Here is a 72,089-nt window from a genome sequence, read left to right as displayed (position 1 = left end):
ATGAAAGTCATGAATACAGAGGTACCACTAGAGCAAAAACATAAATCTGACTAAATTTCAAAAAAAAATGTAAGGGGCTTCCTTGGTGGCACAGTGGTTAAGAATCCGCCTGCTAATGCAGGGGACAGGGGTTCGAGCCCTGGTCCAGGAAGATCCCACATGCCGCAAAGCAACTAAGCCCATGCGCCACAACTACTGAGCCTGCACTCTAAAGCCCGTGAGCCACAACTACTGAGCCCACGTGCCACAACTACTGAAGCCTGTGCACCTAGAGCCCATGCTCCACAAGAGAAGCCACTGCAATGAGAAGCCCGCTTACCGCAACGAAGAGTAGCCCCTGTGAGCCACAACTAGAGAAAGCACGTGCGCAGCAATGAAGACCCAGCATAGCCAAAAATAAAATAATAAAATAAATAAATTTATTTTTAAAAAGTAGGAACAAAGAAGACACCCTTCATAAAGAAAAAAGAGTGATAAATTATAAAATAAAATATTTGTGATAGATTTGAGACCAAACATTACAGCCATATCAATAAATACAAATTGGTCTATTTATCCATTTATTCCATCCATGTGAACACACTCTCACATTTCTAAAAAGTTAAACTCTCATTATTTGTAACTGTAAAACAGTCGAAACTACCCAGCTGCTCAAACATTGAAATAAGGTTAAAACAATAATGGAATGTTAAATAGCTGTGAACTTAAGATTGAGAAAAATCCCCATGAATTAACTGGTAAGGAGATTTCTAAGATGTACAGAAATAGTATCTTTTCTGTAAGAAAGAATGTGAAATAAGAAACCTATATGTATTAGTTCTCTATACTATGAACAAATTACCACAAACTTAGCACCTTGAAACAACATGCATTTTGCTCTTTATCTCACAAGTTGTGTGGGTCAGGAATCTGGGTACAGCTCAGCTGGGTCCTCTGTTCATGGTCTTCAAAGGCTTAAATCTAGTGACAACAGGGCTTCATTCCTTTCTGAGCTTGGAGCTTTATTCCTTTAGAGTTTCCAAGCTCACGTCGTTGCCATCAGAATGCAGTTCCTTACGGTTCTAAGACTGACGTCTTTGCTTTCCTGCTGGCTGTCATCGTGGCCACTCCCAGTACCTAAAGGCCACATTTCCCTGCCATGTGGTGCTCTCAACGTTCTTCTCACAATATGGCAAGTAGTTTCCTCAAAGCCGGTAGGAGAATCTCTCTTCCTCTCTCTGGTTTTATGTAATGTAATGAAATCAAGGGAGTGACTATCCCCCCACATATGCTATGATGTACTGACCGGAAGCAAGTCAAAGTTTCCACTCAAGACGGGGGATTACATAAGGGGTGGCTGATTCATTGGGGGCCTTATTAGATGCTTCTGTCACAACACCTATATCTGTTTAGTTTTTACTAAACACAACACACACATGCACAAAGAGAGAGAGAAGATAAACCAGAAACTAATAGAACTGGTCATTTAAAAGGAGCACAGAACTGGGGGAAATAGGTTAAAGAAATAAACTAGACTTCCCTGGTGGTGCAGTGATTAAGAATCCGCCTGCCAATGCAGGGGACACGGGTTCAAGCCCTGGTCCTGGGAAGATCTCACATGCCGTGGAGCAACTAAGCCCGTGAGCCACAACTACTGAGGATGCATGCCACAACTACTGAAGCCCACAGGCCTAGAGCCTGTGCTTTGCAATAAGAGAAGCGACCGTGATGAGAAGCCTGCGCACCGCAACAAAGAGTAGTCCCTGCTTGTTGTAACTAGAGAAAGCCCGCACGCAGCAGCAAAGACCCAACACACCCAAAAATTTTTAAAAATTAAAAAAAAAATTTTAAAAAGCAGAAGTACTTCTCTGAGTATACCATATATATATATATATATATATTACTTTTGGAGCCATATTAATGTTTAAGTTACTCAAAAAAATTAAATCAATAAGAATGAGGAAATAAATCCTAAAATCAGATGCAAACAGACTCAAATAGACTCAGTTATAAGTGAATCATATAACCACACTCTGGGGTCAGGGGGCAGTAAACCAAAATCTTTGGAATTTGGTACTTTGATTATACGTACTCAGTCAAAGGTAAAAGAACAGGAACAGCAAACAAACAAATCCTGAACTCTTGTTAGCAGTTTTGTTTTGGTATGAGGAAAGCAATTCTGAAATTGTTTTCAGTGTGTTGGGTGACTGAGGAAGGAATGTATTGGTGTTGCTAAGAATCAAGGTTTTCTCTATGAAAGAAGGAAGATACAAATATGAAATGAGACAAAGTATGGAAGAGCCCTTTGGGGTTGAATTAGAATTGGAGGGAGTTCTCCCAGGTCTGTCCACTGAGCAGAACTAGATCAACAACATTCCAGGAGTACAGAGAGCAACTACTGCTCAGAGCTTGGTTTCTAAATGCTTTTGCCACTAAGAGGAATGAGGGGTCCTTGAAGAAATGGCTGTCTCCGGGTTTGGGAAACAGAAAATACAGGATGAACCTGGAACATCTTGTTTCACTAGAAAGTAAAAGAGTGCTCCAAGAAAGAATAACAAAAGATGAGGATGTATTAAGAAGACATAGAAGTCATCTTGAAGCATCTCACACCAGGTTATTCTGGGAAAATTTTAGCATGAAAATAAATAAAACAGCAATGAAATATAGCCCATTGATTAAAATAAAAATCAAAGATATAAATAAAAACATGATAGATGATTGATAACAGATGACAAGAAAAAATTCTTTTTTATAGTCAGAATGCCAACTAACAAATACACAAGAATGATGAAATTAGAAAATTATTGTTTTTTAGCCATATAGTAAAAATGAATCAGGAATGAATCATCAATAGATGCTAAATCTATTGATGCTTTTTATGTTTACATATAGTCTCAATATAGATTTCTGAAAATTATTTGACAAAAGAAAAAATATTAACTCTACACTGAAGAAAATGGATAACACTTCTCGCCATTAAGAGGCAAACTGTCATCACGTGCCTCCTGATGTGATGCTCTAAGAAGGACACAACATCACTTATGTAGCTGTTGTGCCAAATAAGCTGGAATACCCAATCCAATCAAGAAACATCAGACAACTCAAATTGTGAAACAGCCTACATGATAACTGCCGTGATTCTTCAAAAATGTGAAAGACATAAAAGACAAAGAAAAGCTGAGAAACTGTTCCAGATTAAAGAAGACTAAAAAATATGAATACTAAATGCACTATATGATTTGGAGTGGGAGGAATGATATAAAAGACATTAGTGGAAAAAATTCAAATAATTGGACTGTGGACTGCAGATTAACTAAAATCTTGTATCTACGTTAAATTTTCTGAATGTATAAATTTATCCTATCTATGTAAATGAATATCCTTGTTCTTAGAAAATACTGAGAAGTAATTTTCTGAGGTAATAAAATGAGGAAGGCTATAAAGGTGCATGCAACCTGTATACTGATGGTTCAGGAAAAAAATGACAAAAAGAGAGATAAAATTGTAAGTGAATCTGGAAAAATCTAAGTGGGATGAGGGTTCTTTGTATATTCTTTCAACTCTGTTGTAAGAGTGAAATCATTCCGAAATGAAAACGTAAAAACAAACAAAAAAGAAAAACAGGGCTGGAAAACTTCTCTTTCTCTTTCAGAGAAAGAGAAGTAAAAACATATCCTGGAATATATATTGATAAAGTAAATAGCTTCAAGTATATATTGTTAAAACAAAACAAAACAAAACAGAAACCTAGAGGAAAACTCAGCCCAGGGCATGTAAGGAGGAAGCTTCTGCAGCTGCAGGAAACCTGAAGCCAAGACACAGTGGGATAAGCTGGCTCCCGGGGTACTTCCCAAACTGATTAATTAGGGAGCAGCTTGTGCACCAGTTGGGTTGTCAGCCCTTTTCCCACAGCAAATTTGTCCTGGGCATTTTTTCTTTTTTTTTTTTTTGGCTGTGTTGGGTCTTTGTTTATGTGCGTGGGCTTTCTCCAGTTGCGGCAAGCGGGGGCCACTCTTCATTGCGATGCGCGGGCCTCTCACTGTCGCGGCGTCTCTTGTTGCGGAGCACAGGCTCCAGACGCGCAGGCTCAGTAGTTGTGGCTCACGGGCCCAGTTGCTCCGCGGCATGTGGGATCCTCCCAGACCAGGGCTCGAACCCGTGTCCCCTGCATTGGCAGGCAGATTCTCAACCACCACGCCACCAGGGAAGCCCGTGTCCTGGGCATTTAAGCTCAGATGAAGACAGTACATTTGAGCACTGGGCCAGACTGGTAGAGGCAATGCCCCAGGTAGCTATTTGCTTTCAAAAAATAGATCAGGCACTCTTCTAAGGACTTTACATATATTAAGAGTTACACTTAACAAAAATTTAAGTGGGTTCTGTACTTGTCAGTACAATTAAAATGAGGAAATTGAAGCACCGAGAATTCAAGTGGCTTACAAAATGGAAGTGGTTAGGGCTGTGGAGAAAGGTATTTTGATGTGTGACAACAACAGTAAAAGCTACTGGGGAAGTGCACGAATCTACTCAGACCTAATTTATAATAGTTACTAAATAAGTGCTTATTGAGCTAATAAATGTTATAGGAAGAAGTTGCAAGGTATTTTAGTTATGATCCTGAATAGAGGCACAATAAAGGAAATTACAGCTTGTAGAAAGGAGTATGTTAAAGAATCATTTGGGCTCGGCTAGATTCCCATAGCACCCCTAGGGCCGTGTCATGCCCTTGAAGCTTGCCTAAGAAGAACTCAGATATTTTATGGTATCATCCAGCCTGTGTTCTGGAACATCCTGCCCCCAAACCACTGGTATCTTCCAAACCTGTAGCACCAAAACATTTCACTGAGATTCAGAAACCATGCGAGCCTCAGGGCATCTCTCTTTTGCTCTGATTAGCCACAGACCCATCTTAGTTTCCATTTCCAGCTTGCAAGACAAAACCTCAAAAATCACCTTGTTGTTTAAAAGCTTTTTTTGTAGAGGTAAAAAAGTAGGAAAAAATGGTCTTAAGAAAGAAAATCAGAAAAATAAAATAAACTATGACGAAGAATATGACAACACTCACCCTACTACGGTTTAAAAGTTTTCCTACAGAGAAGCAGGAGAAAGAATTTTGATTTACCAAACTGATCACATAGTAAGGCCAGCTCAGATTACTTTTGCATACATTAAAACTCAGTTCAAACTGCTTCTTTGCCAGTAAGCTTCCCATCTCTCTTAAATCAACATTGACCTCTTCGCATTGCCGTGTTACCACCTTGATCATTTTTTACGCTAAGGTAGTTTTTTCTTACTTTTTAGTGTGTGTGTGTGTATGTGTGTTTTAGGAACTCCTGAAAAGCAGAAAGTTTATCATCTTCGTCTGAGAATTTGTTGCTGTTCCTCTCATACCACAAGCGTGAAGCTCTCCAGCCTCTAACACCGTCTGTGGCACCTATAGGTATTCTATCAATGTACCCTGAGAAGAACTTTGAAATCCTGGTGCCTCTCACACCAAAAAGTCATTAGAGTTGCTTCTGCATAGGAAGAGAAAGTCACATTTTCCTGTTTCATAGCTTTAAATTACGCATCATTGCCTACTTGCACAAATAAATGGAGCTGGTACCATTGAGAGACAAAAGAAGGACAAAGACGGGAAGGAGGGAGACAGCAGCAATTGGAGAGTGTAAATGGAGCTCCAGGAAGCTGTAGTGATGCTCAGGACATGTGTAACCATGAGCTGATTCCTGGATCTCTTCCTGGAGTGTGTCCTAAGACTCAAAAGATTTGACTTCACTATAAGCCAAACATGTGACTGTAGAAGTCGAAGAGGTATCTAGCAGAGGAAAAAAACAACAACAAGGAAAGCATTTTGTAGGAGGTATATAAGTGCTAGAATGATGGTGAGGTAGAATGAGAACAGCGGTTTTTAGTCACAGAGATCTGGACCGCTTCAATGATCTCGGCTTCAAATTCTTGCTTTAAAATAGACTTTAAAATATTCATCTTTCATGAGTCTTGAGAGCGTGAAATGGATAAGATCTAAAAAAGGAACAATCACACTACTTCCCACTTAGTAGGTGTTCCAAAAATGCTACTTTCTTTCTCTATCTTCCTGCTAAGTCAGAGGTTCAACATTTGTCCAGGAGGTTGAGACACTGTTTCTTCAAAGGCCAGACTCTGTTTCTTAACTTTTCACGGTATTTTTATTAACGCACACGTGCCAGGAGCACCTTCTGCCGTCAATGCTAAAAATACTAAAATTAATGAACAGTCTGGTGGGAATGTAAATTGGTGCAGCCGCTGTGGAAAACAGTACGGAGGTGCCTCAGAAAACTAAAAATAGAATTATCATACGATCCAGCTATCCCACTCCTGGGCATGTATCCAGACAAAACAATAATTAAAAAGATACATGCACCCCTATGTTCATAGCAGCACTATTTACAATAGCCAAGACATGGAAACAACCTAAATGTCCCTTGACAGATGAATGGGTAAAGAAGATGTGGTATATATATACAATGGAATACTACTCAGCCATAAAAAATAATGAAATAATGCCATTTGTAGCAACATAGATGCAGCTAGAGATTATCATACTAAGTGAAGTCAGAAAGAGAAAGACAAATACCATATGATATCACTTATATGTGGAATCTAAAATATGACACAAATGAACCTATCTATGAAACAGAAACAGAGACATAGAGAACAGACTGGTGGTTTCCAAGAGGGAGGGGTTGGGGGAGGGATGGAGTAAGAGGTTGAGGTTAGCAGATGTAAGCTTTTATGTATAGAATGGATAAACAACAAGGTCCTACTCTATAGTACAGAGAACTATATTCAATATCTATGATAAACCATAATAGAAAAGAATATAAAAAAAGAATGTATATATATATATGTATAATCATTTTGCTGTACAGCAGAAATTAACACATTGTAAATCAACTATACTTCACTAAAAAATATTGATAAAAAAATTAATGAGTAGTCACCTGACATACAACTTGTTTTTGTACACAGAGTTCTTCCTCTTAGCAATACTCACTTATCCATTGCATCCGTTGCCACAAGAACCTTTCTGAGGGAGAGAAGCACTCGTAACTGCTCCCTCCATATTGGCAAGCCGACTCTTAGCTTTTAGATCATTGATAAAAATCACTTTGGCTTTTCCCAGGAGGTCTCTCTATTTTAACCTCCTCTCAAGAAATGTCTCTTGGGTTCATTTCTAGCCTCTTCCGAATGTAAACCATGCAAGCCACGAATTTTTCTTTAAATGTTTCCTAATGTTCCATGTTGCCTGCTCAGCCCAGGATGTAATAACTCATTAAGAATTGCAGCTGGCAGTGCCACTGGGGGAAAATATAGCTACAGCCTCCTAATCCATACAACATGAGCCCACATTGGCACCTTTATCCCCTTCCAAGCCCTTAGCAACCCATCTCCCACCTTCCTAATCAAATGTGCTATTCTTTGGCCACTGCAAGTATTTATATTTTATTAACCTAACTGTGAGTTTGTTGCATAGATTGCTAATGCTGTAATTCTTTTTTTTTTTTTTTTGTATACCCAAGAGCTTTGAGCAGTGGAGATTTTTTATTTTTTTTGCATTTCCAAAAGCAAATAAAATCACAACGAGCCAGATTTTCCTCCTATCTACTAACCCACTGGAAAACTCTTACATGGGGAGCCCTGGATTTATAGCAGCATATTAACCAACACACTCTAAAGAATGATACTTTCCATCAGAGATACATGAATATTTTGTGTTCCATGGAACATCAGTATATTTCAGAAACTTGCATTTAATGAGACTTGGGAGTTTGCCATCCTCAGGATCATATTTTTTACACTGCTATATACACCCACATATAAGAATAGATACACACACACACAGAGTGCAACGGTTGTATTTAAAAAGACATCCATCTCAGTAAGTGTCCCATTTCATCATCAGCTATGCACTACATGCCCAGGTTTCCCTTTGCTTTATGAAACTTACACACATCAGAAATCTTATTTGGCATCGTGACTTTTTTCCATCCATGACACTGCCTGCAGCTTAGAGAAGTGATTAGTGATGAGAGGAACAAGCCAGGCCAGCACTGCGGAGGCTGAGAATCAGTCATGACTTGTTTTTGTTCCTGTGGCAGCTGTTTCTATACGAGGAGGTTGTTGGGTTGGTCTTAAAACCAGGAAAACACAGGTACCCTAGTTGTTCAAGGAATGTTGAAGGATCGACTGATCCCTTTTTCTCAATTTTCTCATCTGTAGAATGGTGGTGATATTCACTGCACTACTGCATTTGTCATGTATTTTTCTGAGAACCAAATGACAGAATATATCTGAAAATGTTTACAGACTGCAATGTGCTTGACTAATATAAGTATCATTATGTTAAGTTAATGTATTATCTAAACATTATATATATAATCACAAAAATATGATGTTTACTGTATCAAATTATATTAGTTACTATCTTTGTTTATAGACTTTTTCCTTACCACCGTCGATCACTTTATAATGTTAGTAGATGAATGATAATATAGCTTTTATAATTTTTGTGCAGATAACTTAAAACTTGCAAGGACTAATAACAGCCTATCACCAATGCTTGGGTCTAATAGATAGACTTAATTCCTTTGTCCTCCTGATCATAGCACGTTGAAACCAGTAAAGAATTAAATCCCAGTCTCTCCCTTTTATAGCCTTGATGGGGCTGCTGACTTGCCTGGGTTAAAGGGAGACAGACACCAAGATATATCATCAGAGAGACACTAAATTCTAGTCACTCAAAACTCTGCTCATTTTCTGTGAACTATAGATATTCTTTTGCCCAGTCTTTGGGAAAATGGTTTCATGAAGTAAACTCAAAGGGATTTCCACCTCTGACCAATGCACCGCAAGCATCAATTTCTTTCCTACCAGTAAATGCCATCATCCAAGCCTAAGATGTCACAAGATTCCTTTTCCCATTATTCACTGACAAAAAGATGGAAAGGAAAATATGGAACTTCTATCTCCAAAGTAGAAATAAAAATTGATTTGGGGTCTTGGGATGCTTCAGAGTAAGTTAATGACTACCCTTCACCATTCATTATAGCTTGAGTTTCATTAACCACTTCTAGGTAAGCTGAAAAGTTAATTTCTACAGAAAGAGAATCAGACCATATCTTCTTAATAAGTTCAAGCCATAGATTCTAATGAAAGAAATTACTCTTCTCAGATCCACAAAGGTAAAATAAATGCTTTACTCAGCGAAGCCAATGGAGTATGTAACCCAGAATTTTGTTTCTAATAATTTTAGGGAGATTTTCTGAGACCCTTACGTTGGTAGAACTACCCACTGAGACAAGAAGGCCATTTGATTCCGAAGTTGTCCGAGTGAATAATTTAGGTCTTGGATGAGAGAGTTGCCAAAGAAAGGAATTGAAAGGAAATCTGAAGAATTTGTTGAGAGAGGGAAATGAGTTTAGATCAAAACCCTTTGAGTAGAGCTTCAAGACGGCAGAAGAATGAGACACGGAGTTCACCTTCCTCCCCACAGATACACCAGAAATACATCTACACGTGGAACAACTCCTACAGAACACCTACTGAACGCTGGAGGAAGACCTCAGACGTCCCAAAAGGCAAGAAACTCCCCTCGTACCTGGGTAGGGCAGAAGAAAAAAGAAAAAACAGAGACAAAAGAATAGGGACAGGACCTGCACCAGTGGGAGGGAGCTGTGAAGGAGGAAAGGTTTCCACACACTAGAAGCCCCTTCACGGGTGGAGACTGTGGGTGGCGGAGCAGGGGAGCTTCGGAGCCGCTGAGGAGAGCGTAGCAACAGGGGTGCAGGGGGCAAAGCGGAGAGATTCTCGCGCAGAGGATCGGTGCCGACTGGCACTCACCAGCCTGAGAGGCTTGTCTGCTCACCCGCCGGGGCGGGTGGGGCTGGGAGCTGAGGCTCGGGCTTCGGTCGGAGCACAGGGAGAGGACTGGCGTTGGCGGCGTGAACACAGCCTGCAGGGGGTTAGTGCGCCACGGCTGGCCGGGAGGGAGTCCGGGAAAAAGTCTGGAGCTGCCGAAGAGACGAGACTTTTCCTTGCCCCTTTGTTTCCTGGTGTGCGATGAGATGGGATTAAGAGCACTGCTTAAAGGAGCTCCAGAGACGAGCGCAAGCCGCGGCTATCAGCGTGGACCCCAGAGACGGGCATGAGACGCTAAGGCTGCTGCTGCCGCCACCAAGAAGCCTGTGTGCGAGCACAGGTCACTATCCATGCCTCCCCTCCCGGGACCCTGTGCAGCCCGCCACTGCCAGGGTCCTGGGATCCAGGGACAACTTCCCCGGAAGAACGCACGGCGCGCCTCAGGCTGGTGCAACGTCACGCCGGCCTCTGCCACCGCAGGTCCACCCCGCCCCTCACTCCGTGCCCCTCCCTCCCCCCAGCCTGAGTGAGCCAGAGCCCCCGAATCAGCGGCTCCTTTAACCCCGTCCTGTCTGAGAGAAGAACAGACGCCCTTGGGTGACCTACACGCAGAGGCGGGGCCAAATCCAAAGCTGAGCCCCGGGAGCTGTGCGAACAAAGAAGAGAAAGGGAAATCTCTCCCAGCAGCCTCAGGAGCAGCGGATTCAATCTCCACAATCAACTTGATGTACCCTGCACCTGTGGAATACCTGAATAGACAACGAATCATCCCAAATTGAGGAGGTGGACTTTGGGAGCAATGATATGTATATTTTTTTCCCTTCTTCTCTTTTTGTGACTGTGTATGTGTATGCTTCTCTGTGTGATTTTGTCTGCATAGCTTTGCTTTTACCATTTGTCCTGGGGTTCTGTCTTTTTTTTTTTTTTTTTTTTTTTTAGTACAGTTTTCAGCACTTATCATTGGTGGATTTGATTTTTGGTTTGATTGTTCTCTTCTATTTTTTAATGACTTGAAAAAAATTTTTAATAATTATTTTTTGTTTTTTATTTTAATAACTTTTAAATTTTATTTTATCTTTTTCTTTCTTTCTTTCTTTTTTTCTCCCTTTTATTCTGTGCCGTGTAGATGACAGGCTCTTGATGCTCCAAGGAGGCGTCAGGGCTATGCCTCTGAGGTGGGAGAGCCAAGTTCAGGACATTGGTCCACCAGAGCCTTCCCAGCTCCACATAATATCAAACAGCGAAAATCTCCCAGAAATCACCACCTCAATGCCAAGACCCAGCTCCACTCAATGACCACCAAGCTACACTGCTGGACACCCTATGCCAAACTAGCAACTCAGGAACACAACCCCACCTATTAGCAGAAAGCCTGCCTAAAATCATAATAAGGTCACAGACACCCCCAAACACACCACCAGACATGGACCTGCCCAGCAGAAAGAAAAGATCCAGCCTCATCCACCAGAACACAGGCATTAGTCCCCTCCATCAGGAAGCCTACACAACCCACTGAACCAAACTTAGCCACTGGGGGCAGACACAAAAAACAACGGGAACTACGAACCTGCAGCCTGTAAAAAGGAGACCCCAAACACAGTAAGATAAGCAAAATGAGAAGACAAAGAAACACACAGCAGATGAAGGAGCAAGGTAAAAACCCACCAGACCTAACAAATGAAGAGGAAATAGGCAGTCTACCTGAAAAAGAATTCACAATAATGATAGTAAAGATGATCCAAAATCTTGGAAATAGAATGCAGAAAATACAAGAAACGTTTAACAAAGACCTAGAAGAACTAAAGAGCAAACAAACAATCATGAACAGCACAATAAATGAAATTAAAAATTCTCTAGAAGGGATCAATAGCAGAATAACTGAAGCAGAAGAACGGATAAGTGACCTGGAAGATAAAATAGTGGAAGTAACTACTGCAGAGCAGAATAAAGAAAAAAGAATGAAAAGAATTGAGAACAGTCTCAGAGACCTATGGGACACTATTAAACGCACCAACAGTTGAATTATAGGGGTCCCAGAAGCAGAAGAGAAAAAGAAAGGGACTGAGAAAATATTTGAAGAGATTATAGTTGAAAACTTCCCTAATATGGGAAAGGAAATAGTTATTCAAGTCCAGGAAGCACAGAGAGTCCCATAGAGGATAAATCCAAGGAGAAACACACGAAGACACACATTAATCAAACTATCAAAAATTAAATACAAAGAAAAATTATTAAGAGCAGCAAGGGAAAAACAACAAATAACATACAAGGGAATCCCCACAAGGTTAACAGCTGATCCTTCAGCAGAAACTCTGCAAGCCAGAAGGGAGTGACAGGACATATTTAAAATGATAAAAGGGAAAACCCTACAACCAAGATTATTCTACCCAGCAAGGATCTCATTCAGATTTAACAGAGAAATTAAAACCTTTACAGAGAAGCAAAAACTAAGAGAATTCAGCACAAAAAAAACAGCTTTACAACAAATGCTAAATGAACTTCTCTAGGCAGGAAACACAAGAGAAGGAAAAGACCTACAATAACGAACCCAAAACAATTAAGAAAATGGTAATAGGAACATACATATCGATAATTACCTTAAATGTAAATGGATTAAATGCTCCAACCAAAAACATAGACTGGCTGAATGGATCCAAAGACAAGACCAGTATATATGCTGTAAACAAGAGACCCACTTCAGACCTAGGGACACATACAGACTGAAAGTGAGGGGATGGAAAAAGATATTCCATGCAAGTGGAAATAGAAAGAAAGCTGGAGTAGCAATTCTCATATCAGACAAAATAGACTTTAAAACAAAGACTATTACAAGAGACAAAGAAAGACACTACATAATGACCAAGGGATCAATCCAACAAGAAGATATAACAATTGTAAATATTTATGCACCCAACATAGGAGTACCTCAATACATAAGGCAAATACTAACAGACATGAAAGGGGAAATTGACAGTAACACAATCATAGTAGGGGACTTTAACACCCCACTTTCACCAATGGACAGATCATCAAAATGAAAATAACTAAGGAAACACAAGCTTTAAATGATACATTAAACAAGATGGACTTAATTGATATTTATAGGACATTCCATCCAAAAGCAACAGAATACACTTTCTTCTAAGTGCTCATGGAACATTCTCCAGGATAGATCATATCTTGGGTCACAAATCAAGCCTTGTAAATTTAAGAAAACTTAAATCGTATCAAGTATCTTTTCTGACCACAACGCTATGAGACTAGATATCAATTACAGGAAAAAAATATGTAAAAAATACAAACACATGGAGGCTAAACAATACACTACTTAATAACCAAGAGATCACTGAAGAAATCAACAGAAAATCAAAAAATACCTAGAAACAAATGACAATGAAAACACGACTACCCAAAACCTATGGGATGCAGCAAAAGCAGTTCTAAGAGGGAAGTTTATAGCAATACAACCCTACCTTAAGAAACAAGAAACATCTCAAATAAGCAACCTAACCTTACACCTAAAGCAATTAGAGAAACAAGAACAAGAAAACCCCAAAGTTAGCAGAAGGAAAGAAATCATAAAGATCAGATCAAAAATAAATGAAAAGAAATGGAGGAAATGATAGCACAGATCAATAAAACTAAAAGCTGGTTGTTTGAGAAGATAAACAAAATTGCTAAACCATTAGCCAGACACATCAAGAAAAAAAGTGAGAAGACTCAAATCAATAGAATTAGAAATGAAAAAGGAGAAGTAACAACTGACACTGCAGAAATACAAAGGATCATGAGAGATTACTAAAAGCAACTATATGTCAATACAATGGACAACCTGTAAGAAATGGACAAATGCTCAGAAATGCACAACCTTCTGTGACTGAACCAGAAAGAAATAGAAAATATGAACAGACCAATCACAAGCACTGAAATTGAGAATGTGATTAAAAATCTTCCAACAAACAAAAGCCCAGGACCAGATGGCTTCACAGGCGAATTCTATCAAGCATTTAGAGAAGAGCTAACAGCTATCCTTCTCAAAATCTTCCATAATATAGCAGAGGGAGGAACACTTCCAAACTCATTCTACTAGGCCACCATCACCCTGATACCAAAACCAGACAAAGATGTCACAAAAAAAGAAAACTACAGGCCAATACCACTGATGAACATAGATGCAAAAATCCTCAACAAAACACTAACAAACAGAATCCAACAGCACATTAAAAGGATCATACAACATGATCAAGTGGGGTTTATCCCAGGAATGCAAGGATTGTTCAATATATGCAAATCAATCAATGTGACACCATATTAACAAATTGAAGGAGAAAAACCATATGATCATCTCAATAGGTGCAGAGAAAGCTTGTGACAAAATTCAACACCCACTTATGAAAAAAACCCTCCAGAAAGCAGGCATAGAGGGAACTTACCTCAACATAATGAAGCCCATATATGACAAACCCACAGCCAACATCATCCTCAATGGTGAAAAACTGAAACCATTTCCTCTAAGATCAGGAAAAAGACAAGGTTGTCCACTCTCACCACTATTATTCAACATAGTTTTGGAACTTTTAGCCACTTCCAAAGTGGCTAAATCAGAGAAGAAAAAGAAATAAAAGGAATACAAATTGGAAAAGAAGAAGTAAAGCTGTCACTGTTTGCAGATGACATGATACTATACATAGAGAATCCTAAAGATGCTACCAGAAAACTACTAGAGCTAATCAATGAATTTGGTAAAGTAGCAGGATACAAAATTAAGGCACAGAAATCTCTTGCATTCCTATACACTAATGATGAAAAATCTGAAAGTGAAATTAAGAAAACACTCCCATTTACCACTGCAACAAAGAGAATAAAATACCTAGGAATAAACCTACCTAAGGAGACAAAAGAACTGTATGCAGAAAATTTTACACACTGATGAGAGAAATTAAAGATGATACAAATAGATGGAGAGATATACCATTTTCTTGCATTGGAAGAATCAACACTGTGAAAATGACTATACTACCCAAAGCAATCTACAGATTCAATGCAATCCCTATCAAGCTACCACTGGCATTTTTCACAGAACTAGAACAAAAAATTTCACAATTTGTATGGAAACACAAAAGACCCCGAATAGCCAAAGTAATCTTGAGAAAGAAAAACGGAGCTGGAGGAATCAGGCTCCCTGACTTCAGAGTATACTACAAAGCTACAGTAATCAAGACAGTATGGTACTGGCACAAAAACAGAAATATAGATCAATGGAACAGGATAGAAAGCCCTGAGGTAAACCCACGCACATATGGTCACCTTATCTTTGATAAAGGAGGCAAGAATATACAATGGAGAAAAGACAGCCTCTTCAATAAGTGGTGCTGGGAAAACTGGACAGCTACATGTAAAAGAATAAAATTAGAACACTCCCTAACACCATAGACAAAAATAAACTCAAAATGGATTAAAGACCTAAATGTAAGTCCAGGCACTATCAAACTCTTAGAGGAAAACATAGGCCAAACACTCTATGACATAAATCACAGCAAGATCCTTTTTGACCCATCTCCTAGAGAAATGGAAGTAAAAACAAAAATAAACAATTGGGACCTAATGAAACTTCAAAGCTTTTGCACAGCAAAGGAAACCATAAAGAAGACGAAAAGACAACCCTCAGAATGGGAGAAAATATTTGCAAATGAAGCAACTGACAAAGGATTAATCTCCAAAATTTACAAGCAGCTCATGCAGTTCAATATCAAAAAAACAAACAACCCAATCCAAAAATGGGCCGAAGACCTAAACAGATATTTCTCCAAAGAAGATATACAGATTGCCAACAAAGACATGAAAGAATGCTCCACATCATTAATCATTAGAGAAATGCAAATCAAAAGTACAATGAGATACCATCTCACACCAGTCAGAATGGCCATCATCAAAAAACCTAGAAACAGTAAATGCTGGAGAGGGTGTGGAGAAAAGGGAACCCTCCTACACTGTTGGTGGGAATGTGAACTGATACAGCCTCTATGGAGAACAATATGGAGGTTCCTTAAAAAACTACAATAGAACTACCATAAAATAGAACTACCAGCAATCCCACTACTGGGCATATACCCTGAGAAAACCATAATTCAAAAAAGTCAGGTACCAGAATGTTCATGGCAGCTCTATTTACAATAGCCAGGACATGGAAGCAACCTAAGTGTCCATCGACAGATGAATGGATAAAGAAGATGTGGCACATATATACAATGGGATATTACTCAACCATAAAAAGAAACGAAATTGAGTTTTTTGTAGTGAGGTGGATGGACCTAGAGTGTGTCATACAGAGTGAAGTCAGAAAGTGAAAAACAAATATCGTATGCTAACACACATATATGGGATCTTAAAAAAAAAAAGGTTATGAAGAACCTAGTGGCAAGACGGGAATAAAGACGCCGACCTACTAGAGAATGGACTTGAGGACACGGTGAGGGGGAAGGGTAAGCTGGGACAAAGTGAAAGTGTGGCATGGACATATATACACTACCAAATGTAAAATAGATAGCTAGTGGGAAACAGTCGCATAGCACAGGGAGATCAGCTTCATGCTTTGTAACCAGCTAGAAGGGTGGGAAAAGGAAGGGGGAAGGGGGGGAGAGGCAAGAGATATGGGGATATATGTATATGTATAACTGATTTACTTTGTTATAAGGCAGAAACTAACACACCATTGTCAAGCAATTATACTCCAATAAAAATGTTAACAAAACAAACACTTAAGTGTTAAGACATGGAAGAAAATATGGAAAGAGAGCAAACAAGGAAAGAATCAAAGTAATGATTTTATTATGTAGAATTCTGTTGAATTAGCCTGTAGGTTAATTTAGGATAGAATTTTACCTATTCACCCCAACCTGCCATCTGTCTGCATCTACTGTTTTAGTGAAGAGACTACAGTTGGTTTTCAAACAGTCATAGTTTCTTCTTATCTTGCCCAGCCTCGATCTTCACAATGAGTGAATCTTCAATCTTACCATGTTCTTATGGACGACGGGTACTTTTTATTTATCTCATTATTCCTGGGAATAATGGAATCTCCACATAATAATAATATGGGAACAAACAGTATAGTTAATATTTATGGACTAAGTTACCTTTTACAAAATACTCTTCCCAACTGTTATCTGATTTAATCTTGAGGCCTGTGAGAGGTACTTCAATCTCTGTCTTAAAGGGGAGGAAGTAGAGACTCAGAAATAAAGAAGAATAAAAGATAAGAACTTAGTCATATAGCTAAGAATAGAGAGAAATTAAATTCATGTCCACTGATCATAACTCTTGGTCTTTTGAGTACTTAACAAGTGTTAGGTTACAGATGGAGGGGCAGGGAGATAGCTAAATAACGTAGCATTTTATATCTGTAGTGACCCTCATCTTTGCAAACCCATATCCTACCTATCCTTAGTGCCCTCTGCTGTATTATGCCACCTGTGATAACCTCAGATAGCCATGATATCTGCTTGCTCTAAATTCCCATGCACTTCCCTAGAGCCTTAGTGGACCTTTTATATCATCATTATCACAAACTACTTTCAAATAGTAGTAGTTCACATTTATCTATCACTTAGCACACAGTCCTAAGAGCTACATACTGTGGTAGGCTAAATAATGGCTCCTAAACATAGCCACATTCTAATACCCAGGCCTGTGAATGTTACCTTATGAGGTGAAGGGACCTGACAGATATGATTAAATTAAGGACCTTGAGATTGGGAGATTATCCTGGTTTACTGAGCGAGCACTTCATGTAGTTACAAGTGTCCTTATAAGAGGGAGGAATGGGGATTTAACACAGAGGGACAGAAGGCAATGTGAAGTCTGAAGCAATGTGCTAAGCTACTGGCTTTGAAGGTGGAGAAGGTGGCCTTGAGCCAAGGAATGCAAGGAATGTAGTTCTACAAGCTGGAGGTACTAGGAAACTGATTCTCCTCTAGGGCCTCCAGAGGAAGCACTGCCCTGCCAATACCTTGATTTCAGCCCAGTGGTATTGACTTCTAACTTCTAATCTCCATAACCATGAGAGAGTAAATGTGTACTGTTTTAGTCTCTCAGGTGGTGGAAATTTGTAACAGCAGCCATAAAGCATTCTTACGTACACATTAATTTAATCCTCATCACAACTCTGTGAGGGAAGTATTATCATTATTTCCATTTTACAGATGAGAAAACTGAGGCATTGGGAAATTAATAAAATTGTTCAAGCTTATACAACCAGCTAGTACAGGAGATGGAATGTAAACCCCAGATAATCTGGCTCCAGAATCAATGCTTGTAACTACTATACACAATAGGAAATGTTTGATAAATTGTGAGTTCTGTCTATGAAAGTGTTAATCATCTATTTTATCTCCTACACTTGCAGTACTTAAGATAGCACTTCAGGTACTATGCTCTGAATGGTTGTGTCTGCCTAAATATCATATGCTGCAATCCTAAGCCCTCAAAATGATGGTATTAGGAGGTGGGGCCGTGGGAGGTGCTTAAATCATGAGGGTAGAGCCCTCTTGAGCTCTTTATAAAAGAGCCTCCATCATCGGAATATTGGATGTAATAGTGAAAACCTGGAAACAATTTGAACATCTGTCAACAGAGGACTGGTTAAATAAAATATTGTACCTTTACACACTAAAGAAAAAAAAAAAAAAAGAGGCTCCAGAGAGCTCCCTTGCCTCCTCTGACATGTGAAGATACAAGAAGTCTAGGACCCAGAAGAGAGCTCTCATCTGACAATGCTGACACCCTGATCTCAGCCTTCTATCCTCCAGAACCACGACCAATACATTTCTGCTGTCTATAAGGCACCTAATCTGCAGTCTGGGTTATGGCAGCCTGAAAAAACCAAGACATCCTACACATTAAATAAATCCTTTATGAACATTGTTTTAAGTTTTTTACCACCATAAAATGTTATGTATTCTAGCTCATTATACAATATTTGAAAAATACAGAAAGAAAAAACACCCACGATTCCCAATACCCATGACCCAGAAATGAGCATGTTTAGTACTCAGATATATAACCATGTGTAATTTTTTATGCTTACAGTTTTGTTACTTTTGCATAGCTACAGCTTTAATACAATGTAAAATAGTATATCTTCCTATATGTACTTAACAATTTGACATCCTTCTCTATATTTAATAATAAAATCTTTAATCATTACACTATATATTTCTCCCTAGAATATCAGGATTTTTTTCTCTTTTATTATTTTTGATTATAAAATTATATAGGTAAAAATAAGTACAGAATTGCAATGAGAAATCGCTCACCTCTTAACCTTCCTGCTTCTTAGCATAAGTTCCCAGATAGCAATGGATGGATAGAGGCAGAAGATAGATAGACAGATAGATAGATAGATAGATAGATAGATAGATAGATAGATAGATAGATAGATAGATAATATATAGAGATTGATAGATGGGAGAGATAGATGAGAAAGAGAGAGAAAGATTGAGAGACAGAGACAAAGGGACAGAGAAAAAGCATAAATCTTGGATCTTGCTCTATGTATTGACCTACAATTTGCTTTTTAACCCAACAGCCCATCATGGATATTCTTACATGTCTGTAGGTAAAACTGAGCTTATTCTATTCAATGACTGTACAATAATCCTCAATATGATTGTATCATAATTGATGTACCGATGGACATTTAAGTTCTCTACAGCATTTTGATGTTCCAAAACTGCAATAAAAATCCTTGTCAACTCTGAGTTTTTCTGTATGAGAGTTAACTTAAAAGTAGAATTTGCTGGTCAGCAGTTTTATATATTTTTTATTTGATTGGTACTGACAAGTTGCTCTCTGAAAATGTTGTACCAATTTACACTGCAATCTGTTGTATAATATATGAGAGTACCATATTCCCTGTAGCCTTAAGAACCATATAAACTATGCTGTTCGTTGGTCCTTGAAAATATGATAGTTTAAAAAATAGTACTCTATGATTTTATTTTCTTTCACTGAACAATACACAGTTTGGGCATCTTTTCATACATATATTTTTCTTCTGAATTTTTTTTTTTTTTTGCTAAATTGTTCAAATCTTTTGACCATTCTCCTATTGTTTTATAGTCACCATTTTAAATCATAATATAACATCCCAAATAGTGTATATACTGTTGAATTCTATCATTTTCTAGTATTGATAAAAGTTATGGAACAAGCATCTCTGTGCAAAAAACTATTGTACTATTATAGATTATATACTTAGAATACATATTTACTCTAATTTTTGAGTTAAAAAAGGTACACATTTTTAAAGTTCTTGATATTTTCCAATTAAACTTCCAGCAAAGAAGCAACACATAATACTGTCCATTTCATGGAAGACCAGAAAAAATAGTATTACTTTTTCAAAACTTTTGCTAATTAAGCAAGAGAAAATGTATCTCATATTTAGCAAAAGCATATTTAACTAATTATACTGTGGTTGAATATTTTTCTATTTGTTTGTTTACCTCTTTTTCCCTCTTGTAAATTACATTTTAGGATTCTTTACTCATTTTCCACTGAATTCTTCTACTGTTACAAAGATTCCCACTGTTTAGTGGTCCTGTATCTTTTTTGTTTTAAAGAACTAAATGTAAGTCCAGACACTATAAAACTCTTAGAGGAAAACATAGGCCAAACACTCTATGACATAAATCACAGCAAGATCCTTTTTGACCCATCTCCTAGAGAAATGGAAGTAAAAACAAAAATAAACAATTGGGACCTAATGAAACTTCAAAGCTTTTGCACAGCAAAGGAAACCATAAAGAAGACGAAAAGACAACCCTCAGAATGGGAGAAAATATTTGCAAATGAAGCAACTGACAAAGGATTAATCTCCAAAATTTACAAGCAGCTCACGCAGCTCAGTATCAAAGAAACAAACAACCCAATCCAAAAATGGGCAGAAGACCTAAACAGACATTTCTCCAAAGAAGATATACAGATAGCCAACAAACACATGAAAGAATGCTCAACATCACTAATCATTAGAGAAATGAAAATCAAAACTACAATGAGGTGTCACCTCACACCAGTCAGAATGGCTATCATCAAAAAATCTACAAACAGTAAATGCTGGAGAGGGTGTGGAGAAAAGGGAACCCTCTTGCACTGTTGGTGGGAATGTAAATTGATATAGCCACTATGGAGAACAGTATGGTGGTTCCTTATAAAACTAAAACTAGAACTACCAGAAGACCCAGCAATCCCACTACTGGGCATATACCCTGAGAAAACCATAATTCAAAAAGAGTCATGTACCACAATGTTCATTGCAGCTCTATTTGCAGTAGCCGGGACATGGAAGCAACCTAAGTGTCCATTGACAGATGCATGGATAAAGAAGATGTGGCACATATATACAATGGAATATTACTCTGCCATAAAAAGAAACGAAATTGAGTTATTTGTAGTGAGGTGGATGGACCTAGAGTCTGTCATAGAGAGTGAAGTAAGTCAGAAAGAGAAAAACAAATACCGTATGCTAACACATATATATGGAATCAAAAAAAAAAAAAAGGTTATGAAGAACCTCGGGGCATGACAGGAATAAAGACAGAGATGTAGAGAATGGATTTGAGGACATGGGGTGGGAGGAAGGATAAGCTGGGGCGAAGTGAGAGAGTGGCATGGACTAATATATACTACCAAATGTACAATAGATAGCTAGTGGGAAGCAGCCACATAGCACAGGGAGATCAGCTCAGTGGTTTGTGACCACCTAGAGGGGAGGGACAGGGAGGATGGGAGGGAGACGCAAGAGGGAGGGGATATGGGGATATATGTACATGTATAGCTGATTCACTTTGTTATACAGCAGAAACTAACGCACCCTTGTAACGCCATTATACTCCAATAAAGATGTTAAAAAAAAAGAAAGAGCAGTTATTCCTGATTCCTGATATAATTTGGTTTAAGAGGCTTCACACAATGCTCACCAGACTCTTTTTTTCTGGCTTTTCCTTACATTACAACACGCATAGGTAATCTACATTTTACTATTAATGAGATTTAGTAAATAGACAAGGTGTTCAAAATTAGTTATTTGGAACACAAAAAATATCGAAAGCTGGCTTGCAAATGTCTAGCTCTTCAGAATTACCAGCTCTGAAGAGGCTACATCAGACAATCAGCTAAAGAAAATTCCGAAAGTTTTCCATTCTTTATTCCAATTTCTTTTAAGGATTGTTTAAAATCAAAATGACTTTATCAGAGCTTTGTCCTCTAACATCTATTGTTCTCAATAGATTTATGGTCTTTATAACATTAAGTCTTTGTTACTCCTATTGTCTGGGAACATTTAGCCAACAATTATTTGTTCTGCACCTTTTTTCTTAGCATCTAAAAGTCTTTAATGTTTACCTAGTAAACTTTACTTATTGTCTCTTTTTATTTTCTTCCCCCAGCTTTTAAACCAAAGAAATTCTCTGCATATAAACTCCCATGTGCTTGCTTTTTTTTCTCAGTTGTTTATTATTTGTTTGTTTTTTCTTTTTATGTTTAACCCTTTAAACCATATAAATTTATTTTAGCACGTTGTTATGTGAGTCTACATTTATTTATGTTCCCAAAGACCAGTCACTCTATTATTAGCATTTATTGAATATTTTTATTTACTTATTGATCAAATTTGTTTACTTTATGCTGAATTATTATTAAACTACAGACTGTTTCAGAGTTAGCCATGCCTCTGGTTGTAGTGATTTTTTTTATATCAGTATCCTATTATTTTAATTATCAGAGCTATTAACATATTTTAGTATTTATTAGAACTGTCCTCCCTCCTTAGGTTTCTTTTTCCAAATCTTATTTTCTATTTTTAACTATTCAGTAAACTCTTTATGAAGGGATGAAAAGAGGAATGGATAAAGCACAGCAGTAAAAAAAATCAAGCCATGTAATGATACTTTCACCTACAAGGTAGCAGTAGTGCAGGAGTGGGCCAACCTTCCCTGAAACAATTGGACAGTAACCCAAAGGCAACAGAGCATCTATGTCAATCACTTTATGACTGCAACTCTTGCAGATGAAGCCTGAGACTGCCGTATATAATTAAAGACTTGCTTATAAACCATATAAGCCGGAGTCAAGATATACAATGATACAATTACAAAGGGAAAAACCATATCTCAAGGCCCACTTTGCTTAGTTCCATAAGACACTGACTTGTACAGGAACTTGTATGCCTTTGTTAATACTGAAACCGAGAAGGACCCTGTGGGGTTCCTGGACATGAAAGCCTTTTTGTCCCCCATTTCTTGTAGGCAAGACTCCAGCTTCCCTTGACCTTCCTTGGGTTCCAAAGGGCAGATTCGAACAGTTGCTAATCCAGGGAGGAGCAGTCAAGAAACTACCTGAGACAAGATTAAAGGGACCAGAGAAACTCATCAAGATTAGGAGACTGACCATCAGATGAGATTAAAGGATTGCAAACCCTGCTCACACCTGATTCTTATCAGCAACCCCACACTTGAACTCTTGCTATAAAACCTCTCATCGAATCCTCCCAGGTTGGGACACATAGTTTTTGAGGGCAGGAGCCTGCTGCATCCCTCTTTGCCTGGCAAAGCAATAAAGCTATTCTTTTCTACCTCACCCAGAACTCTGCCTCTGAGATTTGATTTGGCATCCGTGCAGAGAGGCTGAGCTTTTGGCCTTAATATGAATCTCCTGAAGTAATGGAAAATGTCAGATAAAATTGCTAAGCAAACAAATTGCAGCTAATGGCAACTTTTTCACAAGATAAATATGTCTATCATCCAATCATTAAAGAAACTACAAAACACATTGTCATAAAAAACAATTACAGGAACTTGTTCCTGGGAACCATTTGACTTGCAGAATGTATGGAGGAAATAGACATTTCTTTGCAAGTTTCAACACTTAAATAAGGTTTTCTTATTGACTTTGGAGTAATGTTTTTCAATTTTAAAAAATGTGAAATTCTCAAGAACTATAACAATTTAGGTATTTGAATTAAAGTTATAACTGTCACCAGGGCATAATGTGTAAATAAAAAGAGCAGATGTAAGCCACTATGAAAAGAGCATTCACAAATTGCAAAGACGACATTTTCTAGAAGCAAAAATCCTTTGTGATCTGGCTCTGTGATCCCAATTTCATTCATTTGCAGCAGAGTAATGGGAAACGCTGGATATTTCTCCCTCATACAGAAACTGAGTTTACATTATGTGTTTCATTAGTCCTACCGCGTACCCACTAAAATTAACAACGAATCATGTAATTTTCAAAGGTTTTTAATTATTGAAAAAACACAAACTCATAAATGTATACACACAAGAATCTAGTGAGTAAAACACAGAAAATACTTAGAATTGAGTGACCTGGGTGTGAGTTACAGTTTCCCATTTTTTTAATCTGTAAAATCTTGGGCAAGGAATTTAAATTTACAGAATCAAGTTTCTCCATCTCTAAAAAGTGATAATAGCAATGATCATTTAGCATGACACCACTGGAGTTTCTGAGCATTAAATGATCCCCAAAAGGGTGTTTGGTAAAGTGTAAGCACTATATTAAAATAAGCTTTTATTAGAAACATCACAACAATAATTACTATATCTATTAAAAAGTGATTTCCTTAAATTGGATTCATTTATATTGAGAGGTATATTTTTCAATTCTATTTATTTTCCTTTCACATGTATATAATTTATTTTCTCAACTTTTTTTGAATGATCTAAAACTTACAATAAATTTGAAAGAATAGGACAATGAATACTCATGTACCCTTCACCAATATTATTAGATTCACGAATTGTTAACATTTTCCCACATATTCTTCATCTATCCCTCTCTACCTGCATGGGGGTTTGTATTCATTTATAAATTTGTGAAAGTAAGTTGTAGATATTATTCCATTTCTCCCCTAAATATATCTCCAAGGAACAAAGGTATTTTCTTACATAACCAAAATACTATAATCACAACCAGATGGCTAACATTGATACAATGATATTCAATAGGCAATGTATATTCAAATGTTTCTATCAAGAGTCTAATATTATAAATGATTATAAATGACCCTTTGGTATTTCTTTAGTTTCTTTTAATCTAGAATATCCCTCTCTTTTTTTTTTCTTTCACATCACTGACATTTTTTAAAGAGGCAAGCCATGTGTGTTGTGTCCACATGTAGACTTGTCTGATGTTCCATTGTTTAGATTTTAAGCATTTTCAGCAAGGATGCTTCCCAAAGTATTTCATCACAAGGAACACAATGGCATTTTGCCCATTATTAGTAATATGTAGTTTTATCCCTCAGTTAATTTAGTATCTACCAGATCTCTTCATTGTAAAAGAAGCTTTCTCTCATCATAATTAATAATTTGGCAGGGGGGCAATTATTTGAGATTGTGTGACTATTCCTTTCCCCAACATACATTCAGTAGTGTAAGTTTATTTGATTTTGGTTTTTATTTGTAGTATGCGCATGCAAACATGTAAATTCAATACTTGGATTTCTGATAACTCAAAATTATTTTGATATTTTAAATTATCCCATGAAAATTTATTGTGAATTAATGAAAGGTCCAAAATGCTTAAATAATTTGAAAGTGCTTTTTTTTTTTTAACGTCTTTATTGGAGTATAATTGTTTTACAATGGTGTGTTAGTTTCTGCTTTATAACAAAGTGAATCAGTTATACATATACATATGTTCCCATATCTCTTCCCTTTTGCGTCTCCCTCCCTCCCACCCTCCCTATCCCACCCCTCTAGGTGGTCACAAAGCACCGAGCTGATCTCCCTGTGCCATGCGGCTGCTTCCCACTAGCTATCTATTTTACGTTTGGTAGTGTATATATGTCCATGCCACTCTCTCATTTTGTCCCAGCTTACCCTTCCCCCTCACCATATCCTCAAGTCCATGCTCTAGCATGTCTGTGTCTTTATTCCCGTCTTACCCCTAGGTTCTTCATGACCTTTTTTTTTTTCTCCTTAAATTCCATATATATGTGTTAGCATAGGTATTTGTTTTTCTCTTTCTGACTTACTTCACTCTCTATGACAGACTCTAGGTCCATCCACCTCACTACAAATAACTCAATTTCGTTTCTTTTTATGGCTGAGTAATATTCCATTGTATATATGTGCCGCATCTTCTTTATCCATTCATCCGATGATGGACACTTAGGTTGCTTCCATGTCCTGGCTATTGTAAATAGAGCTGCAATGAACATTTTGGTACATGACTCTTTTTCAATTATGGTTTTCTCAGGGCATATGCCCAGTAGTGGGATTGCTGGGTCGTATGATAGTTCTATTTGTAGTTTTTTAAGGAACCTCCATACTGTTCTCCATAGTGGCTGTATCAATTTACATTCCCACCAACAGTGCAAGAGGATTCCCTTTTCTCCACACCCTCTCCAGCATTTATTGTTTCTAGATTTTTTGATGATGGCCATTCTGACTGGTGTGAGGTGACACCTCATTGTAGTTTTGATTTGCATTTCTCTAATCATTAATGATGTTGAGCATTCTTTCATGTGTTTGTTGGCAATCTGTATATCTTCTTTGGAGAAATGTCTATTTAGGTCTTCTGCCCATTTTTGGATTGGGTTGTTTGTTTCTTTGATACTGAGCTGCGTGAGCTGCTTGTAAATTTTGGAGATTAATCCTTTGTCAGTTGCTTCATTTGCAAATATTTTCTCCCATTCTGAGGGTTGTCTTTTCGTCTTCTTTATGGTTTCCTTTGCTGTGCAAAAGCTTTGAAGTTTCATTAGGTCCCATTTGTTTATTTTTGTTTTTATTTCCATTTCTCTAGGAGGTGGGTCACAAAGGATCTTGCTGTGATTTATGTCATAGAGTGTTTTGCCTATGTTTTCCTCTAAGAGCTTGATAGATTCTGGCCTTACATTTAATCTTTAATGTAATCTTTAATCCATTTTGAGCTTATTTTTGTGTATGGTGTTAGGGAGTGATCTAATCTCATTCTTTTACATGTAGCTGTCCAGTTTTCCCAGCATCACTTATTGAAGAGGCTGTCCTTTCTCCACTGTATATTCTTGCCTCCTTTATCAAACATAAGGTGACCATATGTGTGTTGGTTTATCTCTGGGCTTTCTATTCTGTTCCATTCATCTATATTTCTGTTTTTGTGCCAGTACCATACTGTCTTGATTACTGTAGCTTTGTAGTATAGTCTGAAGTCAGGAAGTCTGATTCCTCCAGCTCCATTTTTCGTTCCCAAGATTGCTTTGGCTATTCAGGGTCTTTTGTGTTTCCATACAAATTGTGAAATTTTTTGTTCTAGTTCTGTGAAAAATGCCAGTGGTAGTTTGATAGGGATTGCATTGAATCTATAGATTGCTTTGGGTAGTAGAGTCATTTTCACAATGTTGATTCTTCCAATCCAAGAACATGGTATATCTCTCCATCTATTTGTATCATCTTTAATTTCTTTCATCAGTGTCTTATAATTTTCTGCATACAAGTCTTTTTTTTTTAATATTTATTTATTTTTTTGGCCGTGCCGGGTCTTAGTTGTGGCAACATGGGATCTTCATTGTGGCATGAGGGATCTTTAGTTGAGGCATGCAGGATCTAGTTCTCTGACCAGGGATTGAACCTGGACCCCCTGCATTGGGAGCATGGAGTCTTAACCACTGCACCACCAGGGAAGTCCCTGAAAGTGCTTTTAAATGTTTTATGAATATATACTCCTTTTTAAATGAAAAATAATGACTTGAGGACCTCCATTATGACCTGGTGCACACAGGGGCATGGAGGCCAGGTTGGAAACAGATATAGTTCATTTCTGTATCCCTGGAAATGAGGAGAAATCCAAAAATATGTCTTTGTTTTCACTTACTGAATATTAAAGAAAAGGTTACCTAGTGAATGACCTTAACTTCCAAAAATATCAAATATTTTAAATAATCCTTGGAGGCTTTGCAATCATTTTAGATAACTCAGATTGACCACCTAAGCAAGAAGTATTGAAAGGTATGCAAATGAATCTACGTGTACCCATAAGAGGTAGCAGTCTACTGCAACTGTTTCTGAAAAATTCTCTCAGCTGAGTATCTATGGACTTATTATGTTTAAAACCTTTGCTCCTAAGCATTCATGTAGGCTGACTTTTCAATTTCAAGGGATTTCAGAACAGTTCCCTGCAATTTATCATGTGAAAAGAATTAACAAGAAAGAAAATGGAAGCACATTCACATTTGCCAAGACATTTCCCTTCAGAAGGAGAAAAAGCTCCTGAATGAATAATATAAGAAAGATGGTTTCGGTGCTTCAAAAACAGAAAAATTACTTAAAGTTCCCATTAGTAAAGCCAGCCTTCCCTTTCCTATAGAATATGAATAAGAACCCGGTACACAGTTGAAACCTGCTATATTCCAGCCCATTATCACACAGGTTCAGGTTGCTAAGGGCTCACTGCAGTGTCCCACCCCCTACAGAAACCATCTTGATAAGGTGTTAGAACACGTCTCAGTACTGAAGGCAAATCCAAATTAAGTTGATCCTCTATTTTCCCAAAGCGGAATAAAATGAAAATAAGGTTTTAGGCCAATATGAATATACAGACTTTTACAGGTTTATAACACATAATGAACTAACTTAGTTACACATATTTTAAACCTTCTATGTTGTTGTCCAGAGCTAATGTTTGGTTCCCTTATCTCAACTCAGTCGCTTGGTCCTCTAATCTAGTTTCACGCCTTTAATCTTCCAATGGCTCCCAATTTGACCAGAAATTTTCCCCAATGTCCAGATTCAGATATCTAATATCTGAATTCAATGGGTTACAAGGAGACTGGTTTTTGCGGCTTCAGAGACAGCTGCAAATTCCTCCAGGACAATTCAGATTACAAGCATGGGTGGCAGATCGAACGTGAGTTTGATGAGGATCGCTAATGGTGTCTATGAGGACGAAAACTATGAAGTGGGAAGTGATGAGGAGGAACTACCGTTCAAGTGTTTCATCTGTCGACAGACCTTCCAAAACCCAGTTGTCACCAAGGGCAGGCATTATTTCTGCGAGAGCTGTGCGCTGGAGCATTTCCGCCCCACCCGGGGCTGCTATGTCTGTGACCAGCAGACCAATGGCGTCTTCAATCCAGTGAAAGAATTGATTGCTAAACTGGAGAAGCATAGACCTGCAGAAGAGGGTGGTGCTTCCGATTTCTCAGAAGACCCCCATGAGGGTCCAATTCCTATTACTTAATTTTCCCATTATTCTCAAATCTCAAGATAAATGTTTTGTTGTTTTGGAAATCTTAAAAAAAAAAAGTCCAGATATCTAATTTTTATTCAACATCTCCAGTTGGGTATCTAACGGATAGCTCAGAGGTGCCACCAGAAACAGTCTCTGCCCCTCCCAGGTGTTCTCGTTTGCTAAAGCTGGCAACTCTAGCCCTCTTCTCCCTTGCAACCTTCCACAGCTCAGGTGATGACAGGTAAGGAAGTAAGCAGAGACAAAAGGGTTCTTGAAAGACGAAGAAGGGTCATAAATGGAGCCCTCGGAAGATAGTTTTTTCTGGGAATGTTAAATTCTAACCTCCAAAGAACTTTTACAGTCATTAGAGTGTATTTGAAAAGATTTATATCAAGACTTAACTGCACCGGAAATTCAGAAGTGAATCAAAGAGATCCAGGACAGTAGAAACACACCAGAGGTAGAATACCTCCATATGCTAATTACTGAACCCTGAACAATCAGAGTCAGAGGCATCTCAGCAATTAGTAAGTAATACCCATAGTAGTAGTCCTCTGGAATGCACCAGAATAAGACAATACAATAGATAATGTGGGCCAGAATCAAAGATAATCCAAAGAATGTGGCAAAAGTATAAGAAACACTGCTCTATTCACTGTTAATTAATGTAGAAAAGTGGAATAAAAATTTTAAACTGGAACTACATTTCCGTTGATTCTCACATATGTACTAATTTGTCATATGCATTTCTGCTTAAATTAGCGCTTTGAAACACGTATGTTATTGTTCTGTGATATGAGTCTAGCTCCTTTCACTTAATACATTTTTTTTAATGAACAAAGCAAACAGAATTTGCTTTTAGGTTATCCAAATAAATCACATGGTTTCTTCTATAAGAAACATACAATAATGATTACAAAACCATTAAAGATATTCTATACAAAATAGAACATGGACCAATCTCATATACAAACATAAAGGGTGCTATTAATTATTTCTAGTTGTTCCATAAGTTCCCAAATGGAAGAGTCCCTCCTTGTATTGATAAGAAGAGATATATGCCCAAGGTTATAGCATGTGAACGGTGAACAAGCACAGTCAGGATTAAATAGATACTCAGATAAGCAACTCCCTTGAGTCTATTCAACAGTTCATGTCATCGCCAGTGTTAAACATTGGGCTTCGGAACGAAGAAATTTGATTTATCCAAACTATAGTTCTTGAGAACTACTGAATTTTTATTAAAAAAAAATTGTAGAGGGGAAAAAGGATTAAAAAGCAAACAAGTCAATCTTAGGCTTCATTTCTGTTTTATATCCTGCCATAGCCTAAGGTTAAAAAGCACTCCTTTTAATCATGAAAAAGATATTCATCACAAGTTAGCCTGAAATAAATCACTCCCCATAGGAAAATCAACATAAACATGGATGGCTCTGCAACAAAAGTCAGAAAAAAAGAGAGAGAAATGGAAACATTTTGTCTTACCTGTGAACTTCCCCAGTTTAATGAAATCTCCAATCAGAGCCTTCTCCAAAGTCAATGTCTGCAAACATCTGAAGAACAAAACAATTAAATTTGATATTCTCAAATAGATCTTCTAAATGATGTAACTGGCATAATATTGCAATGTCATATAATTTGCAAGCAACATTTGAATTTGGTAAGGAAGCCAAAGCATGTACTAAACTCACTGAAATTTCTTTCCTTCAGCCTAACAATTTTTGTCAGTTTCTGAAACAGACCCACAGATAACGTAAACATTTTGACAGAAAATTGGTGGTGGTGACTATGGCATAAAACTATCTGAGGACAAATGTACGGTGACTTGGAACATAAGATAAAATTTTCTTTGCATAGAGGCAAAATGAAGTGATGACAGAGTTCACAAAACCTATTCTCCTCTTGAAATTGCATTCTGATTTTTCCTTTCATTGGGCATCTTTCAAAAATAAACACTCAACAATCCAAGCAATTCCATTGACATTGGTTTGCAAGTAATCACCATTCCAGAATTTGCTTTATACTCTTTCTACCTGTAAGAGTATTAAAAAGGCATTCCTGCTTTACTGTGTTTTATTAAGAAGTTTGATCTAGGGAAAAAATTTGGGTAGCCCAAACTCTATCATGCCCATCCTCCCTGCTTCTACATGTGCTGTTCTCCCTTTCCTGTCAAATACATATTTCCAATTGGTAATACCAAGCACAGTGTCAGGGGTGAGTAGAAAATTTGGGGTTAGAGTTTATTCTTTCTAAATATTTGGTTCCTGAGTACTGCCTCTCATGTATATATTTAACCTTTTTTCCCTTAGAATTTCTCTTCAGACCTTCCCTTTTTTTAATTTAATTTTTATTTTATATTGGGGTATAGTTGATTTACAATGTTGTGTTAGTTTCAGGTGTACAGCAAAGTGATTCAGTTAAACGTATACATATATCCATTCTTTTTCAGATTCTTTTCCCATATAGGTTGTTACAGAATACTGAGTATGGTTCCCTGTGCTGTATGGTAGGTCCTTGTTGATTATCTGTTTTATATATAGAAGTCTGTATATGTTTGTCCCCAATTCATAATTTATCCCTCCTCCACACGTTTCCCCTTTGGTAACCATAAGTTTGTTTTCAAATCTGTGAGTCTGTTTCTGTTTCGTAAATAAGTTTATTTGTATCATCTTTTTAGATTCCACATATAAATTATATCATATGATATTTGTCTTTCTATCTTCCTCTGTCTGACTTACTTTACTTAGTATGATAATCTCTGGGTCCATCTATGTTGCTACAAATGGCATTATTTTGTTCTTTTTTATGGCTGAGTAATATTCCATTGTATATATGTACCACATCTTCTTCATCCATTCCTCTGTTGATGGACATTTAGGTTGCTTCCATGTCTTGGCTGTTATAAATAGTGCTGCAGTGAACACTAGGGTGCACGTATATTTTCAAATTATGGTTTTCTCCAGATATATCCCCAGGAGTGGGATTGCTCGATCATATGGTAGCTCTGTTTTCAGTTCTTCAAGGAACCTCTATACTGTCTCCCTAGTTGTTGTACCACCCATCTATGTTTTAATAAAACTGAAGTACAGTAGTCCCCTGCATCTGCAGGGAATATGTTCCAAGACCTCCAGTTGATGCCTGAAACCATGGAGAGTACCACACCCTGTATTTGCTGTTTTTTCCTACACATACATATCTGTGATGAAGTTTAATTTATAAATTAGGCACACTAAGAGATTAACAACAATGACTAATAATAAAATGTAACAATTATAACAATATACTGTAATAAAAGTTAGGCAAATTTGGTCTATTTCTCTCTCTCAAAATGCCCTATTGTACAAATGTAATGCCTTTTCCATCTTAACAAAGCACTTAGCATGCACCATAGCCGTAACTTTTGCATTTTGAGATGCAACAGCAAAACTAGCAAGAATTTCTCTTTTCTTCTTCACAAGTTCATGGAGAGAAGATTTGTTCTTAGATCTTATCAACTTTAGCATATAATTTTTTTCTTTCCTTATTAAGTCAAAAGCTTTCACATCTTCACTTAAAGAAAACGTGTTATGGATTCTCTTTGGCATGTTTGAATTGCCAGCATTACTACACTTGCACATTGAGGTCATTATTAAGTAAAACAAGGGTTACTTGAACACAAGTACTGTGATATCATGACAGTCAATCTGGTAACTGAGAAGGCTACCAAGTAACTAATGGGCAGAATACAATGGACAAAGGGCTAATTCACATTCCAGGCAGGACAGAGTAGGACAGCACCAGGTTTTATCATGCTACCCAGAAGACCTACAATTTCAAACTTAAGAGTTGTTAATTACTGAAAACTTCTGTTTAACATTTCTGGACCAGAGTTTACTGTGGGTAACTGAAACTGTGGAAAGTGAAACTGTGGATCAGGGAGGGCTACTGTAACCCCAATTTTCAAACCATCACCTGTGTTTGCCTCCCTTTGTGCTTCTTCTTAATCTATCTATCATCCTTCAAGTGTCCTTACTCAGACTTTTTCTAAGTTCACATTTGCTATATTTTCCAAAGTCCAACTCAATTATTAGCTCACTTGCAAAGCTTTTCCTGACTGCCAACTAGAAACAGTTTGATCTTCCTTTAAGTTCTCAAAATAATCCATGAACCACTCAAGTTATATAATACAGTCTACTTTGTATTCAAGTAATTTGCTGCAACTCTTCTCTCTCTTACTGGATGATAGCAAGTTGGTCACAAAATTGCTGCCATGTGTTCTAAATCCATCCCTTGTTCTCCCCAAGGCCTAGACCTAACTGAACACTCCATACATGGAATATGATATTAGCAATTCTTTGTTTAAAAATGAGCATTTATATTCTTCACCAAATAAAATGTAAGACTTAGAAAATTCAATATTGACTGGACTCCAATTCATAAATTAAATTAAAATACCAATGAATATTTTCATTAAAGAAAGCAAGAGGATCACATTGGTGGCCAACACCATCCCCCAGTAAACCTGCAGAAATTGCAGCTCAATCACAACAGGAGGGTGCACACAGCCCACCCAGTGAACGACCGTAGAGCACCTGGTTCTGGTGACCAGAGAGGGTTGTACCACTGGGCCCCACAGGGTACTTTGTACATAGATAACTCTTTTAAGACCGGAAGATGTGGCTGATATGCATAATAGGTAGAAACAAAAATAGAGTTAGGCAAAATGAAGAGACAATGGAATACCTTCCAAACAAAAGAACAGGACAAAAGTTCAGAAAAAGAACTAAACAGAATGGAAATAAGCAATTTACCATATAAAGAGTTCAAAGAAATAGTCATAAAGATGACTGCAATCAGGAGAAAATGGATGAAACTCACTGAGAACTTCAAAAAAGAGATCAAAAATATAAAAAAGAACCAATCAGAACTGAAGACTACAATAACTGAAAGGAAAACACACTAGAGGGAATCACAGCATATTAGAGGATGCAGAAGGATAGATCAGCAATCTGGAAGATAGAGTAGAGGAAGAAGAAAAATATGAACAAAAAAAAGAAAAGAGAATTTAAATAAAACACCTGGACACAAAGGAAATAGAAACACAATGATCCATAATCTATGGGAGACAGCAAAAGTTCTTAAAAGAGTGCAGTTTATAGGGGAAAAAGTCTACCTCAGGAAATAAGAAATGTCTCAAATAAAGAATAAAACCTTACATCCAAAGGAAGTGGGAAAAGAACAAGAAAAACCAAAATTAGTAAAAGAAAATAAATAATAAACATCAGAGCAGAGACAAAAAAGAGTAAAGATCAACAAAACTCAGAGCTGACTCATTGTCAGCTGACACCACAGAAACACAAGGGATCATAAGAGATTACTATGGACAATTATATGCCAATAAAATGGACAACATGGAAGAAATGAACAAATTCCTAGAAATGTACAATCTCCCAAGCCTGAATCAGAAGAAATAGAAATATGAACAGACTAATTACCAATAATAAAATTGATTCAGTAATAAAAAATTCCCAACAAACAAAAGTTCAGGACTGGATGACTTCATAGGTAACTTCTATAAAACATTTAGAGAAGAGTTAACACCTATCCTTCTCAAACTATTCCAAAAAATTGCAGAGGAAGGAACATTTTTGAACTAACTTTGAGGGCAGCTTCACCCTGATACCAAAACCAGATAAAAGTACCCCCGAAATAAAATTACAGGCCAATATCACTGACATACATAGATGCAAAAAATGCTCAACAAACTATTATCAAAGGATCATACACCATGATCAAGTGGAGTTTATCCCAGGGATGCAAAGATGATCCAATATCCACAAATCAATCAACATGGTACACCACATTAACAAAATGTTAATAAAAATTATTCACTTTTGTTGTAGAACAAAAAAATCATATGATCATCTCAACACATGTAGAAAAAGCTTTTGACAAATTTCAACATCGATTTATGATAAAAGCTCAACAAATTGGGTATAGAGGGAACATACCTCAACAAATAAAGGCCATATATGACAAGCTCACAGTTAACATTGTACTCAATGGTGAAAAAGAGAAAACATTTTTTTCTAAGATCAGGACAAGGATATCCACTCTTAGCGCTTTTATTCAACATAATATTGGAAGTCCTAGTCACAGCTGTCAGACAAAAATATAAGAATTCAAATTGAAAAGGAAGAAGTAAAGCTGTCACTGTTTGCAGATGATGTGATATTATATATAGAAAATCCTAAGATACCACCAAAGAAACTATTAAAACAAATAAATGAATTCAGTAAAGTTGCAGGATACAAGATTAATATACAAAAATCTGTTGCATTCCTATACACTAACAATAAACTATCAGAAAGAGAAATTAAGCAAATAATGCCATTTACAATTGCATCAAAAAAAAAATAAAACACCTAGGAATAAACCTAACCCAGGAGGTAAAAGACCTTTACTCAAAATAATATGAGACATTAATGAATGATACTGAAGATGACACTAACAATTGGAAAGATATACCACCCTCCTGGACTGGAAGAACTAATATTATTAAAATGATGGGGGGGGGGGACCTTCAAGATGTCAGAGGAGTAAGACATGGAGCTCACCTTCCTAACCACAAATACAACAAAAATACATCTACGTGTGGAACAACTCCTACAGAACACCTACTGAATGCTGGCAGAAGACCTCAGACTTCCCAAAAGGCAAGAAAATCCCCATGTACCTGAGTAGGGCAAAAGAAAAAAGAAAAAACAGAGACAAAAGAATAGGGATGGGACCTACACCTCTGGAAGGGAGCTGTGAAGGAGGAAAAGTTTCCACACACTAGGAAGCCCCTTCATTGGCAGAGAGGGGGGTTGGGTGGGGGGAAGCTTTGGAGCCACGGAGGAGAGTGCAGCAACAGGGGAGCAGAGGGTGAAATGGAGAAATTCCCACAGAGGATCGGTGCCTACCACCAGCCTGAGAGGCTTGTCTGCTCACCCGCTGGGGTGGGTGGAGGCTGGGAGCTGAGGCTCGGGCTTTGGAGGTCAGATCCCAGGGAGAGGACTGGGATTGGCTCTGTGAACACAGCCTGAAGGGGGATAGTGTGCCACAGATAGCTGGGAGGAAGTCCAGGAAAAAAGTTTGGACCTGCCTAAGAGTCAAGAGACCATTGTTTCAGGGTGCGCGAGGAGAGGGGATTCAGAGCACCATCTAAACGAGCTCCAGAGACAGGAGCAAGCTGGGGCCACCAGCTCAGACCCAAGAGACGGGCATGAAATGCTAATGCTGCTGCTGCAGCCACCCAAGAATCCCATGTGCAAGCACAGGTCACTATCCACACCCACCCTGGGAGCCTGTGCAGTACGCCACTACAAGGGTCCCAATCAAGGGAGAACACATGGTGTGCCTCAGGCTGTTGCAATGTCATGTAGGTCTCTGTCACTGCAGGCTCACCCTATATTCCAATTATAGCTACTATATCCCTCCCTACACCTGGCCTGAATGAGCCAGAGCCCCCTAATCAGCCGCTGCTTTAACCGCCTCCTGTCTGGGTGGGGAACAGACGCCTGAGGGTGACCTACCTGTAGAGGTGGGGCTAAAACCAAAGCTAAACACCAGGAGCTGTGTGAATAAAGAAGAGAAAAGGAAATTTCTCCCAGCAGCCTCAGGAGCAGTGGATTAAATCCCCACAATCAACTTGATGTACCCTGCATCTGTGGAATACCTGAAAAGACAACGAATCATCCCAAAATTGAGGCAGTGGACTTTGGGAGCAACTGTAGACTTGGGGGTTTGCTGCCTATAACTGATTTGTTCCTGATTTTTATGTATATCTTAGTATAGTTTTTAGTGCTTGTTATCACTGATGGATTTGTTTATTGGTTTGGTTGCTCTATTCTTTTTATTATTATTTTATTTTTACCTTAATAATTTAAAAAATATATTTTTATCTTTCTTTTTTTCTCCCTTTTCTTCTGAGCCATGTGGCTGAGAGGGTCTCAGTGCTCTGACCTGGTGTCAGGCCTGAGCCTCGGAGGTGAGAGAGCCAAGTTCAGGATATCGGACCACCAGAGACCTCCTGGCCCCAAGTAATAACAATTGGCGAGAGATTTCCCAGAGATCACCTTCTCAATGCTAAGACCCAGCTCCAATCAACTGCCAGCAAGCCCCAGTGCTGGGCACCCCATGACAAACAACTAGTGAGACAGGAACACAACCCCACCCATTAGCAGAGAGGCTGCCTAAAATCATACTAAGGCCACAGACACCCCAAAACACACCACTGGATGCAGCCTTGCCCACTAGAAAGACAAGATCCAGCCCCACCCACCAGAACACAGGCACCAGTCCCCTCTACCGGGAAGCCTACACAAGCCACTGAAACAACCTTACCCACTGGGGGCAGACACCAGAAACAACAGCAGCTACGAACCTGCAGCCTGAGTAAAGGAGATCCCAAACACAGTAAGTTCAACAAAATGAGAAGACAGAGAAATATGCAGCAGATGAAGGAGCAAGGTAAAAACCCATCAGACCAAAAATGAAGAGGAAATAGTCAGTCTACCTGAAAAAGAATTCAGAGTAATGTTAGTAAAGATGATCCAAAATCTTGGGAAAAGAATGGAGAAAATACAAGAAAGGTTTAACAAGAACCAAGAAGAACTAAAGAGCAAACAAACAATGGTGAACAACAGAATAAATGAAATTTAAAAGTCTCTACAAGGAATCAATAACAGAATAACTGATGCAGAAGAACGGATAAGTGACCTGGAAGATAAAATAGTGGAAATAACTACCTCAAAGCAGAATAAAGAAAAAAGAATGAAAAGAATTGAGAACAGTTTCAGAGACATCTGGGACAACATTAAATGCACCACATTCAAATTATAGGGTCCCAGAAGTAGAAAAGAAAAAGAAAGGACTGAGAAAATATTTGAAGAGATTATAGTTGTATAAAACTTGTATAATATGGGAAAGGAAATAGTCAAGTCCAGGAAGCGCAGAGAGTACCATACAGGATAAATCCAAGGAAAAACATGCCAGACACATATTAATCACACTACCAAAAAATTAAATACAAAGAAAAAATATTAAAAGCAGCAAGGGAAAAGCAACAAATAACATACAAGGGAATCCTCATAAGGTTAACAGCTGAACTTTCAGCAGAAACTCTGCAGGCCAGAAAGGAGTGGCAGGACATACTTAAAGTGATGAAAGGGAAAAACCTACAACCAAGATTACTCTACCCAGCAAGGATCTCATTCAAATTTGATGGAGAAATTAAAACCTTTACAGACAAGTGAAGCTAAGAAAATTCAGAACCACCAAACCAGCTTTACAACAAATGCTAAAGGAATTTCTCTAGGCACGAAACACAAGAGAAGGAAAAGACCTACAATGACAAACCGGAAACAATTAAGAAAATGGTAATAGGAACATACATATTGATAATTACCTTAAATGTAAATGGATTAAATTCTTTAAGCAAAAGACATAGACTGGCTGAATGGATACAAACACAAGACCTGTATATATGCTGTCTACAAGAGACCCACCTCAGACCTAGGGACACATACGGACTGAAAGTGAGGGATAGAAAAAAATATTCCATGCAAATGGAAATCAAAGGAAAGCTGGAGAAGCAATTCTCATACCAGACAAAATAGACTTTAAAACAAAGACTATTACAAGAGACAAAGAAGGACATTACGTAATCATCAAGGGATCAGCCCGAGAAGAAGATAAAACAATTGTAAATATTTATGCACCCAACGTAGGAGCACCTCAATACATAACATAAGTGCAAACAGCCATAAAACAGTAACACAATAATAGTAGGGGACTTTAACACCCCACTTTCACCAATGGACAGATCATCCAAAATGAAGCTAAATAAGAAACACAGGGGCTTCCCTGGTGGAGCAGTTGCTGGGAGTCTACCTGCCAATGCAGGGGACACGTGTTTGTGCCCCTGTCCGGGAGGATTCCACATGCCATGGAGTGTCTGGGCCCATGAGCCATGGCCGCTGAGCTGGCATATCCGGAGCCTGTACTCTGCAATGGGAGAGGCCGCAGCAGTGAGAGGCCCACGTACCGCAAAAAAACAAACAAAAAACACAAGCTTTAAATGACATATTAAATAAGATGGACTTAATTGATATTTCTAAGACCTCCCAACCAAAAACAACAGAATACATTTTCTTCTCAAGTGCTCATGGAACATTCTCCAGGATAGATCATATATTGGGTCGCAAATCAAGCCTTGGTAAACTGAAGAAAACTGAAATCGTTTCAAGTATCTTTACCAACCACAACACTATGAGACTAGATATCAATTACAGGAAAGAAAGTGCAAAAAGTCCAAAGACATGGAGACTAAACAATACACTACTAAATAACCAAGAGATCACTGAAGAAATCAAAGAGAAAATAAAAAAATACCTAGAAACAAATGACAATGAAAACACAATGACCCAAAACCTATGGGATGCAGCAAAAGCAGTTCTAAGAGGGAAGTTTATAGCGATAAAATCTTACCTCCAAAAACAAGAAACATCTCAAATAAACAACCTAACCTTACACCTAAAGCAATTAGAGAATGAAGAAAAAAAACCCCAAAGTTAGCAGAAGGAAAGGAATCATAAACATCAGATCAGAAATAAATGAAAGACAAATGAACGAAACAATAGCCAACATCAATGAAACTAAAAGCTGGTTGTTTGAGAAGATAAACAAAATTGATAAACCATTAACTAGACTCATCAAGAAAAAAGGGAGAAGACTCAAATCAACAGAATTAGAAATGAAAAAGGAGAACTAACAACTGACACTGCAGAAATGCAAAGGACCATAAGAGATTACTACAAGCAACTATATGCCAATAAAATGGACAACCTGGAAGAAATGGACAAATTCTTAGAAAAGCACAACCTTCTGAGACTGGATCAGGAAGAAATAGAAAATATAAACAGAAAAATCACAAGCAGTGAAATTGAAACTGTGATTAAATATCTTCCAACAAACAAAAGCCCAGGATCAGATGGCTTTACAGGCAAATTCTATCAAACATTTAGAGAAGAGCTAACAGCTATCCTTCTCAAACTCTTCCATAATACAGCAGAGGGAGGAACACTCCCAAACTCATTCTATGAGGCCATGATCACCCTGATACCAAAACCAGACAAAGATGTCACAAAAAAAGAAAACTACAGGCCAATATCACTGATGAACATAGATGCAAAAACCCTCAACTAAATACTAGCAAACAGAATCCAACAGCACATTAAAAGGATCATACACCATGATCAAGTGGGGTTTATCTCAAGAATGCAAGGATTCTTCAATATATGCAAATCAATCAATGTGATACACCATATTAACAAATTTAAGAATAAGAACCATATGATAATCTCAATAGATGCAGAAAAAGACTTCAACAAAATTCAACACCTATTTATGATAAAAACCCTCCAGAAAGTAGGCAGAGAGGGAACTTACCTCAACATAATAAAGTCCATATATGACAAACCCACAGCCAACATCATTCTCAATGGTGAAAAACTGAAACCATTTCCTCTAAGATCAGGAACAAGACAAGGTTGTCCACTCTCATCACTATTATTCAACATAGTTCTGGAAGTTTTCACCACAGCAATCAGAGAAGAAGAAGAAATAAAAGGAATCCAAATCAGAAAAGAACTACAGCTGTCACTATTTGCAGATGACATGATACTATACATAGAGAATCCTAAAGATGCTACCAAAAATCTACTAGAGCTAATCAATAAATTTGGTAAAGTAGCAGGATACAAAATTAATGCACAGAAATCACTTCTGAAAGAGAAATTAAGGAAATCCTCCCATTTACCATTGCAACAAAAAGAATAAAATACCTAGGAATAAACCTACCTAAGGAGACAAAAGACCTGTATGTAGATAACTATAAGACACTCATGAAATAAATTAAAGATGATACAAACAGATGGAGAGATATACCATGTTCTTGCATTGGAAGAATCAACATTGTGATAATGACTATACTACCCAACGCAATCTACAGATTCATTGCAATCCCTATCAAACTACCAATGGCAATTTTACAGAACTAGAAGGAAAATTTCAAAATTTGTATGGAAACACAAAAGATGCCGAATAGCCAAAGCAATTTTTTGTGAAAGAAAAATGGACCTGGAGGAATCAGGCTCCATGACTTCAGACTATGCTACAAAGCTACAGTAATCAAGAAAGTATGGTACTGGTACAAAAACAGAAATATACATTAATGGAACAGGATAGAAAGGCCAGAGATAAACCCATGCATATATGGTCACCTTATCTTTGATAAAGGTGGCAAGAATATACAATGGATGAAAGACAGCCTCTTCAATAAGTGGTGCTGGGAAAACTGGACAGCTGAATGTAAAAGAATGAAATTACAACACTTCTTAACACTATACACAATAATAAAATCAAAATAGATTAAAGACCTAAATGGAAGGCCAGACATTCTAAAACTCTTAGAGAAAAACATATGCAGAACACTCTATGACATAAATCACAGAAAGATCCTTTTCAACCCACCTCCTAGAGAAATGGAAATGAAAACAAAAATAAACAAATGGAACCTAATGAAACTTATAAGCTTTTGCACAGCAAAGGAAACATAAAGAAGATGAAAAGACAACCCTCAGAATGGGAGAAAATATTTGCAAATGAAGCAACTGACAAAGGATTAATCTCCAAAATATACAAGCAGCTCATGCAGCTCAATATCAAAAAACAAACAACCCAATCCCAAAATGGGCAGAAGATCTAAATAGACATTTCTCCAAAGAAGATATACAGATTGCATCAAACACATGAATGGAGGCTCAACATCACTAATCATTAGAGAAATGCAAATCACACCTACAATGAGGTATCACCTCATACATGTCAGAATGGCCATCATCAAAAAAGCTACAAACAGTAAATGCTGGAGAGGGTTTGGAGAAAACGGAACCCTCTTGCACTGTTGGTGGGAATGTAAATTGCTACAGCCACTACTGAGAACAGTATGGAGCTTCCTTAAAAAACTAAAAATAGAACTACCATATAACCCAGCAATCCCACTATCTCGCATATACCCTGAGAAAACTATAATTCAAATAGTGTCATGTACCAAAATGTTCATTGCAGCACTATTTACAATAGCCAGGACATGGAAGCAACATAATGTCCATCGACAGATGAATGGATAAAGGAGGTGTGGCACATATATATAATGGAATATTACTCAGCCATAAAAGAAATGAAATTGAGTTGTTTGTAGTGAGGTGGATGGACCTAGAGTCTGTCATAGAGAGTGAAGTCAGAAAGAGAAAAACAAATACTGTATGCTAACACATATATATATGGAATCTAAAAAAAAAAAAATGTTCTGATGAACCTAGGGGCAGGACAGGAATAAAGATGGAGATGTAGAGAATGGACTTGGACTTGAGGACATGGGGAGGGGGAAGGGGATGAAGTGAGGGAGTAGCATTGACATATATACACTACCAACTGTAAAATAGATAGCTAGTGGGAAGCAGCCACATAGCACAGGGAGATCTGCTCTGTGCTTTGTGACCACCTAGAGGGGTGGGATATGGAGAGTGGGAGGGAGATGCAAGAGGGAGGGGATATGGGGATATATGTATACATATATCTGATTCACTTTATTATAAAGCAGAACCTAACACAACAATGTAAAGCAATTATACTCCAATAAAGATGTGAAATAAGAAAAAAAATAATTAAAAGTTAAAGGTGGCAAAACAACAACAACAACAGAAAAAAACGGCTATACAGCCCAAGGCAGTCTACAGATTCAATATAATCCCTAAAAAAATACCTATGACATTTTTCACAGAACTAGAACAAAGACTCCTAAAATATATATGAAAACACAAAAGACTGCATATAGCCAAAACAATCTTGAGAAAGAAAAAGAATGCTGAAGGCATTATGCTTGCTGACTTCAAACTATACAAAAAGCTACAGACATCAAAACAGTATGAAACTGGCACAACAACAGACACATAGGTCAATAGTTCAGAATAGACAGCCCAGAAGTGAATTCACCCTTATATGGTCAATTAATCTAGGACAAAGGGGCAAGAATATACAATAGGGAAATACAGCATTTTCAATAACTGGTTTTGGGAAAACTGGACAGCTTTATGCAAAACAATCAGGCTGGACTATTTTCTTATATCATATACAAAAATAAACTCAAAAGCTATTACAGACTTAAATGTAATATGTGAAACCCTAAAACTTCTAGAAGAAAACATAGGCAGTATTCTTTTTGACATCATCCTAGCAAAGTGTTTTTGGATACGCCTTCACAGGCAAGGGAAACAAAAGCATAATAAACAAATGGGACTACATCAAAATAGAAAGCTTTTGCACAATGAAGGAAACTACTAATAAAACAAAAAAGCCCACCTATTGAATAGAAGATAGTTGCAAATGATATATGTGATAAGGGGTAATATAAAAAATAGGCAAAGAACTCATAAATCTCAACATCAAAAAAAAAAAGGATTAAAAAATGGGCAGAAGATTTGGATAAACATTTTTCCAAAGAAGACATACAGATTGCAGTAGGCATGTAAAAACATTCTCAACATCACTAATCATCAGGGAAATGTAGATCAAACTACAATGAAATATCACAACATACCTTTAAGAATGGCTTATTATCAAAATGTCAAGAAATAACAAATTTTGGCCAGAATGTGGAGAAAAGGGAACCCTGGTACACTGTTGCTGAGAACGTAAATTGGTACAGCCACTATGGGAAACAGTATAAAGTTTCCTCAAAAAATTAAAAATGGGACTCCCATACAATCCAACAATTCCACTTCTGGGTATTTATATGAAAGAAACAAAAACACTCATCTGAAAAGATATATGCAGCCTTATGTTCATTCCAGCATTATTTACATACACACACACACACACACTTTTATACATATACAATAGGATAATACTCAGCCACAAAAATTAACAAAATCTTGCCATTTGCAGCAACATGGATGTACCTATAGGGTATTATGCTAAATGAAATAAGTCATACAGAGAAAGACAAATACCATATAGTTTCTCTTGCATGTGGAATCTGAAAAACAAAACAAATGAACAAACAAAACATGAACAGACTCACAGATGTGGACAAAAAGCTGGTGACTGCCAGAAGAGAGTGGGGTGTGGGGATAAGCAAAATAGGTAAAGGGTATTAAGAGATACGAGTTACAAAAGAAATAAGTCAGGGATGTACAGTCTGGATTAGGGAATATAATCAATAATATTGCAATAGCTTTGTATGGTGACAGATTGTTGTTAGACTTATCATGGTAATCAATTCATACTGTACATAAATATTGAAGCACTATGTTATGTACCTGCAACTATTGGGTGGGTGAAAAAGTGCCTTCAGTTTTTTAAGTAAAAATAAAAGACACTTTTTATTTTCACCAAGAACTTTATTGAACAACGTATTCACCCTTTTGTTCCACTACCTTCTGCCATTTATCAGGCAACTTCACAATTGCATTGTCCCAAAACTTTTTATCTTTTTCAGCAAAGAACTGTTCAAAGAACCTTTTACAGTCTTCCAGGGTATTGAAATTTTTTCCATTAAGAGAATTTTGTAAAGACTGAAATCAATGGAAATCCCAAGGTGCAATGTCTGGTGAATACAGCAGATGAATCAGAACTTCCCAGCCAAGCTGTAAGAGTTTTTGCCTTGTCATCAAAGAAACATGCGGTCTTGAGTTATCCTGATGGAAGATTACGTGTTTTCTGTTGACTAATTCTGGACACTTTTCCAGAATTAGTGCCACTTTCGGTTGGTCTAATTGGGAGCAGTACTTGTTGGAATTAATCATTTGGTTTTCTGGAAGGAGCTCATAATAGAGGACTCCCTTCCAAACCCACCAGATACACAACATCACTTTCTTTGGATGAAGACCAGCCTTTGGTGTGGTTGGTGGTGGTTCATTTCACTTGTCCCGTGATCTCTTCTGTCACCTTGTTGTACAGAGTCCACTTTTTAATCACCTGTCACAATTTGTTTTAAAAATGGAACGTTTTCATTATGTTTCAGTGGGGAATCGCATGCAGAAATACGGTCAAGAAAGTTTTTTTCGCTTAACTTTTGTGGAACCCAAACATCAAAGCAATTCACATAACCAAGCTGGTGCAAATGATTTTCAATGCTTGATTTGGATATTTTGATTATGTCGGCTATCCCCCATGTGACATAACGTTGATTGTTCTCAATTATTGTTTTGATTTTATTGTTATCAACTTCAACTGATCTACCCGACTGTGGAGCATTGTCCAGCAATAAATTTCCAGCACCAAATTTTGCAAACCACTTTTGACATGTTCGATCAGTCACAGCACCTTCTCTGTATACTGCACAAAGTTTTTGTGCGTTTCAGTTGCGTTTTTCTTAAAGTAATAAAGCATAATATGCAGAAAATGTTGCTTTTTTCTTCCATCTTCAATATTAAAATGGCTACACAAAACTTCACCAGTTTTGATAAGTCTTCTTTTAAATGCACACTGATATAACAGCTATCACATACAATCTAACAAAATTGTTTTGAATGAACTTAAAGACAACTAAGTGCTACTGAAGCCATCTTAGGGAAAAAACGAACAAACCTTTGGGCCAAACCAATAATATAATATTGTACAGGAAAAATAATTAAATTAAAAACTAAAACTAAAACAAGAAGTTTAATGTATGAAAGAAAACTTATCTCAGTTTAGCTTTTCAACAAGAAAATTTCTTAGAATAAAACTCAAGTTTAAATACATACTAAAGAGGAGACCAAGCTAATCTGTTGAAGAATATAACAATAGAACAATTGTATTAAAATGTCATTAATAGTTCAGTGTATCTGGGATCTTGGAAGTATTATTTTGGCCTTGATTTCAAGCTAATACTACTGGAAACATACTCATTGGGATAAGAGCAAGTCACATATTCTCATTACTCAGTTCCACGCTGGATTGATTTTCATCTTGTTAGAATGCGTGGCATATGGTGGAAATTCACAGCTAATGTATTCTTCCTGAGGTCTTTACTTACCCATATAAGAACAATCAAAATTAAAAACGGTGCTTTACTGAACACTGATGTGAATTTCTTGTGCCCTCTGATAATACTGGGGAAAGTTAACAAGTGTGTTAAAAGCACAGAGAGTTTCTACGGACATACTTTCACTTTATGGTAAACAAGGTTAATGCAAGGTCATTTGAGACACTGCAGATAACTTAGATTTTTAGCAAGTAGACAGATAAAGCCCGAGTGTACACAATGCAATAAAAAAATCAGCCAAATGACAAGAGAGCACAAGAAAAGCATGTTTAAAAACCCCAGACTGGGCTTCCCTGGTGGCGCAGTGGTTGAGAGTCCGCCTGCTGATGCAGGGGACACGGGTTCGTGCCCCGGTCCGGGAAGATCCCACATGCCGCGGAGCGGCTGGGCCCGTGAGCCATGGCCGCTGAGCCTGCGCGTCCGGAGCCTGTGCTCCGCAACGGGAGAGGCCACAGCAGTGAGAGGCCCGCGTACCACAAAAAAAAAAAAAAAAAAAAAAAAAACCCAGACTTTCCATCCAAAACGCTAATTTATGAAATACATGAATATGTATTTCATGTATTAACACTGTAGCAAGCACAAGATTAATTATCAGTTGATTGATATCTATAATGCCTTTTCAAAAAGTCAAACTAATGGGAACATTAATAATCAAGCATTTCAGAATATCTAAAATTATTAAGATAGAGAATTATTAAGAGAGTCTAAAAAGTTCTTCCAACTTCCTCTTTTGGTTATTAAGGCAACTGAGGCCCAGAGAATGGAAGTGGCTTGTGTAAGGACACAAATTACGTCTAGATCTGGGATTATGACTAGTCTCTCAGCAGAATATGCGGAGTGACGCTTGCCACTTTCTTAAGAGGGGGCGCTGAGTCAGAGCTCCCGGGAGACTGTGGCGGTTGGTGAGTGATTGACAAGGCACGTTTCTCTTCCAGCAGCAAGACTACCAATAAGTGCTCTGAATCCGCTCCTGGAACCAAAGAGCTACCATTGCCTCTTTAGTAAACGGCTGCTGAGTGATCACTAATGAGTTTACAAGGAAATTATGTCTTTAATTTATACCAAAGGATATACTACATCATTATGATAAAATCTGCCCCCTGGGTTTTAGTATAATAATCCAGGAGAGGTCATGCATGATGGAAAGAAGCATGGATGAGACAGCGGTTTAAGTGTATATCCTCATGGTGTTAGTCTGGGCAATTACTTAAATTCTCTGAGCCTCATTTTCTCCCACCAGTAAAGCCAAGGTACAATAATCAGTATGGGATAATAAAACTAACTTTTATATATGCCTACCATGAGGCATAAATTCAAATGCGTCCTTTTATTAAATCACAGATAACTATAACACAGGTGTGATTATCATCTCCATTTTGCAGATAAGAAAACTGTGGTTAGCAATCTTAGTGAAGTGTGATAAAGTGGTAATAAGCACAGGATCTGGATGCAGAATAAGTTTGAATTTGGCTTTAATACTTCCTAGCTGTTGGCTATTGAGGAAGTGACTTAACTTCTCTAGGCTACAGTTCTCTCATCTAAAAGTGGGAATAATAATAATATAAAATTCGTATGTTGTTGCAACAGTTAAATGGAATAATTGTGCATCTCTCAAAACAACACCTAGAACACAGTAATTCTCAATAAATTGACTAATTGTCATTATTATTATTATGTATAGCCAAGGATCAGTGGGCCACTAAATGGCAGAGATCAAATCAGCAGGTCTGATCTGCGGGATCCCTGACTCTAACCCATGAAGTTCTGCTCCTGAAACACCTCCACTGTTTCTGTATCCAAGATTTTACGATGCTGATAGGTAGGCCATTTTCGAGGGGCATTAACTCTTTCAACTTTTTACATGATACACTAGACATTTAAAACTATACCAGTTCACTAATTTATATCCTATGCTGAAAAGTAGGGATTTTTTTAACTTTGAATTTTTTCATTTAGATGTATGAAATTGGGAGGAATTCCCATACACCGTTCACCCCAAATCCCTAAACAAGATCAACTGACAACATGTGCATTCTGATAGGGTGCACTGAGAAGGACACAGCATTGCTTCTGTGGGTTTCCTGCCAAAAATCGCATAACCTAAATGCAATCCTGAGGAAACATCAGACCAACCTGATCTGAGGGATACAGCACAAAACAACGCACGGTACTGTTTAAAAGTGCCAAACAATAAAAAAAAAAAAAAAAGAAAAAAGAAATACAGAGGAACTGTGCTGGATTAAAAGAGACTAATGAGACATGACAAGTAAATGCCAAGTGTGTTCCTGAATTGGATTATGATCCAGAAAAAGGATAATAATGAGATGATCTCCTCTACTCTGAACAGATTGTCTCATGTCCTCTTTCTAGTCCAGAACCTGACCCACGAATATGAGCATTGTATCAATGTTATTGTCCTAATTTGATATTTGGAAATTTATTATGTGTTGGAGGTTAAATATAGATTATTTTTAGGTAGATAACATTAAAACATAAAGGAGAGTCATGGGTTACAGTGTAGACAGAGGACCTGGGCTTCGGAAGCATGCAGTTGCCTATGGTCCCTAGTTCGTGAGTAACTAGCTGTTCTGGGATTCTGTCTCCAATCTCTCAGAACAGGCTCGCTCTGCTACACTGAGTTGCAGAAAACATTCAGAGCCTGTAAACACTGTATTGGTTTCCCGTGGCTGCTTTTATAAATTAACAAACATCTGGTGGCTTAAAACACCAGACATGTATTCGCTTCCAGTTCTTGATGTCGGAGACCAGACTCAGTCTCAGTGGGATAAAGGAAAGGTGTGCGCGGGGCTCTACACCCTCCACAGGCTCCAGGAAAGAACCCCTTTCCTGGCCTTGTCCGGCTTCTAGAGCTGTCTTCCTTGCACTCCTTGGTTTATGAACCCCCCTCCTCCGTTTTCAGAGGCAACAGCTCAGCAACACAAATCTTTCTCTTTCTCCATCATCCCTTTGCCTTCTCATCTGCTTTCACAACTCCCTCTGCCTCCCTCTTATAAGGACAGTTCCATTACATATAGGGCCCACTCAGATAATCCAGGATAATCTCCCCATTTCAAAATCCTTTGTTTAATTGCAGCTGCAAAGACCCCATTACCATATAAAGTATCAAACATGGGCTGCATGAACTGGGGCCTGGATATCTTCGGGGTTCATTATTCAGCCCACCACAGACATGAAAGGACATCTCCATCTGCAATGAGTTTTAATTTTTGATTCATATAGTCAAGTTGGCATTGATCCCTATTCAGATTGAAACTGAATTTAATAATTGGGAAGCCATTAATTCCTAATCATTTCCTAGCAGGAAAATAGTATGCCCTCAGAGTCTGTGTCTAACATTAAACTTTCTAAGATTTAGGTAATCTGTTGACATGGTTTTCATGTGAGCTTTTTTGAGGGCAGGTACATGGTTTGTATTTCATGTGTCTCCAGTATGGTAGGCTGAATATTGGTCCTCAAACATAATCAGATCCTAATTCCTAAAACTACAAAAATTACCTTCTGCGGCAAAAGGGACTTTGTTGGTGAAATTAAATTAAGGCTCTTGAGATTGGAATATTATTCTGAATTATTAGGGTGGGCCCTAAATGCAATCTCAAATGTCCTTATAAGAGAGAGGCAGAGGGAAAATTGACACAGAAGAGCCAAAAGCAATGTGACAAGAGGAGCAGAGATTGGAGTGACATGGCCACAAGCCCAGGAACGTCAGCAGTCATCAGACATTGGAAGAAGCAACGGGAAACGGATTCTCCCCTGGAGCCACCCAAGGGAGCACAGCCCTACTGACACCTTGACTTAGCTGTTTATGACTCAGTCTGGATTCCTGAATTCTATAACTGTAAAAGCAAAAAAAAATTGCTGTTTTAAGCCACTAAGTTTGCGGCGATTTGTTACAGCAGAAATAGGAAACCAGTATATTCAGTAACCAGCTTAGCACCTGGCACGTATGCTTGTTAAATGTCAGAAGGCAAGAAAGGAAGGGAGGGAGGGAATGAGGGAGGAAGGAAGGAAAGAAGGAAGGAAGGATGCATTAAAGTTACAAGGAAAAACAATATTTGGGGTTTTAATCAATATTTGACCTATTTTCCTCAACCTGGGACACATTACTAGCCTCGGACTGAAAAGACTTAAGGTTTTTTTCCCTTTAGTTAAATGTTCTCTATCTAAATCTGAGAAACTGTGTTTTTGAAATCTACATCTGGGACTGGAAGACTCCATGACATGTTTCACATTGAGGGGAGTTCTACAGCTGAGTTAAGAACTTCTGCAAGAAGGGGTTAGGGTGAAAGCCAGCCAGGTCCTTTTCTGAGGGAGAACTTACAGGCCTGGGGCAATAATTGGGAAGCGGGTGGAACTGACAGGTGAAGGTATACACTCTCACTGCCATAGGAGATCATTCATTTCTGTCTGAAGTTTTTACGCTAGAAGACATACCAGTATAGGTAGAGCCACTGACAAACTGTCCTTGTGTTTAACAGCTCTGGGGAAACAATTATTACTTGATAGATTTGGTGATAAGTGAAATATCAGATCCATACCCACGGTTTCAGAAATAATATATCCTGACCCACACTGAACTCCTTAATTTGTGGTATTCAGTGAAAACTGTGAAAGACCTAAAAGGAGTTAGAAATGTCTAAGGCAGTATGTTACTATCGGGAAGTTCGCTGAAGTGTTAAATTAAACAAAACAAGATGGAAAGGTTGAAGCAATAATCTCTTATCCTGTAGACCTTTTTCTGTTAAGTCCTATGCTAGAGTGCAATTAAAATAAATAACTTTTCCCCTGGAATTACCATTGACTTATTGAGTTTGACAATACCCAACAATGCCTGAATGTTTGTCCAAGTGAAAAAAAATCTTTTTGCTCTGTCGTAGAGATAAATGAGGTCAATTCATCAAGAGACCCAACTCAATAAAATACTGATAATGTTCTGCTTGGATGCATAAACCCTTCAGTCACGAGCGCCTTGTCAGATACCCAAATTGAGGGTTTTGTTATTGCTTATAAAAAATAATTGTAAAAAGTGCATTTAAATTCCACATCCTGTAATTTCCTCAATTATTTTTCTGATTATGCTGTACTTTTCATTGCAAATTGCATTAAATCAGAGCTGGAATGAGAAAGATTGTAGAAAACTAAACAAGCAAATATACCATTGAGCTGAATCTGCTCTGTTATTTGCTGACTTTTTCCTCAAAATGTTATTCATCATTTAGATTTTAAAACATGGCTAATAAAATATGCGTATAGTATTTCCCCATCTCTCAGAGAAAGATGCTGTACACTTTTTACACATGTATATTTTACATACTATACAAATGTGGAACCATATCATGTATACTATTTACTTAATGCAGTCTTGCATTTTTTCACTCTTTCACTTTCATTTTTTTGCCTTCCTTCCTTCCTCTTTCCTCTCCCTCTACACCAGTGCCCTTTTAGGTAAAACAAGTTAATATCTATATTTTCCATTCTTGTCTCCACACCTAGATATACCAAGGCGCATAATATACACACACATTACATATACATAATATGTATATTACACTATATACTTATATGTATATACACACAAATATATAAACCTAAATTTCTGTTATACACATTTTTCTTCATCTTGCTTTTCTCAATATCTAGTAAACATTCTTTCCAATAAACAGACATAATTCCTTTTTTATAATTAATGCTCTTTTTCTTTTTTATTTAAATTTTATTTATTTTTTGGCTGCATTGGGTCTTCGTTGCTGCATGCGGGCTTTCTCTAGTTGCGGCGAGAGGGGGCTACTCTTCATTGCAGTATGAGGGCTTCTCATTGCAGTGGCTTCTCTTGTTGCAGAGCACGGACTCTTCAGTAGTTGTGGTGCACAGGCTCAGTGGTTGTGGCTCGCCGGCTCTAGAGCACAGGCTCAGTAGTTGTGGAGCACGGGCTTAGTTGCTCTGCAACATGGGGGATCTTCCCAGGCCAGGGATCGAACCCGTGTCCCCTGCATTGGCAGGTGGATTCTTAACCGCTCTGTCACCAGAGAAGTCCCAACAGAAATAATTCTAACCCATTCTTTCTAATGGCTTTATTTCCTGGTGTTAACACACCACAATTTGTATAACCAATTCTTCATTAATGGGCATTTTTCCGTACACATTTCTACATGCATAAAAATGCAAGAAAGTCCTTGGTACATAGATCTTTGTTTACTGGTCTTTTTGTTTCTATAAGATACCTTTCAAGGAATACAGTATTGCTGGATCAAAGAGTATATGCATGTTAGGTTTCAATAGCATCTTTAAGATAGCTTAATAAAAAAAGATGTGACAATATGTATTTACACCAGCAGCTGTTAGAGTGGTATTTTCACTACACTCCCAACAAAAATAAATATTGTAGTTGCTGTAAATGTTTCCATTTTGATGGGTGTAAGTGGCTGTACTTCATTATTAGTTAATTTTTATTGCACCACCATATAACTACTTTTTACATCTGACCTTGTTGCATTTCTGGAAATTATGATCCCTCAATAAATTTAGCAAAAGACGCAATTATAGAGAGAAAAAGAGAAGCAATTCTATGCAGTAGGTATATGTGCGGATGTGAGTGGGCGCTCTTCTTCTGTTGAGATGTCCACTGTCTTGCTGTCTGGAAGGACACATGGGCAGTGAGGGAACACGAATTACCCGTGGGCCTTGTACCATTTCATCTTGCCGGTTGGTTGGTTATTTAATGTTTGCAAATCTCCCAGGAATCTGGAACTCACTTTATTTGAGGCAGTTCAGCTGAGACAACTCTATTAGAAATCCATGTCTCTGAAGAGTCATTACTCTACTCATTGATCTTCAATTGTTTTCTTGAAGCTACACAGAAGAAAAAAAAAACTGAATAGGAGTTCATTTAAATATCATATTTGATGGCTGTTAGCATTTGTTCAGAATTATTTTCTTCTCTATGTATCTTCATTTATTTCAACTGCTTCTCAGAAAACAGTAAAGTCCTCTCAACACAGGCACTTTAGTTTCCTGTCACATCTGTTTTCCTTGGCAAACCTATAAGTTATTACAAGATATTAAGAGGGAAAAATAACAATACAAACATCATATTGTTACTGAATTGGTTGACAGGACCCGTGGCAATGTCCTAGCCAGGCGAGACCCCCTGTCTCAGCCAGGGACGTTCTTTTTTTTTTCTTTTTTTAATTGATATATAGTTGATTTACAATGTTGTGTTAATTTCTGCTGTACAGTAAAGTGATTCAGTTATACATCTGTGCAGCCAATAACAAAACCGATACTGAAACTGGAACTGCACAAGTTTTATTCAATGGCCAAAGGAGAAGCAGGAACCTAATTCACAAATCAGCTTCTCAACCCAACTCTAGCAGAGCCACCAACTCTATAGAGGGAAGGTCGAGGTAAAAGGGAGGGAGTTGGAAAGAGTAGGAGGAATATTCATGAGGTAACTGAGAACGCGGGTGTGGTTTGGACCTGGAATTGTTGCATCTCTCCTTTTCAGTCCTTGCATGGGCTTTTCTGGTTGTTGTCATAGCAACTGTCAAGGGGCTGGTGGGTGTGTCACTTAGCTAATGTATTACAATGAGTGTATAATGAGGCTCAAGGTCCGCTGGAAGTCAAATCTTCTGCCATCTTGGGCCTAGTTGGTTCTCATTCATTTTTTCTCTTTGCAGCTCCTTCCTGAAACTTAGGTAAGAGTAATTATTTTCTATTCCAGGGAGGGGCAGGTACGATTCTGGGGCAACAGCGTTGGTAACAATAGGATTCTGCTGTAAAGAGTCCTTACTGGAATACTGGCCTGTATTAAAATAATACGTCACCTGCTCTGTTTCTAGATGTGAGGAACATGGAAACAGTCTCCCTGCATGTTACACATGGAGATTCCTGGGCTCTACTGGCCAACAAGAGAAAACAGAGCTTACAGACACTAGGCTCAAAATCTGCCTTAGAAAGCAGCTTCCCCAGGGTAATCTTCACACTCTAAGAGTCGAGCCAGAGCTTTAAAACCTTTATCTTTTTCCTAACATCTGGGCTGATTAGGAAGTCACTTAGTTGTCAGTTACAAAGAAGAAAGGTGCTAATTACCTCTTTGAAACCTCTGAGTGACTCTGAGTTTGACTTTTCTTCTTTTCAGTCTGAGAAGACTACATGTTTCCTTCCTGGAACCTAAACCCCTTGAGTGCTTTACTCCTGCTGTGAGAGTTAAAATAAAGGTTTCTTTGAACCTTAACTGACTCTCTCCCACTCTTCTCATATGAAAATTTCTTTACTTTGCAAACTGCCTTCTTCAAAGTGTCAGTTTTTCTTCAGAAAATTTGATGTTCAGTAACCAAATTACAAGAACAAACAAAATCATAACGGTTTTGTCGTAAAAGAAAATGCCAAATGGTTTCCTTCTAAAGATGAATGAATCTCAGTTCTAACGTGAAGATAGGCAAAAATATGGTTCCCATGTTCTTTCCATTACATATACTGTATGATTTTAGAACTTGAGAAAAAAATAATCTTGTCCAGTATCATTCCAGTTTTGATTCCTTTGAATATTAAATCTTTGGATACCTAAAGCACCCTCTTAAAGTATCGATGCTCCCTGAGTCCCTAACAGCTAATATCTTAGTCATCATTTGAAAAGTTTCTCAAAATTAAACATGAAATTGAGGTTTTAGTGGAAACAATGCCAAGCAGATGGGGAGTGGACCAGGAAATCAGGAGGTTTCAAGGACATCATTTACCTACAGACTAGTTTGCAGTGGAGAGGACTTTGAGCTCAGAGCTGGGACACGTGAGCTCCAATGGTGGAACCAAGTTCTGTAGACATATAGACAAGGGATGTGTTCCTTGTTTTCTTTTTTTAAATTGTGGTAACAGGAGATAATATGAGATCTGCTCTCGTAACATTTTTTAAAGTGTACAGCACAGTACTGTTAGCTGAAAACACAACGTCGTACAGTAGGTCTCTAGAATTTATTCTTCTTGCATAGCTGAAATTTTAGACCCATCAAACGATGGCAATTTCCCATTTCTCTCTCTGCCTTGACCGTGGCCACCACCCTTCTATTTTCTGCTTCTGTAATTCTGACTACTTTAGATACCTCAAGAAAATGTGGCATATCTATATCTATATCTATAGATAGATGATCAAGATAGATAGACATAATGGAATATTATTCAGCCATAAAGAAGAAGGAAATCCTGCCATATGCAACAACACAGATAAACCTTGGGAACCTTATGCTAAGTGAAATAAGCCAATCACAGAAGGACAAATACTGCATTTCACTTACGCAATGTGTGCTTTCTGAGTTTCAACTTTCTCTTCTGTAAAATGCAATAGTAATTCCTTTCCACTACAAGCTATTGCTATGATGAAACAAGTCAATATTAAGAAGTGAAAGAGTAACACTTTTTCACTTGAATCTGGACCTCAAGGGGCCAATTATACTCACCCCCCCAACACAGGTATGTAGACTGATGAACTCCATAGTCTCATTATAAGAACTTGGGCAACTGTTAAAGCACTATCAAAATATTAAAAGAACAATAAGACTGTGCTAATTAAACATTTATTTAAGTTTGAACAGCTGGTTCAATGAGGTTGGCAGGGTTCTAAAGAAGCAGATCCTGAGATGAGGGTTTAGGTACAAGTGGTTTGTTTATTTATTTATTTATTTATTTATTTATTTATTTATTTTGTGGTATGTGGGCCTCTCACTGTTGTGGCCTCTCCCGTTTTGGAGCACAGGCTCCGGACGCGCAGGCTCAGTGGCCATGGCTCACGGGCCCAGCTGCTCCGCGGCATGTGGAATCCTCCTGGACCGGGGCACAAACCCGCGTCCCCTGCATCGGCAGGTGGACTCTCAACAACTGTGCCACCAGGGAAGCCCGGTGCAAGTGATTTTTAAGAAACTATTCCCTGGGGAAACAAGTAAGGAGGTGAGAGAAGAGCAGGGAGGGGAGACATCAAGCAAGGTTGAGATTTCAGGTATAGTCCCAGCAATAGCATAGGAAGCCCTGGAAGATATTACACTTTCAGAATGTATTCACCCTGACGGCAAGGCAGCTGGGTTTTCATACTACTAGATCAGCCTGTCACTGGATAGGCTAGAGGAGGCCTAGTGGGGAACAGATAAACTCCTGGCACTTTTGTGAGTAAGGATGAAGCAAGAGGCACCATGAGTCAAAGGTGGTCCCCTATAGAAAACTGCAGGCCCTGCCAGTAGAAGCAAAGCATGCAGGAGGTGAGGGGATTGGTATCCAGAATGATAAAATGCATATGAGGGGATCTGAGCAGGGCACGAAGAGTATCTCCTTAGTTTACAAATGCCAAGACTGAGGCTAAGAGATATCAAGCAGTTGTCCAAGCTCACACCACATATGAATGGCAGACTTGATTGTCCAACCCAAGACTCCCACCTCAGTGTTCCTTCCACATCACCAGGATGCTGATGAGTCTGTTATACTGTGAGTCCTGATATCATTATACACATCCTGCATCCTGAACTGGTTTTTTATTCATGTCTGAGAAAACGTCCTACCCTGGTACAAATTGATACGTACCCACCACGGCAACAGCACATTTTTTGTGAGGCTATTAATAATGTAAGACGCAGTTGCTGCTAGAAGATCTCCTGCTAACACTGCAGTGAGTGGAAATGCTGTCCTTATTCTTAATAAACGGAAGGGAGAATGAGACACGCTTCCTTGAATATAAGAATTTTAGAGAAATCGGTATTTTTAAAATGCTTGCAAGGGTCCATGTTTATTGTGCATTTCCTCAGCATCCAGAAATACAGACCAAACTAATTACACTGAAAGCAAGAAAGGGAATCCCAACATGATGAATATGAACAAGTAGCATAATAATCTTGCTGCTTGGAGAATAATTTTGCTGCCTCATATTGAAAAAAAAAATACAATGTACCCATCTGGCTCAGAAATAAAAACTGTGGAGTTTGTCCTTTGTGATATCACTAAAAAATAAATAACTTAAACTGGTCTAAAATGGGGGAAAGTACATTTTCAAAGGCTTTGGAGATTTTTTTAAGCGTCCGTGAGAACCCACACAGGAGCTACTGTTATAACATGGCCGTGGAGAAGTTGCCTTCAGAAGGATGGCTGCCCCACTCACTGCCTCCTCCTGAGGTGCCCAGCAAATGTTTGGGTTCTTCTCCATTCAGGCAAAATGATAATTACTAAATTATCAGTGACAAATAATCATCACTCTGTATCCTGGAGTCCATCCCCAAATATAATTATAAGACTCTCAATCAAAAGAAAGTCAGCTGAGAAACATGGGCCAACTTCCAATAGAGGGTGACGTGATCTCTCTGCCCTTCCTTTACGTCCTTTTCCTTTGTCCTTGGCTAATCAGAAACAAAGGAAACTAACAAATGGCTCTCCACAAAGCTTCAGAAGATTCATAAAACCAAGAGGAGTTAGATATACCTTCTTTCACCCCAGAAAACACCAGAATCAATAGATGGAGAGAAAAGAGAGAGGCTGTTTTAAGCTCTGTACTACTACACTCAACAATTAAGAACCGTTCAATTACAAAATGGAAGTCCTATTCCCAAGACAGATCAATGTATTCTGCGCGACATGCCTTATATTGCCTTATATAACATTGCTCAACAATTCTGTAAGTTTTATATTATGTCCTCTTTACATAACAGTAAAAAATAAATAGTTTGTAAAAATTACAGCCAAGATTCTTGGGCGTTAAACTTCTAAATCCTGTCCCGAAGCCCCATCTCCCCACCCCCAAAACATACACACACCCAGATCTTGAGACTATGGCCCCTGCTGTGGGATTACCGTCCTAGACAGAAGACTGCTAGAAAGAAGTAATAAGGAAAGTGGGATTACGCAAGATGAACTAAGTGTCTCCACGGCAAATTTCAGGTGAAAAATAAGGGGATTTTTGTCCATACCTGAGCAGGGACTTACTCTTGCGAGGAAACAACAGGGTATAGGAGGATGTGGGCATGAAGCAGGAAGTGACTAGGCAAACATCCTAATAGACTGTCCCCTTAGAGGTTCTTTTTTTTTTTTTTATGAACAATTAACATTGAGTTCTCAGCTTGCTCTGCAGAGGAGCTGTCTGCCTCTTTCATATTTAGACAGACAGTTCCCTTTATCTGACACCAGGTCCCCGGCCACATCCAAGCAAACAAGGCATTCTTCTACAGAGCTGAATCAGAGCCTCTCATCTTTAGTCCACTTTATGTCCTCTTCCTCACACCCACCCCACAGAAGCCACGTGGTTAAGCAGGAGGATAGTCAAGAATGTTTTTATCAACTCCAAGCCCTAATTCATATTCCCCCAAATCTCCACTCCACCGTCTCACACCCCCATCCCCACCCCCACCCCCAGGATTTCACTGAGACGTCTCCCAACAAGGGCAGGGGCTTCTGCCTCTCCAGCCCACACCCAAGCCACCTCCGGACCCCTGGCTGCAAAAGCAGGGAGGGCCAGGAGCCAGCACAGGACCCAGGGGGGCAACGTCTCAGTATCTGGCAGAGCCCCGGGCAGCAGCATTCAAGTTGGCCGCTACGGACCAACACAGAGGAAAAAGAAAACACTGTCAAGTAGTAAGGGAAAGAGCCCTAAGTTCCACCCCAGTCTCTACCCCATCACTCTTCCGCACTTAACAATCAGGGCTACCTGGCACATGTCTCAATCTTATCCAGCGAGTTGTTTAAAACAAAAGAGAGAGAGAAAATTTCAGTCTTTTCCTATCTTCAAAACAAAATGTTCTCTTTTTGGAGATATCCATGAAGACAAAAACAGAAAAAAAAATTATTTAGACAAGATCAAAATAACTGGAGGTTTTCAGGGGTGTAAACTGCCTGACTCAGAGCAGGCTTGGTCTCAGAGGCATGGTCAGAGCCACTTGCAGCAGCAGAGACGGACTGGGGGCACACAGTGATCAGGTGGTAACTTCCCGGAGGTCAGGGCCAGACAGCACACATGTTCTTCTGAGTGGACTTAATAATCTAGGTTTAATCAGAGCAATTTGGATTTGGATTTTGAAATGACCCTTCTTTGCCATGGAAACTATACACTTCACACTGTGGAAACAGGTGGCATATAGAGAGGGTAGCTTTTGCTTCTTTGATTTCTTAGCCTTGAAGATGACCAGGTGGAGAAAGAGACCAAAAATTTTTCTGATTTCCCTATTTCTTCTATTCCTTCCTAAAAACCAGACTCGCTGTGGCCTCGGTCTTGAGGAGTCATACTGACCGATAGAGAAGACAGCTCAGACAGAAAAGAAAAGAGTACAAAATGCGAGAAGATTGGAGATGAAAACATACAAAATTATATATATATTTACATATATAATAAACACAACATATCTGTGTACAACATGTCTGGGACAGTTGAGGAAACTATACAAGGATGCGCAACACTTTCCCCTTTCCACATGGATTTTAGACTAAGGAAGACAGCATAAGGAAATGGAGCAAGAAACACAAAAATTATATACAATTACAGGCGACAGCCAAGGAGTTTGGGGGCCAGGGAATCACGGGATCTCGCTCTTTCCATTCCCTCCTCACCAACGTTTTCCTATCCAGTTGGAATGATGGCCTGAAAAGTGAATGGCTGGTCAGGAAAGAAGTGGAGGCACCCCCAACCCCCTCCATGAGCATCAGCAAGTTCATCAGTTGTTCTCATTGCGCCAGATGTGTGGCGTATCAGAACTGGTGAGCTGAGAGGGCGAGAGAGGATTATAGAATCTTCCTCTCTTGAACGGCTAGCTAGTTCCCACCCTGCCGTCTCTGTGATCACTAGCAGGCTGCATTCAGTAACATTCAGGCCAAGCTACTGATAACTAGATTGACGATGCTGGCCTTCTGCAGCCCCTTTCCTCCACCTGGTTCACGATCAGCACTCTGCTTCTCAGAGCACAGGAGCTGGGTGACTGAGCTCTAGGAAGGCAGAGATTTCTCAGTGCTTCTTCCCTTTCTCCCTAACCACCTTCCCCAGCTTCCTCCAAGGTGAGTCATCTCCTGAGAACCTGCTGCCCCAGCTCTGCTGTAGCACTAAGCCCTGGAGGCTCGCTCAGTTCATCCCTTTTCTTCTTGTCTCCCTAACAATACGCCTGGCAGCTGACAACATCTGAAATGTGGGACTCCACATGTGCACGACTGAGCATGTTTCTCCAGGCCCACAGCTTGGCTGTCAGCGCAGCTTTTTAGCAGCAAGGGCCCAGATTGTAGGAAAGCAGGTGAGGGCAGAGGCAAGAGCTTTGCTAGCTTAGAATTTTTTTTCTTGACCCTCAAGACCACGATCCTGATGAGCCCCCTCACGCCTGAATTTATAACCCCCAAACCTCAACTTCTCTCCCCATGTAGTCTTCAAATAGTTCCCCTCTGTAGGCTCACCTATGGGCCTTCCTCACTTTTGGCTTTACAATGAACAGCACAGTTTTTTTCAGGATTTTAGAATCAGAATCAATCTCATCTATATTCAACTGTTTTGCAGATGAGGAAATAGAAATCCGGAGAGGTTAAATGACTTGACCAAGGTTACACGTCCGTTCTGCCTAGACTGAGTGGAGCTAGAACCCAGATATCTTGACTCCCAACCCAGTGTTCTTTCCACTATCCCATGATACTTTCAAAAAGCAACATGCTGGAAGAGAGAGAGAAGGTGCCCATTTTATGTGAATTATATCCTCCAATCTTTACGTTATTTAAGAGCCGGGGCAAACTGTAAAAGACACTGACTGAGTAAAGGAGGTTAAGTGGGCACTATAGTTTTAGGCAAGGAAATCAGTTTTTCTTTTTGAGGATTCTCTAAACCAGTCATAATGGAAACATGAAGCAGTAGCACCCCAAGGGACAAAACACTTAAAGCACAGAAAACAGATTCCATTCAATCTACCTTTCCCAACCATGTCAGGTTAGCCTTGGGATGTTAAACCTGTCATATTATTCCCAAGGCCTAGGCTAACCAAGTTGGGGATATCCTCTTCCAAAAGGAGAAATCACATCTCCCCAGTTTCTTGTACAAAAGAAAAAGAGAGTTTGCAGCATTATCCAATCCTAGTCTCCCATTTCTGAGCCCCTACCTGGGCCACATGAGGGTGTGAAAATCTCCATTTATCCAAAGAAATGAACTCAGAGCCTCTCTTCAGCCCACATTACCTTCTCAGCAGCCCCCAGGAGAATCACAGTCATTTCTGGCTAGCAAGTTGAGAAGATATAACTAGGTGCCCATTGCATCCCTGCCTATGATATATAAAAGTCCGGTGGGTGAGGAAGGGAAGCAGAAGGGGGCCCCAGTTACCTCGCAAGCTTGCTGGTGATGAGCGAGGACTTTCACTTGGGCAGATCCTGTGGGTTGGGGATGTGGTCACCCGTCACCAGGTTCTTGTCTGGTCCTGTACTTGGTAGCTGCCTATTCTTCATCTTGGCTTTGGGCATGTCGTAGTCTCCCGAGTCAAAGTACTTTTGCCCTCTCTGGAGTCTCTTCGTGAGGAAGTTGGAGCCTCCAAGCTTTGGTCCTAGGCTTAGATATTTGGCCTTTAACTTTGCCTCCTTGGCTCTCTCAGGGAGCGTACCTTCTTTCTCCTGTGTGTCCTGCTTCTCCTTTACCGATCTCCTCCCCAGGGTTCTCCTCCTCTTGTTTCTGGGACATGGTGGGATCGGGACTGTGGAGTGAGGGGACCCAAGAAGTCAACCGGAGAAGGGAAGGGGGAGGGGAAACGGGACAACCTGCGCTGCTTCTTCGGCTCCTGTCACTAGGGCTGCTCAGCCCCTTCAGAGGTGCTTTGTTTACACTTCAGAACGTTTAAAACTGATCAAGAAATAAATTGATCAAGTGCTTTAAGTGTCTTATATCACAGCTCTGAAACGAACGAGGCCAGTGACACAAACAGGAGAGCAAGTTTACCCGATTTTTCCTGTCCATGCAATCATATTGCTTTCCTGAGTGACATTTCCTTCCTTGTTTGATCTCAAATCAGGAGTTAGTCAGAAAGACTAATCCAAGCTACATTTCTGTAACCTAACACACACAGGTTAAAAATAAAATAACTGAGGGATTTGAGCAGTAAGACAAGCGCATGGTAGTATTGAGTTTACTTCAAACAGTCAATCCTTCCTCAAATTTGTGTCCTTTCATACAAATTCCAGTGGACTTTTAGTTATTGCCTAAATTCAGCCTCAAAATAAGTCAGTGGAGTAGTCAAGATTAGTATTATTCCCACTTCATGAAAGGAAAAAATGGAGATTAAAAATCTAAAGGGGGAAACGTGACCTTCAGAGTTGACCGAAGGTGGGAATGGTGAACATCTTGTCACTGGAGGAATGTAAATGATGGTCCAAGTGAAGAGTGAAGACTCTTCCCAATGGTCAGACTGGTGATTATTTGGTCTAATGTTTTAGTAGCAGGTTGACAATTAGTTTGAGTGTCATATGTATGATGTCCTAATTCATCACCCCATGAGTCTGCCTCTCTCTCCTAAATTACTTTATGGGTTATCATAATTATGGGGAAAAAAAAGTGTTCCCTAACAATACTGAATTTAACTAACAAATTTTACATGGGCAACTTTGAGTGAAAATACCATATATCTTAAATTATTAATCAACTGTTTTAAGAGGATGACATATTTAAGACAAGTATGTTAACTCAGATTCCCTTCAGGAATTTTCAGGACAGTTAACACTTGTATAGATGAGTTAACTGTAAACATCAGCTTGCTTTTAATATTTATTGATGCTTTAAAACACATAAAATATATACATTTATTGAAACATAAACAAATGAAAATGACTTTTAATGGAAATTATATTTTTAAAAAAGACCTAATTTTACTGAGATGTGCTCTCTTCATTGGTATTTAACCTTGCTACATTTATTCCTGGGGCTTCCTCCATCTTAAAGAAGTGTAACACGTTTGAACACATTTTAAACTTCATCGTAAAATCAGATATACTGCAAGTAACCTTAAAACTTTCCTAAGATGAACTAATTGCTATGATCATTCTCCCATAATAATGATAAATTTTAATTCTTTACTATTCATTGTTTTTATAACCTCACCTTTATTTCTTGTCATATATCAAGGGAAATGAGGGGCAGTTTATAGTAATAAACACCTATATTTAAAAAGAAGAGATATCTCCAATTAATGATCTCAATTTCTACCTTAAGGAATTGAATTTAAAAAGCAAACTAAACACAAAGTATGAAAAGATAGGAAGTAATAAAGATCAAAACAGAAAAAACTAAGATAGGAAAAAGGACAACATATGGGAAAGATAAATTAAGCCAAGAGATGAATTTTTGAGACCAGTAAAATTGATAAACCTATAATCAGATTAGTCAGAAAAGATAGGGAAGAAACACACAAATTACCAAGATCTGAAACAAGAGAGGTGACACCATTACAGATTCTGCATATATTAAAAAGATAATAATGTAATATTAACAAATTAATGCCAATAAATGCGATACCTTAGATGAAATGAAAAAATATCTTGGAAGACACAAACTATGAAAGTTCATTCAAGAAAAAATAGATAAACTGACTAGTTCTACATATATTAAAGAAACTGAATTTGTAGTTTAAAACCTTTCAGTAAAAATAATTCTAGGCTTGGAAGGTCTCCCTGGTGAATTCTACCTAAGAGGAAGAAATAATGCCAATTCTACACAAACTTTGCCAGAAATTGAAGAGAAAGGAATACATCACACTCATTATATGAGACCAGTATTAACCCAATAACAGAAGCAAACAAAGACATTACAACAAAAGAAAACTACAAGATCAATATCCCTCATGATTATAGATGTAAAACTTCTTAACAAAGTTTTAACAAACTGAAACACAAATATATTAAAAGCATAATATGCCATAATCAGTGGAGGTTTACCCTAGGAATTCAAGGTTGGTATAACACACAAAACTCAATGTATTCACCATATTAACAACCTCTCCAAAAGAGAAAGAGAGAGCAGAGAAAAAACATATGATCTTCTCAATAAATGAAGAAAAACATTTACTAAAAATCTAATATTTTTCTGATAAAGACTCTCAGAAAACTAGGAATGGAAACAAATTTTCTCAAAGTGACATAGGGCATCTATGGCAAATCTACAGCTAAACTCATACTTAATGGAGAATGACTGAACGCTTTCCCTGTAAGAGCAGTAACAAGGCAAAGACGTCTATCTCTCACCATTTCCATTTAACATTGCACTGGAAGTTCTAAATCAGTGAAAAAAGGAAAAAAAAGATAATAATAAATTAAAACATCCAGACTGAAAGTAAATAAATAAAATTGCCTTTACTCACAATCTTTTTTTTTTTTAAGTAAAACATACAGCTATCATAGAATACGGTCACCCCACTGTTAGGCATTTACCCAAAAAAAATGAAAGCGTATGACTACACAAAGACCTATACACAAATGTTTATAGCAGTTTTTATTTGCAATAAACAAAAACTGAGAAAGGCTCAAATATCCACCAACAGATGAATGGTTAAACAAATTATGGGTATATTCATACAATAGAATACTACTCAGCAATAAATATGAATGAACTATTTATGCACACAAAACATGGATGAATCTGAAAATAATTATGCTGAGTGAAAGAAGTTAGACAAAAAAAAAAGTACATACAATACGATTCCATTTCTGTAAAACTCTAGAAATGCAAACTAGTTTATAGTGCCAGAAAGCAGATCGGTTGTACCTGGTTGAAAGAACCAGGGAATGAGTGGTGAGGGAGAATTTCAAAAGGGGTTTACATATATGTTCACTATGTTGGTTGTAGTGATGGTTTCATTAGGTTTATACATTTGTCAAAACTGATCAAATTGTGTATGAGTTATTTATTGTGTGTCAATTATGCTTTAATAAAGCTATTTACGTTTGTTTTTGAAATTATAAAAGAGAAATCTAAAGAAAAGGAAAGATGAACTTCAGGGGTAAATAGAGGAATGCAACAAAGCTTCCCTTGACAGTACTTGATTACCCCTCCATAAAGGTTCTTTTTAGGTAACTGAATATATTTTTTAATATTTTAAGGAAAGTGATATATTAGCCTGCAAAGTGATACCTCATCTTTTTTTAATATTACAAACATATTCTTGTGACTGAGCTCTAACTTCCATTAGATTACCTAGAAAACAGGACTTGAAGGAGTTCATTGTCAACAGAAATAAACATTTAATTTTGCAATACACGAAAGCAAAGTCAAGTTTTTAAAAGGCTTTGAAGGGGTTAAAACTCACTGATTGGGCTGTATATCTTTATTAGGACATCTTTGGCAATGCTCTAGATTGGAAAGCTCTTTTACCCTTTGGCACGAAAATATGATTTCATAATTTTAGACCTGACCTGAAATGCCAAGACTACTGTCCAAGTGGAACTGTTTACTGGACAAAGTTCTCAAATGAGAGTGGCAATGGCCCAAATGTCCCTTTATTTAACTTACGGATTCAGGAATCCACTGTGCTATCTAAACCAGTTCTACCCTTTTTATATGCATTAAACTTATACTTTCTCTTGTCTCTTGACCACTTAGTTCCAGAACTTTGAAATAGGAATCAACCTGCCCAAGTCTTTCATTTTAGAGATAAGATAAATATTCAGAGAGAGAAAGTAATTGTTTCCAGGTCACAGGGTGAATTGGGGACAGATTAAAATCTGGATTTAGATATCCTGATTCTCAGACTAAGCTTTTCTCATACCACTGGATCTCTTCCCATCCCCAACCCCTGCCCCCCCCCCACACACACACAGTGTACATTCACGATTTGTCTACTTTTCTGTATGGGTTTTATATTTGGTAATAAAAAGCATAAAATAAAGAATAATGTTCAATATTAAATTAATTGCTATTGACAAATATTCCCATGTGTTTGCCTTTGCACTTATTAATAAATTAACATTTCATATACAAAATGGAATAATAATGCTTAATGAGTATTTACCACTTGCCATGCGCTATGTTAGATACTTTTTAATGAATTATCTCAGTGATTCCTAACAATTTTATCGTGTGTATATTGTTATTTCCCCCATTTCACAATGACAAATTTACACAAATAGGTGATCCAGCTAGATCGCAAATCCAGATTTGTCTAATGTTAGAGCCTGTGTGTTAAAACAATAAACTAAAGCACCTCCTGGATTGGTGAAGAAATTTTTTCTGTATATATGGAGAATGAAAATTTACATATAATTGTATATATAAAATTATATATAAATCATATATATAATTATAGATATATTTTTGAAAGATAATTGGAGCTTTACACCCCACATTTAAGCAATTTCTGAGAGTATACATTCTTCAGTGGGTATAAACATACCTACATCCTTAAACAATAAAAATAAAACATTCTTTTACTGTTGATTGACCATGGCCCAACAATAACTTAATAAATACTTAGCAGCTACACAGACTATATAGTCCAGCCACCTAACTGGATGCCTTTTTTTTGAATCCTTTGGTGAAGAGATGATCACTGCCTCAGGAAATCAGTGGCTTAATATATTTTCAGGTGGCTCTAATATTTATATGTTTTGTTATGAACAATATTGTGGTGGCAACATTACAAAGGGCTCTAGGGACAAAGCACTTGGCTAAAATGATGACTCTTCTACTTAAGTAGGTAGTCCTTGAGCAAATTATTTATATCTCTGAGATTTGGTTTTCTCAAGTGGAAAATGGAAATAATAGCAGTAACACCCTCCTAGGGTTGATGCAAGGACTGAGTGAGTTAAAAGATGTAAAAATTTAGAACTGTGCCTGGTACATAGGTAAGTGTTATTGACACAGTTGCTTGTATTATTATTAAGTAATAGCATGTATTGAAATTTACCTGTGTATCAGATACTGTTTTACGTGCTTTACAGTTTTTGTTTCAGTCTTCACAATAACTCCAGAATGAACGTATTCTTATTTTATTTTCCCTTTCAGATGAAGAAATCAAGACACAGGTTAAAACTTGGTCCAAGTTTGCAGTTGATGAAGTTGGGATGTCAATCCCAGGCAGTATGACTTTTGAGCCCATCCTTGACCCTTGTAAACACTATGTTAGATCACTGTTGCTATGGAGCTGATTTTGTTTGTACTATATGGGCCTAACTAGCTTTGTTAACCAAGTTCTGTATATAAATTTTATGATGACATCCTTAAAAACAGATGAGGTGAAACAGTTGAGGTCATGTTGTTTCTCGGTGAATGGAAAGAACATGGCATCATATTTCAATGCTGTGTTGGTTATATCTTTTTTTTATTTTTTTTAATTAATTAATTTATTTATTTTTGGCTGTGTTGGGTCTTTGTTGCTGCACACGGGCTTTTTCTAGTTGCAGTGAGTGGGGGCTACTCTTCGTTGCAGTGCGCGGGCTTCTCATTGCAGTGGCTTCTGTTGTGGAGCACAGGCTCCAGGCACATGGGCCTCAGTAGTTGTGGCACGTGGGCTCAGTAGTTGTGGCTCACGGGCTCTAGAGCACAGGCTCAGTAGTTGTGGCTTGCAGGCTTAGTTGCTCTGTGGCATGTGGGATCTTCCCAGACCAGGGCTTGAACCCATGTCCCCTGGATTGGCAGGCAGATTCTTAATCACTGCATCACCAGGGAAGTCCTGGTGATATCTGTTTTGCTTTTGTTTTTGTTTTAGTTTTTTATGTCACTCTTTAATTATAGACTTTAATTCTTTCATTCTATTTCCTCTTCTAATACCTGGAAACATTCCTCTGTAACTGTTTTTTGATGTCTGAGTGTTCTACTTTTTACTGTTACTAGTATTTTTATATATGTGAAGTTTCTCTAACTTTATACTGAGATCTTTGAAGATAGGACCATGTGTTCTACATTTTTGTAGCTGCAGAGTATTGCGCAGGGCTTCACCTATATCAACTAATCAATAAATACTCAGTGAAAATGACACAGTTATCACTGACACATTTTGTGTTGTAAATGTGATATGGTTTAGGAAATCTAGAAACCAAGTTTACCAGAATTTGTGCCAACAAAGAATCAATAATTTCTGAATGAGGGTTGCTTTTATATATTAAAGTTATATGGGCTTTCAGAGTATTATTTTCTTATTTATAAATTCACACTTTTGTCATAGAATTTTCAGATTGCTCCAAATCAAATTTTCAATAAATAGAACCTCTATTGTACAAACAACTCACATTATGACTCATGTCTGGAGAGACAATGCTATTGTATGAAAAGATCACTGAACTAATGATACAAGGTTAACATAACATGAACAAAGGAAAACAAACCAAAAATATCTCACTAAGATTTATCCTTGCTATAAACATGACATATACACATACACATGAACAAAAGCAAAGAAGGGGCATGTATAACATTAGTCATTAATTGTTTTTGGTATGACAATAAAATGGGTAATATTTTCTTACTATTATTTACCTCCTATTAATACAGTTACTGCTATATTGTAACATTTTTAAAAACAGAAGTGTGCATTAGGTATCAAAAGACCACGGTAAAATAATAAACATTGTACAATTCCTTATTGTTTCTGATTTCTTGTTCCCCAAATGAAAAGGAGAGCATAATTAGAACCTAGAAAAGGATATTATATACCATAGGACTGTTGCTGCTATCAAATGAGAAAATTTAGATGAAAACACTTAATAAATGATATATAGGTCTACAAATTAAAGAATACATTTAGCCCAATTCTGATTAATATGACTATATTATGATCAATATATGTATTTGCCAGTAGCAATCATAAATAAAAAAGTTATTTCCTCACGATTATAACAGTAGACACAGAAAACGCATTTGACAAAATTCAACACCAATTCATGATAAAAACTCACATCAAAGTTGGTATAGAGTGAATATATCTCAACATAATAAGAGCCATTTATGACAAAGCCACAGCTAACATCATACTAAGTGATGAAAAGCTGAAAGGCTTTCCTTTAAAATCAGGAACAAAACAAAAATGCCCACTCTTGCCAATTCTATGTAACATAGTATTGGAAGTCCTAGCCACAGCAATCAGACAAGAAGAAGTAATAAAAGGCATCTAAATTGGAAGAGAAGAAGTACAACTGTCACTATTTGCAGGTTATATGACACTATATATAGAAAACCCTAAGGTCTCCATGAAAAAAACTATTAGAATTAATAAACAAATTCAATAAACTTGCAGGATACAAGATTAATATACAGAAATCTGTTGCTTTTCTGTACACTAAATATGAACTTTCAGAAAGAGAAAACAAGAAAACAATCCCTTTTAAACTGCATCAAAAAGGATAAAATGTCTAGGAATAAACTTAACAAGGCAGTGAAAGAACTATATTCTGAGAACTATAAAACACTGATGAAGGAAATTGAAGATGATACCAAGAAATGGAAAGATATTCCCTGTTCTTGGATTGGAAGAATTAATATTGTTAAAATGCCCATACTACCCAAAGCAATCTACCTATTTAATGCAATCCCTATCAAAATAACCATGACATTTTTCACAAAACTAGAACAAATAATTCCAAAATTTATATGGAACCACAAAAGATCCCAAATTGCCAATGCAATATTGAGAAAAAAGACCAAAGCTTGAGATATCATCCTCCCTGACTTCAGACTATACTAAAAAGGTACCATCATCAAACCAGCATAGTACTGACAAAAACCAACACATAGATTAATGGTACAGAATAGAGAGCCCGGAAATAAACCTGTACACTTAAGGTCAATTAACCTATGACAAAGGAAGTAAGAATACACAGTGGAGAAAGACTGTCTTTTCAATAAGTGCTGCTGGGAAAACTGGACAACTACATGTAAATGAATGAAATTAGAACACTCCCTAACACCATACACAAAAATAAGCTCAAAATGGATTAAAGACTTAAATGTAAGACCAGAAACATTAAAAACTTTTAGAAGAGAACATAGGCAGAACACTCTGACATAAATTGTGGCAATATACATTTTTTAATCTATTTCTTAAGGCAAAATAAATAAAAGCAAAAATAAATGAACATAATTAAATTTAAAGGTTTTTGCACAGCAAAGGAAACCATTGACAAAAAAAAAAAGACATCCTACTGAATGGGAGAAAATGTTTGCAAATGATATGACCAATAAAGGATTAATATCTGAAATATATAAACAGCTCATACAACTCAATATCAAAAAAATGAATAACTCAATTAAAAAATGGGCAGAAGATCTGAATGAACAAAGATATACAGATGACTAACAGGGACATGAAAAGATGCTCAACACCACTAATCATCAGAGAAATGCAAATCAAAACTATACTGAGATATCACCTCAAACCTGTCAGAACAGCTGTCATCAATGACCACAAATAACAAATGTTGGCAAGGATGCGGAGAAAAGGGAGCCCTCGTACATTGCTGGTGGAAATGTAAACTGGTGCAGCCACTGTGGAAAACAACATGGAAGTTCCTCAAAAATTAAAAATAGAGCTACCATATGATCCAGAAATTCCACTCCTGTGTATATATCTGAAGAATATGAAAAAACTAATTCAAAAAGATACATGCACCCCAGTGTTCACAGCAGCACTATTTAAAATAGTCAAGATATAAAAGCAACCTAAGTGTCTATCAACAGATGAACAGATAAAGAAGAAATGATATTTATAGATATACATACACATACAAATACACACGCAATGGAATATCACTCAGCCTTTAAAAAGAATGAAATTCTGCCATTTGCAACAATGTGGATGAACCTAGAGAGTATTATGCTTAGTGAAATAAATCAGACAGAGAAAGACAAACACTCTATGTTATCACTTATATGTGAAATCTAAAAAAAAATAAAACAAATAAATGTATATAACAAAACAGAAACAGCCTCACAAGTATAGAACAAACTAGTGCTTACCAGTGGGGAGAGGGAAGGTGAGAGGGGCAAGATAGGGGTATGGGATTAAGAAATACAAATTACTATGTATAAAATTGATAAGCAATATGAATATATTTTACAGCACAGGGAACTATAGCCATTATTTTGTAATAACTTTAAATGGAGTATAATCTTTAAAAATATTGAATCACTATGTCACACATGTGAAACTAATATAATATTGTAAATCAACTATACTTTAAAAATTATGTATTTCCTCTACAACTGTTTACTGGTATTCTATATCTGATTGAGAGAGAAAGTGATGAAGCCTGTGAACAACATGACAGCCTCATGTACAGTAAGGCATTGCTACACATTTTTTTCAAGTGTTTACAATATTTCAGGAGGCATATCTAAAAACAAGATGGTACATGATTAAGATAAAATGTTATAAATAGGTACATATCATCTATCATCAAGTCCAATATGACTTGAGTCCAATAACACTCTAAGGGAAATCATTAACATAATGAAAAGATATAAAAAAGAACCAAATGAAACTTTAAAAAATAAAAATACATCTGAAATTATAAGAGATAACAGGATAGGATTCACAGGAGATTGAATATTTCAGAAGAAAAGATCAGTAAACTTGAAGACTTGACAATAATATTTACTGAAAATGAAGTACTGAGAAAAAAAGAGACCACAAAAAATAAATATAGCTTGAATAAACCATAGGAAAGTTTCAAGTAGTCTGAAATGTCTGAGTCCCAGAAAGGGGGATGAAGCAGAAAAAAATATATGAAGAAACAATGGTTGAAATTTATTAATATTTGATAAAAACTATAAAACCATAGGTCCAAGAATTTTAATGAACTCCACAGAAGAAACATAAGGTCACACCAAAGCATATCATAATGAAATTGTTGAAAATCAGCAATAAAAAAAATCTTAAAAGCAACTTTGTTTCTGTACAGAGAAAGATAAGAA

General features: G+C 37.7%; 1 pseudogene across 1 annotated transcript; it reads right to left on the bottom strand.

Moving 5' to 3' along the window:
- Window positions 1-29,194: 29,194 nt before the first annotated feature.
- On the bottom strand, window positions 29,195-61,883 carry LOC309833753 (alpha-endosulfine-like; annotated as a pseudogene). The gene is made up of 3 exons: window positions 61,533-61,883; window positions 30,589-30,656; window positions 29,195-29,373 (listed from the first exon to the last, which is right to left on the bottom strand). The product of its transcript is annotated as an alpha-endosulfine-like (transcript).
- Between the last annotated feature and the right edge of the window lie 10,206 nt (window positions 61,884-72,089).

This window comes from Grampus griseus (assembly GCF_964374135.1).
Source record: "Grampus griseus genome assembly, chromosome: 15".
Lineage (NCBI taxonomy): Eukaryota > Metazoa > Chordata > Mammalia > Artiodactyla > Delphinidae > Grampus > Grampus griseus.
Note: the sequence above shows the minus strand (reverse complement) of the source record. Positions and strands in the feature narration are given on the sequence as shown.